Raw genomic sequence first — 72,089 nt, 5'->3', positions numbered from 1 at the left:
TTAAATCAAACACAATGTGTTCAGAACTGTTGGAACATATGAAGCAGCTGCTCCACTTTCCATATCCCTATTTTTAAAATAATATTTTCCAGGCTAAAGCAAACATGATTTAGGACTTCATCAGATACAGGTTGTATCTTTAATTATATCGAATCCTTTTAATGCATGAATTTTGTTCAGATTTTATTTGGATGTTATTTTTATTTAGATGTTCTTAGACCCTGTTGTGCAATATCCTTTGTTCAAGCATCAAAAATGATCAGACTAATGTAATATATATTATATTATTTTTAATTTTGAACACTGTTGGGAAGTTTAGAAACGTTGCTGTAACTATATGATGATAAACATTTTAGTATCTGGGAGCAATTTTACATTATCAAATTAAAAACATTTTCATATTTGAACAAATTTCAAAGTGAAAGCTTTTAAGCATTTCATGACATTTAGCTTAAATTTGCTCTTAATCTCATTTGTAGATAAACTACTTTTCCTTGTCACACAGAATCAATTTAGCAGTTTGCAAATACTGCCCAAGATAACAAAATACTGACAAGATATTCTGTTCTATTTTACTCAGCAGGAAAGCTGGTCTTCAAATTGTTTTTCCCCCCAATCTCAAATTATTTTCTGACCTCTTTGACAATCATTATGTACACTTCAGTTCAACAGGAACTTGTGAGTAAACAGATCTGAAGGTCTATGAAGGATATTTGCCTCAGTGGCGCAGTGGTTAGAGTACAGTACTTCCTGTTGACTACCAGCTGCCTGCAATTTTGCAGTTCAAATCTCACCAGGCTCAAAATTGTCTTGGCCTTCTATCCTTCCGAGATTGGTAAAATGAGGACCCAAATTGCTGGATCTGTAAACTGCTTAGAGAGGGTTGTAAAGCAGTATATAAAGTACTAATACTATTACGTTTAGTGTTGATATACACATGTGCATTAACACAAACAAAGTTGCAATTATATTTTCATCCTATCTAAAAATATGATCAAGCTTTGGCTAGTTTCTTCCATATAAATATATCTCCAATGCAGCATTTGCTTTAAATTTAATTAATTTTGCTGAATAATAAAATTCTTAAGTCTTGTCACCTTCCCCCTATAGAAAGAAAAGAGGTTCTAGTGAAGTCTGTACTTCAAATTTAAAATGAGATGTCAAGTACAGTCAGTTCTATTATATTCCAAACATTACATCAAAGGTATAATTTAAACTATAATTGCATTCAGATAAGTTTAAGAGTAACATTTATAATTTAGCGTTAGCCGAACGCAGCATGTACATAAATACTAAAACCTGTGTTAGAACACGGTAGAATTTTTGTTTTTAAACTTGTTCATGGAAGCAAGGCACATTTGAGTATTGTAAAATTATAAATCCAATTCTCAAAACAGTTGAGATAGTCCTTTTATATTGAAGCATAATTTTTCTCCTTAACTATTTTCAATTAGATTCTTCATTTTTCCTGTAGGTTTCAGCAGGTGTGGCCCAAACTGTGAAAACAAAAAGAGTGTATAAACTAACATTCTCCCCCTTGCAATGTTTGTAAACAATAAGTTGGAATTTTTATTGACCAGCCTTTAAAAACTCCTAGATCAACAGCTGGGGAATTCTATAATTTTAAGTCCATGCCTTTTAAACATGCCAAATTTGAAATACACTGCTTTAAATTCTATTAGTGGGAGCACTGAATCCACCAGAATGAAAGGAAGCAAATGTTCTCGGAAGCAAATGTTGTTCCTGTAACTCGAGGAATGGAAAACCAATCATAAATACTCGAATTGATAGTAAGCTATGTTAAAAATATGATTGGAGGTTAGTTTGCCTATTTCTTGAGATGAGGACTAGATATCTAGTCCTGAATTTATTCAGGATGTAGCTTGGCTTAGCCTAAAGTATGAACCTAGCCTTTGGTTGCTTGTAAACTCCTGACGTTACAAACATCCCACACCATAGCTCAGCACAACATACATACTTTGGACCAAGCACTTACCAGATTTGCTTCAGAAGTTGAAATCTGTTTATCACTTTCACTTGAACTGTCACTACGGTATCGATATGCAAATTTCTTTTTAAGAGCTTCTGCTATTACTGCAGCGGGATCTGTTGGATCAGCAGTTTTCTTTATTGTGCTTTTTTCTGGCCTTCAAAAGAATAAGGTAAGCTTTATGACCCACTGACTTCAAATTATGCAAATACATGCACCATTTTTACCAAGATTTTCCAATCTTTTTTTTTTTTGCTTTCACACTTCAATGTATTTCTTAACTCTACTGATTTGATTAACAACCCCAGGAAAATAAACACTGCAAAGCCATGTGATATTTCACTTGACTAGAGCCACTTAGCTATGTGGTTAGGGGTTCCAATGTACTCAAGCTACTATTTTCAGGGTGTCCATGGGAAAACATTTTGAATTCCCTGATATTTTCCTGCAACTTGTGGTCTAGTTAAGGCGCTATCGTAGATGACATCATACCAAACGGTTAAGCCGTGGATAAATATCAGTAGCTGAGGAAGCAAGTTGTTGCCACAGTTATGATAATTTTTGCTTGACTCTGCCAAGGCAGTGTTATCCGTTTTTCTTTAACATGATTTTCCCGACTGTTAAATATTTTAATAGTTTGGTCCCCCCCCCCTGATTTATTCCGGTTTTTTTAATGAATTCCCTGATAATTCCCTGAACCACCGATTTCCCTGATAATTCCCTAATTTCCCTGTTTTCCAGGCGCGCTGGACACCTTGTATTTTAAAACCAAACTGAACTTTAATAAATTATTTCTATCTGCTTAGCAATAGTCAAAATCTTGCACTTCTTTCCTGCAACCCTTTCTCTAATAAGTAAAGGGGAAAATGTACCTTTTCACCGAGCGCAGCTTCACATTGTTCATGTCTTTCAGAATATCTAACATATTTGGAATTTCAAGCTTCTTTGGACCATCCTCTATCAGAGTCGTGCCAGAATTTATTCTTTTTCCTTTGCGTTCTTTAATAAGGTCAATGGCAGAAACACTCTGCTGAAATGGTGGTGGTGGAGGTAAGGGGGGTGGGGGTGGTGGCGGCGGGGGTGGCGGTAGAACAGAAACAGATGCAGAAGAACCTGTTCCAACTGTAAGAACAATGTACATTTAAACATGCTGCAAATACCTGTACCTTTAATACATTTTTGTTTTAAAATGTATCCGTTATTGTGATTATAGAAGTACCGCTGAACTGGATTGCTATCATGTAACACTACTATATTCCCTCTCTGTTCTCTGACAAGTTTCCATTTTTTAAACACAAAATATACTGCTCAAAAAAATAAAGGGAACACTTAAACAACACAATATAACTCCATGTAAATCAAACCTGTGAAATCAAACTGTCCACTTAGGAAGCAGCACTGATTGACAATCAATTTCACATGTTGTCAGTACATTCAACTTTGTACAGAACAAAGTATTCAATGAGAATATTTCATTCATTCAGATCTAGGATGTGTTCTTTGAGTGTTCCCTTTATTTTTTGGCCTGTAAGTGGTTATACTAACCCCAGCAACTTTCTAGTGTATGGAATTTGTTTATGTTCAATAGTGCCCCCCCCCAAAAGACCTGTTTATTGATAAACATATTTTATTGTGTTTTCTATTTCCATTTCCTGCCTAGAGACATAAGGGTTAAGATTATTGATAGCTGTATGGATTTGTTAACTAAATACAAAAACAACATTAAAACACAGAAATATCATTAGGCAATGTAGAAAATGATAACTATTTAGGAACAGTTCTATTTTTAAGTGTTTTGAAAGGCCAGCCTAATCACAAAAGGGAAACTATTCCAAATTATGAGGTCTGTAAAATTGAAAACTAAGGCCTGTAAGTCCTGGTTCCATTTACTTTCTACGCATGATAGACAATTAAAAGATACTGGGAGAATTTTACCATGAACAGGTTGATCAAATTCACTTCTACAGGGAAAAGGAGATTTTAAAAAATATCTTGTTGCCAAATCATATTCGGATTTATAGGCTAACACTACCACTCCAGCACTTTGAACTTAATGCTATTCAGTCGGCAATTAGGGAGCTGGGCGGCATACAAATTTAAACAAACAAACAAACAAACAAACAAACAAAAGAATGAAACTGTGTGTACTATTCCCCAGGAGAACAACATGAAGTTGAGTAAAACGAAAATTGGAAACAGGCAAAAAATTAATCATCACTTGTTTAACTGAAGCTTTCATAAAGTTGTTTTTAGAACATTCACATGATAACTCTCATTTTAAGAACTTCTAATAAAAATCTTTACAATTAGCAAAAGTTTGTAATACAAATCGCAAGATCACTTTGATTCAGATTTCTACAAGTTTCTAATGTAATTTTGCCCAACCTATTTTTAGCATTACAGTGATCCCTCGATTTTCGCGATCTCGAGCTTCGCGAAACGCTATATCGCGATTTTCCCACCCGATGACGTCACTCTCTTCCTTCCTTTCTCATCTTTCTCTCTCTCTTTCTCTCTCTTGCTTCTTACTCTCTCACACTCTCTTCCTCCCTCTCTCATCTCTTTCCTTCTCTCTCTTTCTCTATCTCTCCCCCTCTTGCTGGCGGGCGGCGGGCGGGCGAGCGGGGGCATCAGCGAGGAGCCGGGGTTTCCCCTTCGCGTGGGCGGCTGGGAAACCCCGATCTTCGTCTGCTCGCTGCTGCTGGGAAGGTTCCTTTGGCCGCCCAGCAGCTGATCTGCTCGGTAGCGCAGCAGATTACCCTTTTCATCATACACACTCAGCAAAATATGCTGGTTTATAATCATGGGTGCCATCATCTACCACTAAAGGAAAGCAACAGACTTTGGAAGGCAGGCTCAAGATCATATGCGCAGAGGGAGGGCCAATAGAAAAGTATGCCATTCCAGATCTTTCATGTCAAGGTAGAGAAAGATAACCACAACTAATTTTCTAAATGTAATTTGTACACCAAGAATATTTGCATCTGAATCTAGTATTTTTTGACTAAAGGCACAACATTTAAAACTTATGAACATTGAGGAAAGGACAATTTAATACCTGCTGCCAAATTTTGTTCTTGTAGGCTTACAATTTTGGCTATTTGTGCTCTTAAATTAGCAAGCTCATTTTCCAATGCGTTTATTTTCTGCAGTGCTTCATCATTTTTGGCTACTGTAGTTTTGGAGTCTTCCGTTTCTTGTGATTTCTTGGGCAACAATTCTTCAGTACTTGAATCTCTTCCTGTGGAGCCTTCACTTTTAAGGAATGGTTGGGGTTTTGACCAACCTTCTGATCTATAATAATAACAACAACAACAACAACAACAACAACAACAACAACAATAATAATAATAATAATAATAATAATAAAGTTTTGGTTTATTCGTAAATCTCTTGATCAAGGGGAGTCAAGTTAAAGTTCTGTCTCTTAAACCAAATAATTTATTCTCTGCAAATGTAGAATACCATCCTTGCCATGTTTGTATTTTAGCTAAAACTGTATTTAGGAAGTTCCTGTAAACATCATTAAACTATATTATGTTCTGTTAGAAAGAAGATGAAGCTAAAGGCTTTATTTTTTCCTTGGCTTTCAGCACAGATAAGTTAGAAATCTAATAATATTTATAAATATATAAATTGCATTTTAATAATAAAATGCTTTCATGAACAGGTGGTTTAAAAGTTAAATGCAACCACTGTTTGTCAATTACTATCTGCAAAAATTAATCTATACAGTTATTAATATAACAACATTTTAACAGCTTTTTAAATTGTATAATTTCTTGGGTCCTTGTGAGCTTTAAAAGATATCTTGTTCTCAGATACTTAAAATGTCATAAATCTTTTTATAATTTTGCTTTGCTGACCTCTGATTTCTTCTACCTTCATAACTGCAGCAGCTGCTAAAGCTCCTAAAGATCTTGTGGAAAGACTTTTCCTTTTGTACTAGAACTGTCGTCAAAGTCAAGTTTCCACTCCATCCCCCTTCAAGGGCTTTCACTGTACATGACCTTATATAAACCTACAGTACTTCACAGTAACTAAAAGTAGGAGAAAATTAAATAGTATTTTAGCAGTGCTTTCATTTTGATATTTCTTTTGCTTTGTTATTTTTTTAAAATTAGTCCTGAACTCTCTCTCTCTCTCTCTCTCTCTCTCGACAGATTATTGCAAATCTAGCCAATAATAAATTCACCTGTTGTCAATACTGGAGTATCACTAAAATATTCTTCCCCATCCCTTAACATGTAAAAATGCAACAAACATCGTGTCAAAACCAGTTGAAAAGAACTGGGAAGAATCTTGGTACAGGAGGTCTTCCAGTTACAACCATTCTTTAATGACCAATCAAAGTTATAATGGAAAAAAAGGACTTAGGACTAGTTCTCACACTTATGACCACTGCAACATCCCTATAAGTTAGTGATGGTGAACCTTCTTTTGCTCAGGTGCCAAAAGGATGTGAGTTATAGTGCACACGTGCATGCCCACACCCATGTCTGCGCATGCACACACGCCCCTTCACTGCCCCCTTGCGCATGTGCACGGTCCTCACTAAAGCCTCCAGACTTCTAGTAGACCTGTTGGCCCATTTTTTGCCCTCCCTAGGCTTCAGGAAAGCCTCTGGAGCCTGTGGATGGCCAAAACCAGGTTAGTTCAGAAACTAACTTCCAGTAGGCCCATTGGGCTGTTTTTCATCCTCCCTACACCCTCCGGAAGGCCGACTATCAGCCAGAGCTGACAAAGGGCAATGCCTCGCGTGCCCTCAGATATGTTTCCGGCTATAAGTCATGCTATCAGACGTTGACTGCTTGGTGGCAGCAACAGGGATTGTCATTTACAGCCTTTCTAGGGAGCTTCTGGCAAGCAAAGTTAATGGGGAAGCCACAAATTCACTTAATGACCACATGATTCATTTAAGAATTAGTCATCTGCTTAACAACCATAGCAAAAAGGATCATTAAATGGGGCACAATTGACTTAACAACTACCTTGCTTAGCAACAGAAAATCTGAGCTTAATTGTGGTTGTAAGTTGACTACCAGTAATCTGTTTTTTAAAAAATAGATTTTCCTTTCCTAGAGTTGCAAATAAGTATTCTCATTCTTTCCCATAACTCATTCTAGCTAAAATAATATTGGACATCTATTTGTTGTCTACTACCAAGATATTTTGGTCCTAAAATAGGAACATGCTATTAAAAATATACGCTTATCTAAGCATAAAGTTATTGTATGAACAGAAAGGCTAGACAATAAAACATATACAGTATTACATTTTTAAAAGAATCCCTAAAGCTTGTTAAAATGTTCTTCCTTGCTCAATAATATTGGTCAGTTTTCATGTTATCAGTAAACCTGATCGGGCAACTTTAATCTCAAAGAAGTTGGTTAGTGGCCTTGATCAACAGCTTATCTATGAAAGTTTAAAGTGCCAATAACAGAGCATAAGTAATAGAGTCCACGGAGAGGGGTGGCATACAAGTCCAATCAATCAATCAATCAATCAATCAATCAATCAATCAATCAAAAAATAAGCTTTGAGAAACATACCGGAAACGTGTAAAGATTTTGTCTTCTTCATCATCAGCAGCAACCCACCCAACATCTACAAGGGAGACCACTGCATCTTCTTTTAGTTGATTAGACTGAGTGCTTATTGCAGGCTGAGAAGTAAGCTAAATTGATTGGATAATGTTACAAATTAGACCAACTGCCTGGATCAGTATGACATCACTATAAAGGTAATATGAAGATAAAATACATAGTGCAAGCATGAATAAATGGAAAGGAAAACAAAATTATACCAGAGTTAAAAACCAGTGAGGTTTTTGCATTTTGCATTAGCATTTCCACTGTTGTTTCCTAATGCATGGCATGACACAAAAATTGGGTACATAGCAAATATCTAGCTGTAGGTTAGGGAATGTACATATACTAATAAAGTTACATAGGTGAATAATCTGATTAATTTCAAACTATTTGTCATACATATTGCATTATATTTGGATAAGAAATGAAATAGAAATTTCAAACAAAGAAACTCCAAATTTAAACTAATGTAAATATTATTTTACTGTTTTTGTTTCCAGATCTGGCAGCCTAGCTAAGGAGGCACTGAAAGTACTTAAAGCAATAGCTGAAGTTAAATTTCTCAATATTGTAAAGTTATATCTATCGAAAATCAATCCTATACTTGCTATTCTAACAGCTTTTAACAAGAGTATTGCCACTGTGACTACTCTGGCCAATATTGGATCATTGTGACAATTTCCAAAAAGGACGAAAAGCCTATTACTGTCTTTTAATAGTTTAACACTTTATTCAGAGATTATTTTCATGGTCACATGAAACTAGAACTTTTATATATGCAAGTATTACACGGTGGATTAGAACTTCTTGCTTGATTATTTCAGAGTTCACTTGTTTTTTTGGAGGCCTCTCATACAAACTCAGATTTGCCTTTTTATTATTTATTAGATTTGTATGCCGCCCCTCTCCATAGACTCAGGCTTTAAACTAGATAAGCAATTAAACTCAAGGATTGTGAAAATTTGGAGCACCAAATAAGTACCTAAATTTCCCATCCACATTTAAAATATCTGGCTAACTATACAATTAAGTCTCATATGCCCTATTAAAGTAGAAAAGTATAATTTTTCAGCAAGATTTTGGTGTTAGCCTTCCAAAAAATGACAAAACAACGGTCACTGCCATTAAAGATCTTTAGCTCATTTTCCATGTGCAAGAAAATAAGAAATACAGAAGTTAATTAAGATTCTTAACAATCAGATTTGTATGTAAGTAAATGCCAATAGTTAGTGAACTTTAGTGAAAAAAAGAAAAGACCGACTTACAGTAAGCTCAGTGCACGATCCTGTGATATAACAGCTAGAGAGCAAGAAAGGAAGAAAAAGGGAAAGAGAATGCTATAGAAAAGTTTCAAGAAAGCATGAAGACAGCCGTGATATTATTAGGTTTATTTAAAAAATAAAATAAAATACCGTATATACTCGAGTATAAGCCGAGTTTTTCAGCCCCAAAAATGGGCTGAAAAACACAGCCTCGGCTTATACTCGGGTCATTGACAAAGTCACCACACGAGGGCGCCATTGCTTGAGCCAGAGCGAGGAGGCACCAGCTTTTGTCCCCTCTGGCACGCCGTAGTTCCTCTCCCTGCCTCAAGCAAATGAGGCAGCCATTTGCTCCAACCGAGAGGGGGAAATAGCAATGGTGAGTAACTATTCCTTGCTCTATCTGCATTACCCTTAGTCGGATTAAAAAGGCCCCCTGCTGTCAGATTCTCCTCCCCCTCCTTTGAAAGGATTTAAACTGTTTAAAAAATGGTATTTTGTGGTAGTTGCTGTCCTTGCTTGGATAGGATCTAATAATGTGTTATGAGGCAGAGCTAGACAGGAATTCTTTTTCTATCTGTCTATCTTTCTATCTATCTATTTTTCTATCTATCTATTTTTCTATCTATCTATCTATCTATCTATCTATCTATCTATCTATCTATCTATCTATCTATCTATCTATCTATCTATCTGTATCTATTTCTATCTATCTATCTATTTTTCTATCTGTCTGTCTGTCTGTCTATCTATCTTTCTATTTATATCTATCTATCTATCTATCTATCTATCTATCTATCTGTATCTATTTCTATCTATCTATTTTTCTATCTATCTATTTTTCTATCTATCTATTTTTCTATCTATCTATCTATCTATCTATCTGTATCTATTTCTATCTATCTATCTATCTGTATCTATTTCTATCTATCTATTTTTCTATCTTTCTATCTATCTATTTTTCTATCTATTTTTCTATCTATCTATTTTTCTATCTATCTATTTTTCTATCTATCTATCTATCTATCTATCTATCTATCTATCTATCTATCTATCTATCTATCTATCTGTATCTATTTCTATCTATCTATCTATCTATTTTTCTATCTGTCTGTCTGTCTGTCTATCTATATCTATCTGTATCTATCTATCTATCTATCTATCATCTATCTATCTATCTGTATCTATTTCTATCTATCTATTTTTCTATCTTTCTATCTATCTATTTTTCTATCTATCTATTTTTCTTTCTATCTATCTATCTATCTATCTATCTATCTATCTATCTATCTATCTATCTGTATCTATTTCTATCTATCTATCTATCTATCTATTTTTCTATCTGTCTGTCTGTCTGTCTATCTATCTTTCTATCTATATCTATCTATCTATCTATCTATCTATCTATCTATCTATCTATCTGTATCTATTTCTATCTATCTATCTATCTATCTATCTATCTATCTATCTATCTATCTATCTATTTTTCTGTCTGTCTGTCTGTCTGTCTATCTATCTTTCTATCTATCTCTATCTATCTATCTATCTATCTATCTATCTATCTATCTATCTATCTATCTATCTATCTATCTATCTATCTATCTATCTATCTATCTATTTGGTTTTCTATGCTGATAACCTCACAGCAGCTAATGCTGAAGCTCTTCTTTGGATACACTTATTTATTTGTTTGTTTGTTTATTTATTTAATTGGATTTGTATGCAATCCCTCTCCAAGGACTCAGGGTGGCTCACAGCATATATAAAAACAGAACAATAATGTAAATCCAATTAATGATGAGAAGGAATCCAGTTTTGAAGGATTTTAACTCTTAGGTTTTAGCTTTGTTCCTGATCGAGCTACTTTTTTTACTTTTTAATTTATTGTTAATATTGTTAATTTGTTTACCCTCTTTTAAATTTACAGAGCTAGTTTACTGGTTTTCTTTAAAATAAATATTCTAAAACATGTCTCAATTAATGTAATTTTATTGTTTTCCATTTTTATAAGTTACCAGTAGCCACTGCATTTTCTAACCTCGGCTTATACTCGGGTCAATACGTTTTCCCAGTTTTTGTGGCAAAAATTGGTGCCTCGGCTTATACTCGGGTCGGCTTATACTCGAGTATATACGGTAAACAGCAGAGTTCATTCAGAAAACTATAGCACTTTTCAGCAAAGAACAGGGACCGAAATTTTTTGGTCTAACAGCTATTTTAAATATCAAGCATGTAACAGCTCAAGAACACACTGATATCTTTCTATTCTCTTGGGCTTGGTTTTAAACTGAATTTGTGCCCACCATTAAACTTGGCATTTCTCTTTTGTGAATGAATTGGTGGAGGCTTTCCAGAGAAAAGTGTTGATTAAGATAGAAGATATTATTTCTTATTCTTTTATTCCAGAAGCAATGTTTTGAATACATTTCTACCCAGGTTTTATCCAAAATATTCAGAGGTCACTGACAACTTAGACTAGTAATATCATGTAATAAATATAATTACAGGTAAAATAATAAGGAAAAAATAGCCAATATTTTATTCAAGGGGAAAAAAAGACATGATGATCTTATTCACATATCTTATAAAATGTTTCCAAGCTGCTGAATTTGTTATGTGTAAATATATTTTATCCTTGAATGCCTTTTCCACTCAAAAACTATTGAAAGTCACAAGAATTCTATAAAATTCAATGTTATTGACAATTGAGTACAATAGAAATAAATAAAATGACCAATCTTTCCAAAATACGTTTTTCCTTCCAACTTTCATATATAACAGATTAGTTTTACTATAAATCAAATTACTAAGAAGTCTTTTCGGAATTCATTACTTAATACTGAAAAGGAAGTTCTGTTTAAAATATATGGTGTTGTCATCAGAAAATAAACCTAAAATTAAAAATATACTGAATTTGACCTTTGCTTGATCAGTGGTATGCATAGTTGTGCCATTTTCAACGTAATTATGTTTTGTAATTCAGGATATACAGGTTACACTTCAAAAACTAGTGAGGCCAGGATATAACATTTCAGTTCAGCTGCGCTTAAAATCAAATTTAATAAAAATAAATTATAGAAACATAATAAAGTCACATCTGTTTCTATCATATAAAGTAACTAGAATTCAGCAACAACTTTAGGAAATCTCTGGGATGTGTATTTATGTATGCATCTCTGAGGAACTTCTGTTACAGTTTCATTAGATATTTATTTTCTATTCTCATTAATTAAGACTTTGGGATTGGTACATCCAATTCATCAATCTATGTCATTTTCATTTAATTAAATGTTAACCTTTGAAATTAATATAACTATTTTTTTTCCTAAGGAAATAATTTAATTTGGGTGTGTCCCTATTTTTGGATCCAAACTGACAGAAAGTAACTTATGTCCCCAGATACTACAGACAGAGATTTTAGGTTTTTCTAATTTGTGTAAAACAAACAAACATCTTACCTGAAACTGAACCCTTGGACATTGTATCAAAGAGAGGTTGGAGCCAATTTTTCTTACAATACTTCTGTTTGGGCCATAAGTTTTATTTGACCAAAGTAACTGAAAATAAATAGTCTGTGTCAATATTACTTTACTTTGAAGTTTTACTCATAGTTAAACAAACCCAGAAAAACTATATTTTTGTATAAACATGCATCAAGTTGCATTGTAAGTCTGTATACAGTATACAGAAAATAGATTTAAAATTTAAGATTTATTTTATTGTTTATTTTACAGAGTCATACAAGTAACATGGGCAGCTATATAAATTTATAATGGCACGTTTTGTCCAACAATATTTGAATGGGCTCACAATCAATATCTCTCTTAACCAACAAAATTATTTTGATTATATTTTATAAAAGTAATGAACTATTACTCAAACACAACCCAGAGAACTTTAGACATACTTATATTCCAAAATGCATTTATATTTTAATCTTATACTCTGTGTTCATTTCCTTTTAATGTCAATGGCATATATGCATGTCATTCCCTATACAATATTCAGATTTTCAGTTTTTGCAAATACAGTGGTACCTCAAGATACGAACCTAATTGGTTCCAGGGGGAGGTTCGTAAGACGAAAGGTTCGTAAGACGAAACATTGTTTCCCATAGGAAACAATGTAAAGTCAATTAATCCGTGCAACAAGAAAAAAAAACCTGCAAAAAAACGCTGCTGCCTGGCTGTCACCTTTTAAAACAGCGGGGGGGGGGGGGGGGGGGGGGGGGGGGGCTTCCCAGCAGCCTCCGGAACCTGGAAGTTTGGCAAAATTTCGGGTTCGGGAGGCTGCTGGGAAGCCCCGCAGCCCGGCTGTCACAACAACTGGGAGGTTTCCGCCTTTGGGTTTTCGGCTCGGGGGAGCAGGAGGACCTTCCTAACTCCCTCCTCCCCAAGCCGAAAACACAAAGGCGGTCTGCTGCCGCCCGCTTGAGCCACGAGGCATTCAGGGCGTGGAGGAATGGGAAGCTCAAACACCGGTGGCTTCAGCTTCCCATTCCTCCATGCACTTTGCCCTGAATGCCTTCTGGCCGCCTGGCAGAGCGCTCGCAGCCAGCGGGTGGCGGCGGCGGGGGACAAAAGGCAGGCCAGCGCCCGGCTCCTGCCTCTCCGGAGCCGCCGACCGAGCGGAGCGATCTTCTGCCGGCCATGGGCGAAGGGCGGGGAAGCCGGCGGCTGTAGCAGCTGGTGCAAGAGGCTTCCCCGCCCTTCGTTCATGGCCAGCAGAAGATCACTCTTGCCCGGCTCCCCGCCCCCTCTTCTGCTGGCCACGTTGGCTGCAGCGACAGTGACAGCTGCGGCTTCTCCTCCTCTTCCTCCTCCACCTCCTGTGGCCACTTTCCCCAAGAAGCCTCCCGTCCACAGAGGAGGCGAGGATACCTTTGCGCTGCTTCAAAGCCCGGGCGGCTCCGAAGAAAAAGGGGGCCGCAGCGGCGGGGGCTGCTGCAGCTTATCCTCCTCCTCCTCCTCCTCCTCCTGCGGCCGCCTTCCCCAAAGATCTTCCTGTCTGCAGAGGAAACAGGGAGAGCTTTGTGCCACTTCGGAGCCCGGAGGAGGAAGAGGAGGAGAAGCCGCAGCTGTCACTGCCGCTGCAGCCAACGTTTTCTTCAAAGCCACACCAAGCTCCAAAGCGGCGCAAAGCTCTCCCTGCCTGCTATGCGGTCAGGAGGCTCCTTGGGGAAGGTGGCCGCAGAGGAGGCAGGGAGAACTTTGTGCCACTTCGGAGCCCGGAGGAGGAGAAACTACAGCCACAGCTGTGGCCACACTTTCCTTCGGAGCCCGGTACAAAGCTAACCCCGCCCCCTGGGCAGCCAGACGGCTCCTTTGGGAAGGCGGCCGCAAGGGGAGGAGGTGGAGAGGCAGGATAACTTTGCGCCGCTTCGGAGCCCGTTTCTTTCCTGCTGCCACTATCTCCTTGAAGGTTTTCCCGACGAAGCGCTGCGCTGGGCTCCGAAGTGGCGCAAAGTTCTCCCTGCCTCCTCTGCGGTTGGGAGGCTCCTTCGGCTGGCAACAGAAGTCCGGAGGTGGGGTTTCCCAGGAGGGAAGCCTCAGCAAATTCGCAGCATCGCAAACCTCTGCTGGGGCTTAAGAGCCAAAGCATGCTGCTGAGACGGCTTTAGCCCCAATCCTGCTTTAATGGGGCTAAGGCTGCTTTAACCTCAGCCCACCATCAAGCCAGAGCAGCGAAGGAAGTGAAGGAAGCTTTCCTCTTCCCCATTTGCTCTTTATATGTCCTCCAGTTTTCACAGAGGGTTTCTAAGGTGTCCTCCTGCCTATTTGCTCTCTATGTGTCATCCAACTTTCGTGGAGGGTTTCTTAGCTTTCCTCTTCCCCATTCTCCGTGAAAGCTGGAGGACAAATAGAGAAGAAACGGTGAAGAGAAGAGCCTCCTTGAAAGGTTGAGGACACATGGAGAGCAAAAGTTTATAAACCCTCCGTGAAAGGTTGGGGACACATGGAGAGCAAACTGGGAAGAGGAGAGGTGAAAAACCCTCCGTGAAAGGTTGGGGACACATGGAGAGCAAACTGGGAAGAGGAGAGGTGAAAAACCCTCCGTGAAAGGTTGGGGACACATGGAGAGCAAACTAGGAAGAGGAGAGGTGAAAAACCCTCCGTGAAAGGTTGGGGACACATGGAGAGCAAACTGGGAAGAGGAGAGGTGAAAAACCCTCCGTGAAAGGTTGGGGACACATGGAGAGCAAACTGGGAAGAGGAGAGGTGAAAAACCCTCCGTGAAAGGTTGGGGACACATGGAGAGCAAACTGGGAAGAGGAGTGGTTAAAAATCCTCCGTGAAAGGTTGAGGACACATGGAGAGCAAACCTCCGTGAAAGGTTGAGGACACATGGAGAGCAAACTGCTGGGGAGCCGCCCGGCTGTTTTAAAAGGTGACAGCCGGGCTGGGGGGCTTCCCAGCAACCTCCCGAACCCCGAACCCGGAAGTTTGGCAAAAGTTCGGGGTTCGGGAGGTTGCTGGGAAGCCCTCCAGCCCGGCTGTGACCTTTTAAAACAGCCGGGTAGCTTCCCAGCCGTCTCCCGAAGCCGAACGCCAAACCCGGAAGTTCGGGTTTGGCGTTCGTAACATGAAAAAAGTTTGTAAGAAGAGGCAAATTTTTTCTGAACCCCGGGTTCGTATCTCGAGTTGTTCGTAAGACGAGGGGTTCGTATCTTGAGGTTCCACTGTATATCACTGTAATAATAGGCATACTTACTGATTCCATAATTAACCCAATTTGCATAAATATCACTCTAAATAGTTGTTTAATCCAGCAGATCATATAAAATAAGGTAAAGCCTTCAGTAATTTGTAATTTGACAACCTCAACTTGCTATAATATAGAAACTCCATAGTCAGCCTGGAGAGAGAAAAAAATAAAGAGAATATGCAACTGTTTCAATGTGAGAATTCATCTCAAAATAAATATAACAGCTAGAGCTTTAGCACTTTTCACCAAAAAGTATGTAACCAATAGTTCTAATTATACACCATCTTTAATTAATTAAACACTGTATAGTTATATTTTAATATTCCAAACAGGAAAAAGGGTTTGAAGGAAAACAACAAGAGAAGCAAGAACCAATTGTATTAAAATGTAGTTTTAATGTTATATAGTATACAACAAGACAACAGAACCCATAGACCCATATATTTCATTATTTTTTCAGATTAAAATGTTATTGTACTTAGGAATATTCAAAGATCACTCTTCAAATGAGTACAAAAATGGTAACCAATTCAATTATTTAAAGTAGTTTATATAATAAATGTCTAAACTAGAGGAAAAATAGATTCATTTGGAAAGGCAGTTCCTAGTTTTAGCTTTATTACGTGTAGCATGTTTTAGAAACTAACATGTTGGCTGTTCACTTGTCACTTTCTCACCTGGGAATAGCAGTTCCTCATGTCATATGCTTCACAGTTGACATTTTAAAAATATTCCTATAACCTGAAATAAAAATATAGTATTTATTCTTAAAAGGGAATATTGACATTAACTAGATTTATTTTTGCTCCTGGAGCTCAAAGCACTTTACAGAGCACTTTTTCTTTCAATTTCTTTCTCATAACAGCAAACCTGTAATGGAGTGAAACTGAGTAATCCCAAATCATCATTCAATAAGCATCCATAGTTGAGGATTTCAACATGTTCACTTTAATGCCCATCTCGCCTCTCCTAAAAGCTTCTAATTGGAAGCTCCTGCCTGATTTGGATAAAAAAGAGCAGGTTACCCCATTCCCAAAATTAAATGAAGCAATTTAGTACATTTTGGGCTCAATCGTGATTGTAGGGTAAGGAATACCTGTACACAGTTGCAATTCTTCATTAATATGAGCAATTAAAACAATATTTATTTACAGCACAATTTGTCCACATCCCATCAATCTTAGAACTTTTCTTAGATTTATAAATTCTAATAATATTAAAATGAGAACTTACATTGCTAAAATGTATTATTTTGTATAATTATTTTCTAACAAATACAACTTAGCTATGTAAGAACAATAATGTATTACTCCTACATAGAGAATAAAATAAACAAATGTGACGTTTAACACCGACAAGATCAAGGGCAGTCAGCTATTTGGTTTGGCTGCTTTAATAAATTATTTTTTATTTCTAATTTTTACTTTACAAATATATGGGCTCTGAAACTCTAGTTATAAAATCAAGTTGAATCAGACAAATAGTTTTTGTACTAAGGACATAACAGTTAAAGTAGCTAAGTTATCATTTCATTTTTGATAGGAGATGCAGTTGTGTGAAAGTCTGTTTACAAGTACAGAATCAAATAAATTAGTAAATCATCAATCTGTCATCAATAATGAATTAATAATAATAATGCACCCTAAATTTTAAGACTTTTTTCCATTTAGTTCCTAAATTTAGAATCCAATATTTTGAACTTTAAGCAGCTATTAAATTGTTTCTTTTCACAGGACCTTTATGAAGCAGAAAATACTCTCTCTTAATACTATCTATTGATTTATTCTGAAGTTGTATAGACTGTTGACTATGTGTGAACAACTTGATGTTAACTGTAAGCAAACTACAATAAGATTTTCTCTATTATGGTCTTTCTCTAATCTAAGCTTTCAGATTTTCCAGTGGTGTACTCATCAACGTTAAATGCATCCATTACGAATTGTTTCTATTTACTATATTCTATTATAAAATGCTTTTATTATTTTGGTTTATATTGTGTATTATTTTTATTAACATACTAAGCTTATTTATAAACATTTAATACAACTATTACTGGAACAAGGCATTTTATAAATTGCTAACAAAATGACTAATACAGCCATTAATACCTTTTTGTCAATTTCTATATACTGAGTACATGACCATTCCTTGGTAACTTTCTATTTCCTTGAAGCAACTTAACTGTGGTAGAATCAAACAAATGATTGAGCCAGAGGTTATAATAATTAACTGCAAAATTACTGGTTTTGCACATGATTGCTACACATGTTGGGACTCTATAATTTTAATTTATGGGAAAACATTTTTGTTGCAAATACAATTATACCGGTCTCTCGAGCAAGTTTCAGTATGTAAAATAAAAAGCTATACAGTATTCTGCCAAATCAGATTATTTTCTATCTAGCTGAGTTTAGCTGTAAATTCAGTGTAAGAATAATTTTATGTGATATCAATTATTTCATATCATTCCCTACTGCATCCATTTAACTGCAGAACCAAATATTGTGATTACAGAGATTACAGACAGTACGTGTTTAGTGACTGCCTTATTTACTAACCATTCAGAGTTGCAATGGTGAAAAAAGTAACTTTGTGAGCAATCCTTATATTTATAACATTTCAGGTCTGTAAAGCAAAGGAAAGCTAAAGATCATAAGCAGAGTCATTGTTTTTAATATATATATATATATATATATATATATGACGGTCTTGGTATATTCGGGTTTCTGCCCGTGTAGGATTTAGAAATTTCTGGCGACGTTTTGACGAGGTCCCACTTGTCATCTTCTAGGGCGAACAAGGACAGAAGCACCAGCCTGAAGATGACGAGTGGGACCTCGTCGAAACGTCGCCAGAAATTTCTAAATCCTTCACGGGAAGAAACCCGAATATACCAAGACCGTCATCACTTAATGACTAAGCTAGTGGTCCCGATTGTCACTAAATGAGATCTACACGTGTATAATGACCCTATTTTCCACAGCGTTGAATGCAACAACACAATTTTCCAAACACCAAATTTTTAAATACTTTCAAAATATACTTCAATGTATTAACCACTAAGTTCTAAAGCATTTTGACTATACTGTACATGTCAGATCATGAACACATTTTTATAAAAATAAAAGTAATATAATAGACATTGTTAATGGCAGAGATAAGCAATTTTTTTTAGTTTCTTGCCAGGGAAAGACTGAAAGATGATTCAAAGTGGGTGAGTGATGTGTTAACCATGTAGGAAAGATTTTAAAATCTTTTTGAGGAAGATAATCTTTTTACGGTAAGTGTTTAGGAGTCTTACTGTAGATCACAGATGCTATGCACCCCATTTTGAATTTTCAACCAAGTATTATTAGTTAGAGGCAAATTATGGAAAGGCTTTACCGAGTTATTTATTTTGAACCAGGCAGTTCTTAAGCCTATCACTCACAAGGCAGCATTTTTGCTGCCCTGAAGCCCCTCCCTTGCATCCCATTTTTGGACAGAGGGTCTGGAAAGTCTGCAATGAGCTCCTGGGTGCTGGAGGATGGCAAAAATGGCCCTGTTTTTTAAAAAAAAACCAGGCCATTTTCCACTCATTTTTTCACAAAAGTGGGGTGGACAAAGTGTCTGGCGACCCTGCAGAGAGCTCCTGGGGGTAAAGGCAAAAATGCCTCCATTTTTATGCCTCCCCCCAAACCGGCCCATTTTTCACCAAAACAGGGCAATTTTTGCCATCCCCCAGCACCCAAGAGGTCCCTGCAGGCTTCTTAGATCCTTTGCCCATCCAATTTTTGCAACAAAAAAAGTGAAAAGAGCTATTTTTGTCTTCAAATTACCCCATCTAGCATGACGGGAGGAAGACGGGAGGTTTTAAAGCTGTCAAGTCTGAAGACCCCTGGGTTAGGGGCAGTGATGGGCTACCAAAATTTTTACTACCACACTGTGGGCGTGGCTTATGCATTTTGTTTCATCATCTTTCAGTGCAAATTGGGTGCCCTGGGGTGGAGCTCCAAATTTTGCTACCGGAACTGCGTTACTGACTGTTCCTGTAGGAGCCCATCACTGGTTAGGAGTGCAAGGGTCTTCAAACTTGGCAAGTTTAAGACTCGTGGACTTCAACTCCCATTCCTGAGCTAGCATGACTGGAGGAGGAATTCTGGTACTTGAAGTCCACTAGTCTTAAAGCTGTCAAGTTTGAATTTTGTAAAAAGTGTACACAATTGTAAAAAGTATACAGGTAGTCCCTGACTTACGACATTGATCCGTTCCTATGGGGCGTCATAAGCTGAATTTCTGTGTAAGTCAGAATACTGTACAGTATTCTGATTTATACGAACGGAGATGGCGTCGTCGTCAGCGGCGTCTTCAAGGGACCAACAGCCGGTCCTTCTCAGCGCTGCATTGCTGCAGCCTCCGAGGCTGCCCACCGCGGAGATCCCCTTGCCTGAATGGAGGCGGCGGCGGCAGCCTTGGAGGCTGCAGCAACGCAGCACCGAGAAGGACTGGTTGTTGGCCATTGAAGCCGTCGCTGCCTCTGTTCGGGCGAGGGGGTCTCCGCGGGGTCTCTGAAGCGACCGCCCACCGCGGAGATCCCTTTGCCTGAATGGAGGCGGCAGCAGTGGCTTCGAAGCTGTCCCTGGGTCGTCGTAACAATGAAACGTCATAAGTCAGGGACAACGTAACCCAGGGACTACCTGTACATGTTTGCAAAAAGTATTCTGCTGTACTGATATTTTATTAAATACATTACTACACCATTTGGTTCAGAATACTTTTTTCCTTGTTTCCCACCTCTAGGTGTGTCTTATACTCTGAAAAATATGGTATTTTGCTTATGTTTATACCTATACCTGCTATCTTATACACGTTTGGCAAATAAACAAATAACATACAAAGTTTCTCATATCAGCCACCAGGGCCTCTAAGGGGAAAAGAACCACCCAAAACACTAGGCCCCGAGGAGCTTAGAAAGGGCTCAGCAGCCGTCATTTGAGAACCACCCAGGAATCTGGGCTAGGCAAAGCTGGGTCTTTTATGACATGTGGACTTCATCTCCCAGAATTCCTGAGCTAGCATGATTGAGTCAGGAATTCTGGGAGTTGAAGTCCGCAAGTTATAGAAGAGCTAACTTTGCCTACCGCTGACCCAGGTGAAGGCCGATCTCAAAAAATCAGATTTTCCTGGAGAAAGAACAACATAAAAGGGGCCTCCTGCGCTCAATCTTCGGCTCCACCGATGAATACGCTGCCCCTTGACGGGCGGGGAAGCGCGGCGGGAGCAGGATGAGGGGGCTCAGGACAAAGAACCGGGGGCCGCCGACTAACACGGCGGAAGAGCCAAACAGGTTCTGTCTCCGGGAAGGCACGGCTCTCCGTCTTCCGCTCCGCCATGGGGCGGGGGGAAGCGCCGCCCGGCAACGTCGGACGAGACCTTCGCCGGCAACGGCTGGTGTCCTTGACTTCCCACGGGCGCCTTCTCTCTCGGCCCCGACCTGACAAGGACGCCCGTTTATCCCACACCCGAAACTTCGCCACAGGGTTGAAACTGTGGCAAACAAACGGGAGGCCCTGAAGCAGATGGAAGAAACTTACCCCGCTCGTCTGACCGCTATAATTATTCCTTGATCGGACTCGCTGAGTCTCCGCCGGCCAGCAATCCCCTTGGACACTCTTCGTCCCGTCTCCCGCGGCAACCAATCCTGCGGAGCGCCGGCAAGTCGGCCTGGCCAATCGCTGAGGTCCATTTAAGGAGGCGAGGCTTAGTTTTTGCAGTCCGGTTTAGATGACGAGATATATAATCGTCGATAAACATCATCGAGACAAGGCTAGAAGCCCCGCGGGACTCTATGATCTCCGGAGCGACATCCGCTCCGGAGGTCTCGCTTTTCATCTCGATGGTTTCAGAAAGTTCAAACCCCGCCTAATGTTTCGGATAATAAGCTATTTGTTACAAAGGCTGGGGAAGTCCTGCTGTTTACCGGTAGTAGCAAAGGATCGCGTAGGAGCGCCATCTAGTGCTATTTTACTGTAAGAAAATATCTAAGTTTGCTTTAAATGCGGTAGTTTGATTTCTCCTGTACTGCGGTGAATTTTATTTATTTATTTGTCAAACATGTATAGGATAATAGTAGTTTGTATAAACATAAGTGAACAGTAACGATAAATATGTATACTGCACGAGTCAAAAAGAGGGCTGTGAAAATATTTGCTGACCCCCCTCGCATCCTGGACATAAACTGTTTCAACTCTTAACCTCAAAACTTCGCTACAGAGCACTGTACACCAAGACTAGACACAAGAACATTTTCCCCCAAATGCCATCACTCTGCTTAACAAATAATTCCCTCCACACTGTCAAACTATTTACTAAGTCTGCACTATTACTAGTTTTTTCCCCTCATCATTCCTATCACCCATTTCCTCCCACTTATGACTGTATAACTGTAACTTGTTGCTTATATCCCTAAGATTTAAATTTATTTATTTTTTCCTCATTGATTATTTGACCCATATGACAATCGTTAAGTGTACCTCATGAACGTATCTTTCCTTTGATGTACACCGAGAGCATATGCAGCAAGACAAATTCCTTGTGTGTCCAATCACACTTGGCCAAGAAATTAATTCTAAAAGATGACAATAAGACAGTAGGACAGGGACGGTATGGCACTATTAATTGACTGGCATGCCATTACATAATTATCTACTTAACAGCCACAAGTTTTCTCCATGATGATCTGTTCCCAAGTTGGTCCTTCAGCTCTTTCAACAGTACCTCATGGCCACTCAGTGTCCATCTATGGCAGTGTTTCCCAACCGTGGCAACTTGAAGATATTTGGACTTCAACTCCCAGAATTCCTCATCCAGCGAATGCTGGCTGGGGAATTCTGGGAGTTGAAGCCCAGATATCTTCAAGGTTGGGAAACACTGATCTATGGAATCTTACTGCTGGTTGTCCTTTGCTTATTAACAGAGAAGCCTTAAAAAAAGAGCACACATTTAAAATGTTTTCAGATCCCTTTATTTTGCAATTCTAATTGTTTGTTGTACTACACAAAATGCTTTATATAGAGTAAAACCAACTTATTGAAAGTTAAAAGTCTTATTCAAGGTTGCCAAAACTGTAGCTCTCCAAATTCATTACTGTAATCCTTGACCATTACAGCAGGTGCATTAGTTGTGTCTGATGGGAACTGTAGTTCAATCTGTAGCAAACCAAAGGTTAACTATGAGACTACTGAACCACAGATGTGATAACTACCCTCAACCCCAAACAGCATTCCAATAGGTTAAGGATGTTGGAAAGTTTAATATTTGATCCTTTGCTTTTGGAATCCTCAAATTTTGGGTCATGGTGGGTGCAATGCTATATCTATGGAGCTCCCGATTAGCAAAGACTAGCATCTTGAAAGCATGTCACAGAATTGTGAGAGGATAGCTTTCTCTAATTTTGATGCACAAATAAAACAGGTCATTACTACTATTGCAAACAATATTGTAGAAGTTTATGTACATCTTAATTACTGATTTTTAAAACGTTCACTCCCAATTAAATGTGTACAGGATTGTGTTCTTAACTACCACCATACCTTTCCTAAAGACCAAATGGATTTGTCTACTTTAAAGATGTAGTTACACCTATACACTTATATATTTTTACTGTAGCAAATCTTTACAGATGCAGCCATGTCTTCAGAGATGCTAATTATGCACAGTGGCATATTTAGAAGCATCATGTATGTGGATGTAGAGTAGAAAATTAAAGAATTGGAATTATTTTATGGTAGTGATTACACATCAACAAAGTTGTTTTCTGGGTATAAACCTTTTTGTTTCTTGCATAAGCCTATGCAAGAAACCCATTGACGGGTTTAATAATCACACAAACCTATGGTTTTTTAATAAGTAATTAATTGAGGTTTGCTGGTACATTAAGCAAACTGTGGTTTATAATAAAACGATGGTTTAGTTATGTATAAATCAGGCCATAATGTAATCTTTTAAAAAAATTACATAGTTTAAAAAAAACCAAATATAGTACAACATATAGTAATCCTGTTGTAACCGCTTATCTATTTATTATAAAATTACTCACAATGAGTCATTTTCAATTTTATAGCAACCTTGAGAAAAGGAAATTTAAACTGCAATTTAAATACAATTGTTCATCCAACTCTATGCAATTTATTTCCAGGGAAACTAACTCTGGGTTAATACTTAGATTTTTTAAAAAATTAGGAATGCCCAGGGCTGTTGTTTAGGTTGGAGGAAAAAAGCCAGAAGGCAAAGGATTTCCGTAGAGTTGCCAACAAAACTGCACAAATGTTTGTCTGAAATCAGGTATGAAGCTGCTTTTGATTCAAAGGAAATTAAAAAAAAATAATAAAATCTTGGACAAGTATAATTACACTATAAAATCTGTCTTAAAGCTCTTAGGGGCTTGCTTCCAGGACTCATATAGAAAGAATTACTACACGTTGTATTTTATCCTAAAATCGCAATCCTATACGATATTTAATCATTTATCTAAAAGTTAGCGTCCACTAAACGGGAGGGGGGGGAACACCCTTGCCTTCGAATAAGCCCCACTACGGGAGTCCAAAGGCAAGCAAATATGCGAGCAATACGTCCCCAGGCACATGGTTTACTCATTCCGCCTACCAAGTGCAAACGTAAGTTGCAACCGTCAAAAACTGAAAGCGAACTGAACTTGGGAACTTGCAATGGTCGACATGCCTATTAACATTGATTTCATGCTAACCCACAATGCCTCGGAACCCTTGACCCGGAATAAGCCAATCGGAGGGCGGGCTCATAACAAGGCGAGCCACGAATGGAGAGGAGACGCCTTCGGTCGCAGCCAATCGCGTCTCGGGGATTGCAGCGGTGCCGGAGAGCGGCGACCGCCCGCCTGCCTTGCTGGGTGAATGCTGCCTTGGCGGGTCGGGCGACTCCAGTTCGGCTGCTGACCTTCGCCCGCCGCCCGGAAGTTCCAAGCGGGTTCTTTTGCCGGAGGTCTCCGGGTATGCGAAGGCGGCGGCAGCGGCATTAAGCCGAGACGTGATTTGGAGCGGTCCTTCCTCCGTGGGGCGGGAGGACCAAAGCGCCTCCCCTTCTGCGTCCAATGAAAGTGAGGGCGGTAATGGGGATCCTTGGACCTGGGAATGGGGCTGTGGGGAGGGTGGGGGGAAGGAAAGGGATGGGGAACTGAGGTGGGGGTGGATGGAAGGCGGACGGGAAAGAAGACAGGACAAAGATCATGAACGCTGCTACTTTTTCGATGCCTGGAGCTCTTTTTAGAGATCCATATTCTCCTCCTAGGTTAGAGGCAGATGTAGGCTCTCCTGCTTGGGCAGGAAAGTTGGACTAGATCAGGGGTAGGCAAAGTTGGCTCTTCTATGACTTATGGACTTCAACTCCCAGAATTCCTGAACCAATCATGGTAGCTCAGGAATTCTGGGAGTTGAAGTCCACATGTCATAGAAGAGCCAACTTTGCCTACCCCTGGACTAGATGACCTGTACTGCAAGGTCCCTTCCAACTATTTTATTTTATTTATTTATCAATCATGTATAGGATAGTAGTTTATATAAATATAACATAAAAAGTAATGATAAAAGAAGACAGTAGGACAGGGACGGTAGGCACAATGGTGCGCTTCTGCACCGCCCCCCCCCCCCCCCTACAGACCTTAGAAAAGAGGAGTGGTCAACTGTAGACAGTCTAAGGTTGAAGATTTGGGGGCTTGGGGAAGAAACTACAGAGTCAGGTAGTGAATTCCAGGCGTTCATCACTCTATTGTTGAAGTCGTATTTTCAGCAGTCTAGTTTGGAGCAGTTTAATTTTAGTTTGAATCTATTATGTGCTTGTGTGTTGTGGTTGAAGGTGAAGTAGTCATTAACAGGAAGGACATTTTGATATATGATTTTGTGAACTATGGTTAGATCAGTTCGGAGGCGACATAGTTGTAAATTGTCCAGCGCAATTATGCTACTGCACCTGGGCAGGTAGTGAAATCGTGCATGGATATGCAGGTGTGCCCATGCAGTAGCATAATTGCGCTGGACTCCGCTAACACTCAGAGCCATGAGGGCGAGCACACATCACTGTTCCACCTTAGCAACCCACCTCTGTGTATACTGCAAAGTAAAATTTATAGTGTTGGTCTTTCTGGGAATGTTGATCGCCATTGCATACGGAATTAACTGTGAAACTTATAAGAATCCTCTAAGAATTCCAATACACTGTATTTGTGCGAATGTAATATACATATCGTGTTTCTAGCTTTGTTATTTATTTAAAAAATGCTCCAAGCTGTGATTAAATTACGAAGCCTACTTTATTATGTATTACAAATAATATACTAAATACATAATAGGTAATTGAAGCCAGATTTAGTCTTTGAGAAAAAAAAATCAGTCCACAAATGGTTAGCATATTCAAAATTTACTTTCTGTGTTTATATATTAACAAATAAATGATATTAACAAATAAAAAACTAAAGTATTTATTTTCTACATATATTAATCTTGCTATGGTGCTTATGTAGCCCTATGGATTCCGATGCAGGTCTTCATAATTTTAAAATCTCAAAGCTTGTTTTTTCATTACTATCTAAACAGTACAGTCTTCATTGGTAAAAAAAAAATTATATCAAATTATTTTAAATCATAGCATGCATTTTTCTTCTAGCAGTTATAAAATTACTTCATATCAGTTATTGATAACAACTTCCTTTGTAGTAGAATCATATGTATGACAAGGAAAAATGAATACCTCAATGAATGTGGAGCCTGATGCACTCACCGTAGTAAACCAGCTGAGAGATCTGGCAGCTGATCCTTTGAATAGAAGAGCAATTGTCCAGGACCAGGGATGTCTACCAGGCCTTATATTATTTTTGGATCATCCCAACCCACCAGTTGTCCATTCAGCATTACTTGTAAGTATTATCGGATAGCATTAAGAGGTTTGGGTAGCTATGGAATCGAAAATGGAAGAACATAATTGCATATTTGCTATCATGCATTTTCATGATTACACTCAAATATTGTAAACTATACATGTGAAAAATTGTTTGAATTTGAGTTCTCTGGATGTGTTGAAACATGCATAGAGCAAGTTAAACCCTTTATGCCATTGAAACATAGAAAGATTGCTGAAATGAAAATGATGGGAAAAATTATACCACACTTAATATAGATTAGAGCTCATCTTCCTATATCAGTGGTTCTCAACCTGGGGGTCGGGATCCCCCTTTGGGGGTCGAATGACCGTTTCACAGGGGTCACCTAAGACCATGGGAAAAGACAAATTTCCCATGGTGTTAAGAATTAAATCTTCTATTCTGGTGCCTTGGAACATATTTTTACAATCCGACCAATCAGCTGTTTACAGTGGGGGTATCCCTCTGACCTTCCTGCCAATCAACTTCAAGCTCTGTTGGGAGAATTGGCACTAGACTTATGGTTGCGGGTCACCACAACATGAACTGTATTAAGGGGTCGCGGCATTAGAAAGGTTGAGAATCACTGACCTATAAGGTCATATCTGCTTAGAGTTAAGGAGTTATAGCAAGGAAGTTTTTTTTACAAGGCAATGTAACCAAGGCAATGTAACATTTGGAAAACTGTGTTTACTCAGCATTTTGCAACTAATGTTATTTAATTCATTATCCCGTGAACTTTAGTTGTTCTGTCTTGGCTTGGAAGTTTGTAGGACATCCATTTTATTCAAGGAAGTTTTGTGATATTTTTAGACTTGCGTGATGGATAGCTTTCACATTTTGCCAGAATAGAGGTACATTGCGGATTGTGGTAGATGTATATTGTGGATTGTGGTAGATATATATTGTGGATTGTGGTAGATGTATATTGTGGATTATGGTAGATGTATATTGTGGATTGTAGGATATTCCCTACAATCTCTTCATTTTATTATATGTTTCTAAGCTCAGAAATTCCGACCAGGTGCTGTCTACTACTATGTGCAGGGGTCTAGAAGTAGGTTTCATGTGCCTTAGGAAAATAAGAGACTTTGGCCCTTGAAAAATACAGATGAATGCTATAATAAAGCTTTCAAGCATAAAATCCAATGTGCTAAGGCCCATATTAGAAATTTAATTTCTGTATTACATATGGGCTATTTATTATTCACATCAGTGTGCATCTAGATTTTTTATTATATTTTAGTATTTATTTTTACTCTATAGCACCACTTTTTCTGCACTTTGTGTAATGTTGTTAATTCCAGAAAGAAACAGTATGCTGAATGTATATCTGAGGTGGGTTGCTCCTAGTTCAGCAAAATGGTAGGTGCAGCGACAGGAGGCCCCTCCCATCCACCCATACGTGGAAGCGTTTCAAGCATGTGCGCAAACCGGTAGTGATCGGATTTAGAACCTACTACTGATGTATATGTGTGTAAATTATTTTCACAAGAATTATAATATAATCCCTGAACAAGATGAGGGACCATATACTATTTTAAATACATAGATTTGTATTTAAAATATAACATACTTAATTCATGGCAAATGCAGCTACCAAATGGTGTGTGTTGGTACAGTTTGATCTCTTTGTTAGAAAGAGCTTGCTCCTGACAGCTCCAGCTTGTATATATATATTAGGTATTTCTTTGAACACAAATTTAAGTCCTGATTATCCTTGAAGGCAGAAGCAAATCAATGCAGTTTAATCGTGTTTTTTTGGATATACTGTTCCTAAAGGATTGAAGCCAACATAAAACTAGTTACAACAAATTAAACTGGCATTTTCAGAAGTTTCAATAACTTGTTCAAGCTTACTCCCTTTCTTGGGATATTGTTTCTAAATGTTTTATTGAGGTTTATTGTAAAATGTAATGAAAATAAAGCTTAAGCAAAAAGAGTTGGGGGGGAGAGGATTTTTTTGAAAAAAAAGAGAAGGAGTAAGGTATTGACCTCCAATCCCTATTAAACACAATAAAATATATAGTTGCGACTTTAACTTTTTACATTATAATTGCATATGATTCAATCTTTAAATTAAATTCTAAATTTCATTTTTCTATTTCAAGCATAAACAACCAGAAGCAGTATTCCAATAGAAACAAACCAAATAAAATCTCTTCATTTAAAACAGTTTAAATTGCCATCTTAACCAAATTCATTTCCCCCCCTCTGTTGTGGGATGTAATATATAGTTCTAGTTACACTTATTAATTTTTAGGAATAATCATTCTTTATATTAAGAAAAAATCACTATCCTCTTTCAAATTCTTTGCTTTCTTGGTATTTTCAAATTACAGTGATTGCTTTAAGAATCTAGGGAAAAACTTATAATTAGCATTGAGAAAAGAAGAGGCCTAAATCTATTCAGTGAACTAATCTTTTTTGTGTGCCTTCAAGTCATTGTTGATTCTTGGTGACTGCCTGGAGAAATCCCTGCAGTTTTCTTGGCAACATTTTGGAAATGGTTTGCCACTTTTTCTTTCTTAGGATTGGCCCAAAATCATTCAATTAACTTCATGCTTAAGGCAACACTAGAATTCATGATTTCCCAATTTCTAGCCCTATGCTTTTAAATTTGTATGCCGCCCCGAGTCTACGGAGAGGGGCGGCATACAAATTTAATAAATAAATAAATAAATTTAATAAATAAACTCCAAAGTGACCCTTAATAAGCTAATTACTTGTAGGTAAAATAAGTATAGTATTTACTATAGGTCCTCCTCTTTTGATTTGAGGCATATTTTTTTCCAGTTGTTATATGCACATTCATAACAACTGAAAATACTACTCCAGTAGCAAAAAAATTACAGATTTGCATTTATTGAAAGCAGGTTTCAAGGCTGGCTGGGGTATTGAGAATCTTGAAATGTATATGAATGTATGTGGTAATCCATGAATTATGACCAGAATTGGGACTGGGATCTCAGTGGTTGAGTGAAATGGTTGTTAAGTAAGACATCATATAATGACCATAAACCAGGCACTCAGCTGTAGTTGCTAAGTGATATCAAGGGTTGCTAAGCAGACAATGGTCTCAAATGAGGAGCACTCCTCCTTTTGTTGGAGGAGACCTTGGGAGGCCCAGTGCAGTTGTGTGTGAGTTTTCTGGGGTATTGTGGACAAGTTTCTCTGTTCCGGGGGTTGAAAATCCTCCCTGATGAAATCTAAGCAGGATTTTTAGTGCTTGAGCTAAGAGACACTGATCCAACAAAAGGAGGAGTGTTGTGCTGGATCTCCCAAGGCCTCCTCCTCTCTGGGGGCTCCCATGCTCCTCATCTTCCTCAACTCTCTCACTGAAAATCCTTGCTGGCAAAATTGAAGCTGGATTTTTAGAGCCCTGGGCGGAAAACTAGTAGACAAAATTAAAAGTAATGTTTTTGGTTTTAATGTATTTTGCATATACGTCAGTTGGTTTTGTAAGGAAAGTGATTGTAATTTGTATATTGATATGGTTGGGGAAATCAAGGCTGAAGTTAATCAAAAGGTTGGAAGGATCCTTTCCAGACAATCTTTTTTCTAATCTTTGTTGAAAGCCCACAACTTCAGGAAGCAGGCTGTCCCACTGCTAAATGGCTTTCAGTCAACAAAGCTTCCACCCATTGGATTTGTACATTGTTATTGTTGGTATGTCTCAGTATAGCTAGGCTATGAGACCTTTGACATACACTGAGCAGAGAATATTAACCGAGTGTGGATGTGTGGTAAAGCCAAAGAAAAAGACACAGACTTAGTTATGCTTAATAAGTACTGTTTACATATATACAAAATAGAAACAATCCATAACAAGCACTAAGCCATCCAATATAATAAGCACTAAGCAAATACACTCCCCTCTCAAGGCAAAGCAAAAGCGAATGAGCGTTAAAGCACCATCAAGGGAAGGAGTACTGGCGCCCTCTTATGGCAAACCAGCCCAAAATATTTAAAGTGATAGTAAAGAGACTACAATAGGTAGTTTACAATGGCAAACCCTAACAACCATGTACTTTGTACTAACAATCTCCCCCTTTGGGGTTGACATTTAAACACAGTCCCATTTAAGGTTTCAGGTTATACCCGGTACAATTATCAATATGTGGTTTAGCCCCCTGCGCCTTGGTGAAATTGTCAGCAAGATTATCAGAACTTTCATAGTACTCCAAGTGAATTAGGCCAACCCTAACAACCGTGTACCTTGTACTAACAGTTATTATTATTGTGAGCTGCCCCGAGTTCTCGGAGAGGGGTGGCATACAAATCTAGTAAATAATAATAATAATAATAATAATAATAATAATAATAATAATAATGAAGTTTCTCAAGGTGAAGCAAACTATGGACCAGTACAGAAAAACTGTAACTCAATGCTGTATGGACAGTTGGCAGAACAAAGCATTGCATGGCCAGTTCTTGGAGAAGATTGAAGGCAAAGTGGATTAAAAAAAGACCTGGTCAGGGCTTACAAATGGAACACTCAAAAAGGAGACAGAAGGACTAATATTGGCGGCACAAGCACAGGCCATTAGAACAAATGCTGTCAAAGCCAGAATTGAAAAATCAACAGACGATCCAAAGTGCAGACTCTGTAAAGAAACAGATGAAACAATCAATCACATACTTAGCTGCTGCAAAAAGATCACACAGACTGACTACAAGCATAGACATGATGCTGTGGCACAGATGATCCACTGGAACTTGTGCCGGAACTACCATTTCCCAGTGGCAAAGAACTGGTGGGATCATAAGCTCGAAAAAGTGGTGGAAAATGAGCGAGCAAAACTACTGTGGGACTTCCGACTGACCGAATTCTGAAGCATAACACACCAGACATCCTGATTGTGGAGAAAAAGAAAGTATGGATCATCGACATCGCAATCCCAGGAGACAGCAGAATTGAGGAGAAGCAGCTAGAGAAATTAGTGAAATACGAAGATCTAAAAATCGAGCTGCAACGACTGGCATAAGTCAGTGAAAGTGGTCCCAGTGGTACTTGGCACGCTGGGTGCAGTGCCAAAGGATCTCAGCGGACATTTCAAAACCCTTGGAATTGACAAAATCTCCATCTGTCAATTTCAAAAGGCCGCTTTACTGGGATCGGCAAACATAATTCGCCGCTACATCACGCAGTCCTAGGTGCTTGGGAAGCGCCCGACTGGTGATGAAATACGAAATCCAGCATAGTGATCTTGTTTGCTATGTTGTACTGACATAATAATAATAATAATAATAATAATAATAATAATAATAATAATAATAATAATAACAACAACTCTAGACTTCTGGAGAGTAATTCACAGATTCTGTCCTGTGACATTCATTCAGATATTTGGGGACTACTATCGCATTTCCCTTAGCTTTTCCCCCCTTTAGTCTAGACTCCCAAGAGGTATGCACTTTTAACCAATTTCATAGGATTTAGTCTCCAAGTCTCTCACTATCTTTGCTCTCTTCTCTGCGCTCTTTCTAATTCCTATTCATTTCACTCCTCATTGCATTTACCTAATTTGTGCTTCCAGAATTAATATGCAAATTAGAACCCAGTTATTTTTTAATATGCAGTTTCCCAAACACATAGACTGTATACTCTAACTGCATATGTATTAGGTGGAATGTCCAGGCGTTTATTAAAATTCCAAGTGTAGAAATAGCCAAATTTGAAAAAAATCTGAAATTGAACATGTCAAAATTGTCCATTACTAATTTCTTATTTTATAGAGGGAAAAACATTGTTTTGATATTTACCCAGCACATAACACATAACAGAAATGTGATGAATAAACAAACAGTATTTTAGTTTTGTGTGGTAAGCATCAAACAATGTATTTCCCAATCTTCTGAATTACCACAATGCATTGTTGAGAGGTGTAAAAGAAATGCCGAGAATGTCTTTTGTTGTGGTTGATTCTTTGACCCATTTGTTTCTAATAGGCTCTACGTTATTTGGCGGAATGTCGGGCCAATAGAGAAAAGATGAAAAGTGAACTGGGAATGATGCTGAGTTTACAGACTGTCGTACAAAAGTAAGTCTAGCATGCTTTCTGTGGTAAATGAACCTCATTGTCGTTTCTTTTAAAATGGCTTTCCAGGTCATATTGTGGAGGCAATATGCTGGCTCTGTTAAAAAGTGCTATTGCTAACATGTTGTAAGCCGCCCTGAGTCTAAGGAGAAGGATGGTCTAAAAAGAAATAGAAATAATAATAATATTATTATTATTATTATTATTATTATTATTATTATTATTATTTATTAGATTTGTATGCCACCCCTCTCCGAAGACTCGGGGCGGCTCACAACAATAATAAAACAATGTTACAGTGGAACAAATCTAATATTAAAAGAGAAAAAGACATATAAAACCCTATCATTTAAAACCAAACAACACATACATACCAAACATAAAGTATAAAAGCCTGGGGAAGGTGTCTCAGTTCCCCCATGCCTGGCGATATAGGTGGGTCTTGAGTAGTTTGCGAAAGACAAGGAGGGTGGGGGCAGTTCTAATCTCCAGGGGGAGTTGATTCCAGAGGGCCAGGGCCGCCACAGAGAAGGCTCTTCCCCTGGGGCACGCCAAACAACATTGTTTAGTCGACGGGTCCCGGAGAAGGCCAACTCTGTGGGACCTTATCGGTTGCTGGGATTTGTGCGGTAGCAGGCGGTTCCAGAGGTACTCTGGTCCAGTGCCATGTAGGGCTGTAAAGGTCATAACCAACACTTTGAATTGTGACCGGAAAGTGATCGGCAACCAGTGCAGGCCACGGAGTGTTGTAGAAACGTGGGCGAATCTGGGAAGCCCCATGATGGCTCTCGCGGCCGCATTCTGCACGATCTGAAATAAATAAATATACACATCAATAAAAGGTAATTTGTTTTTTCTGATTCCATATAATGTGATCAATGGATCTCTGCTTTACAGGTAGCAGTGATCTTATGACTGCAGGTACAGTGCCCTGGCTGGAAGTATGAGGACCTGTCATAAGTAGCATTCATTCAATGCCACTGTAGCTTTGAATAGACAACAAATGACTGGGGATAACCTATAAACTACCTATATGAAGATTCCAAGAGACAGAAATTTAGTATCCTAAGTACAGATTTCATCAGCTAATCTCAGCACTTCCAATCTTAAGGGAGTTTTAGATTGTAGTCCAAAGCATCTGAAGGACGTTGGTGTCCTAAATGTTGCTAAAAGCTACTAAAGTGCAGATTTTCTGCAGTTGTTTTAGCTTATTTTATGTTTTATGTTAATTAGATCAGTGATCCATGAGTAGCTGAAGGTGAACAGTTATAGCTTGTTTGATAATCCTGAGAATCTTTACAATGCCCCCCCCCCCACCCTTTGTATTATAATTTAGGGGGATTTTGATAGCTGGGAACTTTGAATGCAGATTGGCAAAGAAATGAAAGCTGAACTCTAAATTATTTAGCTAGAAGCACTTTTTATTCCATGGTAGTCTACTTTTGCCAGGATATGTTGAACTAAATCCAGCACAGATTTTTCAAATTTATTAGTTGCCTAAAATAATCAGCTAAATTAATATGTATTTAATTGCACAATAATCCCTTGCAGGCATGTATCTCCCTTATCCACACTTCTGTAAATCTAACCATTTCCATCAGTTTTTAATTTAATACAGCTTTAATTGCTTGTAGTTCCCATTAGAAAAGTTTAAACTGATTATCTTAAGTTGCCGGAAGCAAGGAGAGAATGATATCTTTCAATATGGTAATACAGTGATCCCCCGATTATCGCGAGGGTTCCGTTCCAAGACCCCTCGCAATAATCGATTTTTCGGGATGTAGTGGTGCGGAAGTAAAAACACCATCTGCGCATGCGCGCCCCTTTTTCCATGGCCGCACATGCGCAGATGGTGGAGTTTGCGTGTGGGCGGCGGGGAAGACCCAGGGAAGGTTCCTTCGGCCGCCCAACAGCTGATCTGCTCCGCAGCGCAGCAGCAGCGAGGAGCCGAAGATGGGGTTTCCCCGTTCCCCAAGATCGCTTGCCGCTTGCCCGTTCACCCGCCCACCCGCCTGCTCGCTTGCCCGTTCACCCGTCTGCCCGGCCGCTTCGCTTGCCCGTTCACCCGCCCGCCCGGCCGCTTCGCTTGCCCGTTCACCCGCCCGCCCGGCCGCTTCGCTTGCCCGTTCACCCGCCCGCCCGGCCGCTTCGCTTGCCCGTTCACCCGCCCGCCCGGCCGCTTCGCTTGCCCGTTCACCCGCCCGCCCGGCCGCTTCGCTTGCCCGTTCACCCGCCCGCCCGGCTGCTCGCTTGCCGCTCGAGAGCAAGAGGGGGAGAGATAGAGAAAGAGAGAGAAGGAAAGAAAGAGATGAGAGAGGGAGGAAGAGAGTGTGAGAGAGGAAGAAGCAAGAGAGAGAAAGAGAGAGAGAAAGAAAGATGAGAAAGGAAGGGAGTGACGTCATCGGGTGGAAAAATCGCGATATAGCGTTTCGCAAAGATCGAGATCGCGAAACTCGGGGGATCACTGTACTATGAATCTAGAATTTCTTAATGATAATTGAATAAAATCCTTTACTGTGGCTATTATTCAGTACAATAGAGGATAATGCACTACTAACAGATAGCAGGAGTCTTATTTTGAATCTGTAAATTTGATTTTGTATTTTCTTCATGATGGTCATATACAAATTTCTTATATGTTGATGAGATAAATGCAAATGTGACTCAACCCAGTTCTAAGCTGGATTTTTAAAATATAGTTTGTGGAACAATCAGTATTTGGGTTTACGTACAATGAATGGTAACCAATATCAGGAGAGGTAGCATATTCTTTGATTTTGACTTTCTGGAATTCTTTGAAATTGTGAACAATTTATACATTAATCATTAAGGTAGAAAAGCAATGAATGCACATTGTATAGTGCAATATGGAGTTTAGGAATACAGTGATCCCTGGTTTTTCGCAGGGGATGTGTTCCAAGACCACCCGTGAAAAATGAATTTCCGTGAAGTAGAGGAAGAATATTTTTTTATGTATTTAACGAGTATTTGGACCTTTAAAACCCACCCTTTGCATTAAACAGTCATTCTATAATGTTTCTCAGCTGGAACTACATGTGATATCCTACCAGTTTCTTTAATAGAGTACAGTACTGTAGAAGAATTTTATGAATTTTTAATGGATTTAAATTTTTTAATGTATTTATTGGATTTAAGCCCCCTTTGAAAAATCCGTGAAGTAGTGAATCCGTGAAAGATGAACCACGAAGTAGCGAGGGATTACTGTACATCGTTAGTTTAATTTTAATGTTACTAAAGAAATGGTAACAATGCCATCTGCTGTGCCTAATTGGAACATGCCTAAATAATTTTTTGAAGATATAGTTCAAGTTTTGTTTTGCAATTAAAACTAACATTGGGGAACAAAACAAATAATGCAGCCAGTGTTTAGTTGCTTAGCAACAAAATAACTTGATTGACAAAAGGGAATAATCAAAGAAGTTATGAACAATAATAAAACTCATAAAAATACTTATACTGTCCCAACTGAAATTTTCTAGGAACTGATATTTTCATAACTGTTTCACAAAGGTGCCATTCTAGAAATATGGAGAAGAATTAAAATTGATATTGCACCAAAGGAGCACTGTTCTTATTAAACTAAAATAGCCTCTAAATATTATAATCCCATTTTCAGCAACATTGGATTGCTATTTTCCCATTTTATGGGGTGTATGTGTGTGGGGTGTATGTGTGCTGAAATGTATTCATTACGTTACCTTTGTGATTTTGTGTTTATCAGAGTATCTCTGAAACTATATAACATATATTAGATGTTGGACAAAGAGTGCGTATATACCTACAGTAAATATACAGAGATACGTATTTCAAAGCTACCACCTATATTTATGCTAATATCCCTTATTAACGTTCGTCTTTTCCTTCCAAGAGCAATTTCTCACCTATCTTTAATATAATAACTTTGAATGGAGAGTTGGATTGTTTTATTCCAAAGCTAAGCACTACTTTTTCTAATTTTGTCATATAACATTACTCTGGATAGGAGCAACGTATAACATTTCTACTCTGTTCCAAGCAACTTTCATATCTTTTCCCCTTATGTTCAGTTCCCTAGACCAGTGGTAGGCAAAGTTGGCTCTTCTATGACTTGTGGACTTCAACTCCCAGAATTCCTGCGCCAATTATGCTAGTTCAGGAATTCTGGGAACTCAAGTCCACAAATCATAGAAGAGTCAACTTTACTTACTCCTGCCCTAGACTGTTAGGTCAGTCATGCTTGTAGATTTACCGTATTTTTCGGTGTTTAAGACGCGCTGGTTTATAAGAGGCACCTAGATTTTAGAGGAAAACAAGGAAAAAAGCATTCTGAACCAAATGGTGTAGTATTATATTGTTTAATAAAATTCCAGTGTAGCAGAATACTTTTTACAACCATGTATACTTTTAAAAACCATGTACACCTTTTACAAACTTCAAACTTGACAGCTTCAAGACTTGTGGACTTCAATTCCCAGAATTCTTCCACCAGTCATGCTAGCTCAGAAATGGAAGTTGAAGCCCACAAGCCTTAAACATGCCAGGTTTGAAGACCCTTGCACTCCTAACATATAACTTGGGGTCTTCCAACTTGCAGCTTTAAGACTTGTGGACTTCAACTCCCAGAATTCCTCCATCAGTCATGCCAGACTCTGCTCTCCTCCTGGTTCTCTGCCCACCATACCCACCCACCCCACGGTTCAGATTCACCCCCCCCCTTCTGCTCTAGCTGGACTTAGAGCTGGCATCCTCTACAACTGCATGACAGCTCCAGACTCTGAAGACATAGCAGCCGCGAGTGGAAAGCCAAGCCCAGTTGAGGAAAATCTGATGAAGGCTACGCACCTGGGATTGGCTGGAGTGTGAGTTAGGCTGGGGGCAGCTAGCTTTCCACCAGGTTTTTTTCTTTGAGAGAGAGAGAGAGAGAGAGAGAGAGAGAGAAAAGGGGGCGGGAATAACCAGCTTCTCTAGGGAGAGAGATGTGTATCTCTCAACAATTGCAATGTAATGCTATCTTTCTTTCTGTCTTTATATTGCAATTGATGGGAGATACACATTTCTTTCTTTAGAGAAGCTAGAGAAGCCTGCCCCCTTTTTTCTTTCTCTCTCATTAAAAGAAAAGAACCTGGTGGAAAGCTAATCCCCCCCATCTGAACTCACACCCCAGCCGATCCCAGGTGCGTAACCTTCCTCAGATCTTCCTTACATTGCAAGTAGAGCAATGGAAAAAAACCTGCAAAGACTTAGGGCTTGGAAAACATTCTTCTTTGCAGAGAGTAACAGAGAAAGAGCTGAAAGAAACTCACCCAGAGCAAGTTAGAATAATGAAAGAAACCCTGAAAAGCCTTAGGGCTTGAAAACTTTCTTCACAGAGAGTAACAATGAAAGAGCTTGGGTACATTAACAGCACCTGGTTAGGGCTGGAAAGAAATATCTGGAGCAAGTAAAGCAATGAAAAAAAACCCTACAAAGACAGGTTTTGGAATACCTTCTTGGCAGAGATTAACAATGAAAGAGCTTGCAAGCAATAAAAGCTGGGAATATCATTAGCACCTGTTTTTAGGGCTAGAAAGAAACATTTGGAGCAAATAGAGAATGAAAAAAAAATCAAAGGCAGGGTTTGGAATACATTCTTGGCAGAGATTAACAATGAAAGAGCTTGCAAGTGGTAAGAGCTGGGAACATCGTTAGCACCTGGTTACAGCTAGAAAGAAACTTACTCAGATCAAGTTAGAGTAATGAAACAAACCCTGCAAAGACTTAGGGCTTGGAAAACATTCTTCATAGAAAGAAACAACGAAAGAGCCTGCAATGTAAGAGCTGGGAAGATTGTTAGCAGCTAGTTTGGGCTGGGAAAAAAAAATCTACATTCAGTGTATAAGACGCACCCTAATTATTACCCTATTTTTGGGAGGAAAAAGGTGCGTCTTATACACAGAAAAATACGGTAGATTTGTTCCTTTCCACGTGTATATATAAATACATTTATGATTAAACCCTGTGTTAAATATTTTTCCCTAAACAGATATTATTTAAAGAGTCATATTTCTAATTCATTGTTGGGGCTCTGAATGGCTCAATTCTCTCATCTGATTGTCACCCATTCATTCAGTGTCTTATATTTCACTTTGTACTTCATTTGTTCAGAATATTACATATTCCTCCACTCCCACTTCATCTCTGGTTTTTCTATTACTATGGTACTATTCACTGGAGAATGTCAGGTGACCTCTATGAATCTATTGGGTTTTTTTCTGTACAGACATACAATAACTAGCTCAGTGTTTCTAAACCTCATCCACTAATATGTGTAGACTTCAGTTCCCAATAAATCATTTAACCCGATCTCCATAATAAATTGGATAATGATAAAATAAGACACAAAAATCTTTCTGGAAGAACTCTGTCAAGTATTTAGGAAAGGAATCTTTTTGTAAGAGATGATTGTTTTGTAGAACCAAGGACCAAGATTAAAAACAAACTTAAGATCTGTAGTGGTGCTTACCTTGTAGAAGTTAAAAACAAACAGCTGTATTTTCTGGGATGAAAGAAATTGGGTTAAGAAAAAACTATAACACATCTAAATAAATCTGATTTTGCTTGACCTTAGGACCACAACGCCTGGGGAAACAAAACTATTAGCTTCAGAAATCTATGATATTCTTCAGTCTTCCAGTATGTCTGACATGGACAATGTGAATGAGATGAATTCTCGACGTCGAAAAGCTCAGTTTTTTCTTGGAAGTACAAATAAACGTGCTAAAACAGTAGTTTTACACATAGATGGCCTTGATGATTCGGTAAGAAATTCATATACATTTTGGAATTTATAACTCGCACTGAAATATGAAAATGAGAACAATTGTTTTTTGTCAACATATTATATGTGTGTGAATTAGATGTAATGTGTAACTAAATGTAAATGTAATTAATCTGGGTTAAAGTCTAGGAATAACTTTACATTTCCCAAAAAACTAACCACAGAAGTGATTTGGGGCCTGGAAGTAAGTAATAGACTTGGATAAGAAATTGGGCATAGCCGCCCCGAGTCTGCAGAGAGGGGCGGCATACAAATCTAATTAATAATTAATAATAATAATAATAATAATAATAATAATAATAATATACAAATATAATGGAAATCTATAGGAAAATAGTGAAGTAGGCTGATCAGCCTGGCTACATTTCTTCCACAATGTTCTTTTCAGGTCCATGTTCTGATTTCCCTTCTCTCCTATACAAATAGATTCATATAAAACATATACCATATTTTTCGGAGTATAAGACACACCTCCCCCCACCCCAAAAGAGGATGGAAATGTCGGTGCATTTTATACATGGAATACAGTTGTTTTTGGCCTCCCAAAGCCCCAGCCATGTGTCCCATTTTTGAAAACAATTGGGCCATTTTTCACAAAAAATGGGGTGGGCAGAGGGCCTGAGAAGCCTGCAAAAAGTTCCTGGGAGCTTGGGGAAGGCAAAAATGGGGGCATTTTTGCCTTCCTTCAGCCCCCAAGAGCTCTCTGCGGGCTTCCCAGAGCCTCTGCTCAACCTATTTTTGTGAAAAAGCGAGCATCAAAGGGGCCCATTTTTGCAAAATATGGGGCACACAGAGGGTTTGTGAGTTTGGGGAGGACAAAAACTTTTTCCCTTACTTATTACCTCTTTGAAGTCTTGGTGCATTTTATACACTAGTGCGTCTTATAGTCCGAAAAAATATATTAAGTGTTTATATATTGCTCCCCATAACTTGGTTTATAAAACACAATCATAGAAAATTGAACTATAAATCATACAATCTAGGATTGCCTAGGCCAGTGATTTTCAAACTTTTTTGAGCCGCGGCACATTTTTTACATTTACAAAACCATGGGGAACATGAGGGTGGGGGGGGGGGGGAGCTAAAAAAAGTTTGGATGAAAAAATTCTCTCCCTCCCTTTCGCTCTCTTTCTCTTTCTCTCTCCCTCTTTCTCTCTCTCTTTTTTTCTCTCTCCATCCCTCTTTTTTTGTCTCTTCCTTCTTTCCTCTTTTTTGCTCTCTTTCTCTCTCCCTCCCTAGTTCCCTCTATGTCTTTCTCTCCCACCTTCCCTCCCTCTGTTTCTCTCTCTCTCTCTTGCTTTCTTTCTCTCGTTCTCTCTTTCTTTCTTTCTTTCTTTCTCTCTCTCTCTTGTTTTGTTTCTCTCGTTCTCTTTCTCTCATGCTTTCTTTCTCTCTCTTGCTTTCTTTCTCCTGCTTGCTCTTGCTTTCTTTCTCTCGTTCTCTTTCTCTCTTTCTTTCTCTCTCTCTCTTGCTTTCTTTCTCTTGCTTGCTTTCTCTCTTGTTTTATTTCTCTCTCTTGCTTTTTCTTTCTCTCTCTGAGCTTCGCGGCACACCTGACCATGTCTCGCGGCACACTAGTGTGCCACGGCACACTGGTTGAAAAACACTGGCCTAGGCACACACATTTCTTGGTTATTTTAACTTTGAAGACCATTTATATCAATTTACCTGGAATAAATAAAGCTGACTAACATATTATCCTTACCCCTCCTGGTTTTTTAAAAAATTAGTGGCATATTTGATAGCTTCCAGTTTTTGGCATTGAGCCCTATTTGACAAACAGTTTACTCATTTTGGGCAGTTCAGAGGTGTCACATCTTGAGCTCTTTCAGAACTCTGCCATCCGGATGTGGCGATTGTTTTATGAAAGAATACAGTATGGGAGACAGTAATATTTCATCAATACTACAACTGCTCTATGGGTTAACTGCAACCAAATAATGGGACAGTTATTTTTCTTGCTACTTTTTTATTTAAAATTCTCCTTAATTTTTTTAAAATTAGAAATTATTTCTGGTCTACACCAAAAAATGTGTAGGTTTTTTTAAAAAAACGACTTTGCAGTCGTTTTACATTGTATATTTCTTTGACTGTTGGACAGCAGATATTAAAAGAGATCTCAGTGGGGTTGTTATAGAACGTCAAATAGGTTCTGTAAATTTATCCTCCATTCCCCTGTAGAAAACATCCAAGGGCCATGTCTGGTTTTTTATGGCTGCCCAGAAAAAATATAAAACTGTTTGAACAGGTTATCCACAGCGCCCCTTAGGTTTTAATTTCAGTCCTACACCATTGTAAATTATTGAATCTGATCTTAATTTAATTTATTCAATTTCTATGCCGCCCAATCCTGTAGGACTCGGGGTGGCTAACAACAATAAAAACAATACAATGATACAATAATAAAATAGAAGTTAAACAACAACAATAAATAAAACACCAAGACCCTAATAAACCCAATTATAACACACACACCCAACCCCCCAACCCCCAATCGAACAAACATCTATACCAACAAACATGTGTATGCTTGCTTTTAATAATAGGGTTTTTAGAGTTTTTTAAATTATTAGATTTGCTCTTACATTGTCTTTGTTATTGTTGTGAGCCGCCCCGAGTCTACGGGGAGGGGCGGCATACAAATCTAATAAATAATAATAATAATAATTCGGGCATGTCTGGTGTTAAAATTCACGGCCCCCCAGGCCTGTCGACAAAGCCAGGTTTCAAGAGCTTTTTGAAAAGCCAGTAAAGTGGGAGTAGTGAGAATATTAGGGTTGGGGGGAGCTGGTTCCATAGAGCCAAGGCGGCAACAGAAAAGGCCCTCCCCCCGCGGTCCCACCAACTTCATTGTTTAGTCAATGGGACCTGGAGGAGGCTGATTCTGTGCGATCCAATAGGTCTCCGGGAGGTATGTGGCCCGTAAATCTTTTGCTGCATTGCCTTACATCAGCGGTCCCCAAACTACGGCCCGCGGGCTGCATGCGGCCCACTGATGCCATTTATCCGGCCCACGGGTGAGTGACAGGAGCACAGGTACATACTTTTCTTTTAATTAAATTCTCTCCTTAATGTTCCTTCAAAAAGTACAACACCAATTATATTTCTAACTTATTAATCATTATGCCAAAGTGCTTCCTCCTTTCTTTATACATTTTTCTATAAACCAAGAAAACCTTGTACTGTACAGACAATCAGATGTTAACAAAATAAAATTAAAAACAAAACATAAACATATATGAATTTCAGATTTCTTCCCCCCCTCTAAATAGTATGTTCCCATTTTGTTTTTTACTTTAAAATAAGATGTGTGCAGTGTGCATAGGGATTTGTTCATAGTTTTTTTTAAATAGTCTGGCCCTACAACAGTTCGAGGGACAATGAACTGGCCCCCTGTGTAAAAAGTTTGGGGACCCCTGCCTTACATTTTGGTCAAGTTAGCCTGTAAGAGAAGCAGATTTACCAGAGATGCATCCTCACTAATAAAACCGGTAGGGTGATAATCTGAGGAATAATCAGCACGAACAATATGAGAAGCATGAATGAGATGAAATCTGATTTGAATTGATCCAAATGGATGAAAGAGGTTGATTTCAATTACAAATACTCCCCAAAAAGCTTTCTGCGGAAGCATTCAATTTGTTTTAATGGATTTAACGGCATCTCAGGTATTTAATGATTCAGCTTTCTGAGGGGATTCAGTGTTTTGACTGAATCTGCAAATCAACTATTTGTTCAGACCCGGTATGGACTCAGGTCTATAACATTTCTCTTTTGGCTTTCTTTCTCCTTCTTTCATTAAAACAGATCTAATTAGTTCCCCTAAATTTGTCCCTGTAATGGTAATTAACTTGGCTGTTTATGTGTTTGCCTATTGGTGTGTTTTAAACATTTCTAACAGCCAAGAAAATACTGTGGAGTCCTTTGTGCTCTCTGAACTTGATTATTTGCTTGCAGACATTTCATTACTCAACTAGTAAAGCCCAAACTCTCACTGATGTAGTTACTTTAGTTGGATAATGAAATATCCTTAAGTTCATCTCATTTCCAGAGATAATGTCATAGTTGTTTTAACCTTGATAAAATACATCAACTTTATAGTCCTTTTAACAAAGTTGATCTTTAATCCCTTCAAATAATGTTCTACAATTTGATTTCTTTTTATTATTTTGTTCGTCTCTTCTCACACAATTCTTGGAAGTTTTAACAAAACACTTTTACAAATCCAATGTAGGAAAATATCCAGGAACCAGATTTTTGGAGGCAATATGCTGACTTTATAAGGCTTAGAGCGGCTGTAGAGCACTATAAAGTGGTATATATATCTTAAGTGCTATTGCTATATTTACCTATTATTTTTGTAGGCTACCATTTTAAAATCTACTTTAAAATTAGTCTGAATCTTAACAGGAAAACCCTGTTTCTCTTCCATAACATTTATTGAACACATGGAGGCAGATACTTTTAAAATTAACTTCTGGGTTCATTGTTCAAAAATATCCTTCAGTATGCTCAATGTTAAAATATTTTATTTCATTCTGTATTAGTAAGTCAAATGTATACGTTACTCTTTTAAAATTATTATCTATAGTTCTTCTTGTGCCCTCTAGTGTCCAATCTTCAAAGTCTCATTCTATCTTTTTTAAAAAAAAATAAGAACAAAACAATTTTTTGGAAAGATTTTTATAATAATTGTAAAATCTTACTTCAAATTCATCTGTTCCATCAGTCTGTTTGTAACTTTCCAAAATTAAAGTTCTACTAACACTTTTGCTGTTTATTCTACACACTTGTACACATAGCCCCACTTAAATGTCTAATTAAGTATCTAATTAAAACTTTTTCCACTAAATATTGAAGAAAACTCATTCGTTGTTTTCAGCATTGTCAAGCCAAAGAGTTAACAACTTCTGAAAGTGATTAGAAAAGGAAATATGTGAAACCAGTATCCTTTTGAAGGTACCAACCGTGGTTGGAGCAACATGGCTATCTTCCATATCTGTTAAACTGCCAGAGAAGAGCAACTATCTGGACCAGGGGTCCCCAAACTTGGCAACTTTAAGACTTGTGGACTTCAACTGCCAGCTGGCTGGAGAATTCTGGGAGTGGAAGTCCACAGGTCTTAAAGTTGCCAGGTTTGAAGACCTCTGGTCTAGAGCATTTGCGGGTGATCGGAAAGAGCTGGTTTATTTGCTGGCTTTTCCTTCCACTGTAGCCATCATTTCTGCTTTTAGCAGAGCCGTCTTCAATTTGCCATTTCTTCCCCAGAAGTCCCTAAAAGCATTAAAGCATGCTGGGCAATTCAGAGTTGATGAAACTAGTGTAGGTTACTGTTGTGGTGTTACACAGAAGAAGCCCTGCCATTTGCTTAAAGCATAAGATGAGCTTGCGATTTTATAAGCAGGACATTGTCAGTTGACATCAGAAATGAGTTGTGTAGTGCAGTGATGTTCATGAGCTGCCACAGATAAGGAACCTGAAGGATGTAACAGCTGCTTTGATGCATTCAGTCAGTATGGATACAAGATGTCTGATAAATAGCAACTTACAACTAACTGCTTATCAGCGAGGATTTCAGTCAGTCAGAACTAAATTACAAGCGACTGTTTAGCTGATCATAACAAAGAAAAGCTGCTTTGCTTTTCAGCACTTTCCATCATTATTCACAGTTGATTTCTTCCTAGTTTGCCTCCAAAATGTAAGCAGAAATGTTGCCTTTTTATTTCCTTACAGCCAAATGCAAACAATCATTTCTTTTTGTTTAAAAATGTTCTATTGGTATAGCATCACATGGACCTAGGTGTTAAAGGTGAAAGTAAAGGTTCTCCTTGCACATATCTGCTAGATCTTCCCGACTCTAGGGGGTGGTGCTCCTCTCTGTTTCAAAGCCAAAGAGCCAGAGCTGTCCGAAAACGTCTCCATGGCCATGTGGCCAGCATGACTAAATGCCAAAGGCACACAGAACGCTGTTACCTTCCTACCAAAGGTGGTTCCTATTATTCTGTTTGCATTTTTACATGCTTTCGAACTGCTAGGTTAGCAGAAGCTGGGACAAGTAACGGGAGCTCACTCCATTACACGGTGCTAGGGATTCAAACCGCAGAACTGACGACCTTTCTGATTGACAAGCTCACGTCTTAGCCACTGAGCCACCGCGTCTCTACTGCATCTCTATCTATTTATTTATTTATTTATTTATTTATTTATTTATTTATTTATTTATTTATTTATTTATTTATTTATTTATTTATTTAGATTTGTATGCCGCCCCTCTCCGCAGACTCGGGGCGGCTCACAACAAAGTGAAAAACAATTTATAACAAATCTAAATTTCTACTAAAAACATTTTAAAAACCCCATATTTCTAAACACACATACATACACACATACCATTCATAAATTGTATATGCCCGGGGGAGATGTCTCAGTTCCCCCATGCCTGACGACACAGGTGGGTCTTAAGGAGCTTACGAAAGGCAAGGAGAGTAGGGGCAGTTCTAATCTCCGGGGGGAGTTGGTTCCAGAGGGTCGGGGCCGCCACAGAGAAGGCTCTTCCCCCGGGGCCCGCCAACCGACATTGTTTAGTTGACGGGACCCGGAGAAGGCCCACTCTGTGGGACCTAATCGGTCGCTGGGATTCGTGCGGCAGCAGGCGGTCTCGGATATATTTTGGTCCAGTGCCATGAAGGGCTTTAAAGGTCATAATCTCTATGTGTTAACATCATGCTGGTTTGCTTAGCATTAACTCGTTAACTGCATCTCTTTAATTTCCAGTCACGGAGAAACCTGTGCGAAGAAGCCTTACTTAAAATTAAAGGGGTCATCAGCTTTACGTTTCAAATGGCAATTCAAAGATGTGTTGTCAGAATCAGATCAGATTTAAAAGCAGAGGTAAGCATTCCCAATGGTTTGCTCTCTTTATTTTCAGTTTCAAGTAGAATGGGTTTTTTTTAGAAAAATATTGCTCTTCTTATTGTTTCTTTTTCCATTTTTGTTCAGGCATTGGGCACAGCAATAGCATCAACCAAAGTTATGACAGCCCAGCAAGTTGTAAAAAGTGAAAGTGGAGAAGAGGTGAGAGAACTGGCCACCCAATAAAAGTATATTGTTAAAAGTGTTGGCGCTAAGACACAGGTGTCAACAGAGGTAGGCTGCTAAGATGGATCGGTGACGTGTGCTCGGCCAGGTGCAGTAGCAGAATTGCGCTGGACTCTGCTAGCACTCAGAGCCATGGGGGCGAGTACACCTCACCGTTCCATCTTAGCAGCCCACCTCTGGGTGTCAAACTTGGGACCCATGGACAGGATGCGTCAGGGGTCCACCCATGTTTTAGCAAAGGGGGGAAAAGTTGCGATATGTTGCATGACGACAAAGTGACGGTGCCGATTTGGCCTCCCTGCACTAAGATAGCAGCAGCAACAATAATTGTAATCTTTTCATCTAATATAATAATATCCATCACATATACTGTACATGAAATTCTAGGCAGATATATTTTCCAATCTGCTTTGAGCACCAATATCTGCATAATAGTGCAACAGTCTGTGTGGATAAGAAAAGCCATCTATATTTGGATAGCCTTGTAGAACCCATGAGCAGGAAGAAAAATATACAGTATATGCATGTTTTAGCTTTTTTTAAAAAAAATACATTTTTATCCTTTCTGCTAATAAATGTTTATTTATTTATTAATTGGACTTATATGCCGCCCCTCTCCATGGACTCGGGGCGGCTTACAATATTTTAATAGAAAATACAATAGATAAAACATTCTAGGCCAATTAATAGGGTAATAACTTTAAAAATTTTCTTAAAACTAAACATTTTAAATCAAAAAGTCACACACCTACTCTCAGTTAAATTATCTCAAAGCGATTGCAGAAATAAATGCAGCGTACCCTGCTTCCCCCAAAATAAGACGTACCCCGAAAGTAAGGCATGTCAGAGGTTTTGCAGAATTTGCTAATATAAGGCACCCCCCGAAAATAAGGCGTAGACAAGTTTACATACGGTACGGTGGAAAAACATACGGTACCATTCAAAGCTGTTCATAGCAGTACCGTAATAATGTGGCGTCCCCTGCTGGCCCCTTCCATTGCTTTGTACCGTCCAGTCTGCTGCTGTCTCACCGCCATTACAGTCTCCAGTACAGTGGGTAGACTGTAGTGCCTCTGGTGGCCAGAAGCTGCAATAGCGGGAGTATACTGTTGTACCATATAAGTGCCGTCATTTGTGTTTGTGGGTGCCATACTGACAAGTACCGTACCGTAATCAGTGTACTGTACGGTACACTTTCTTTGGGGTGTCAGCTTTTCGGCCTGTGAATTTGTCTTATTTGAGAAATATAAGACACCCTCCGAAAATAAGACGTAGCACAACTTTTGGAGCAAAAATTAATATAAGACAATGTCTTATTTTCGGGAAAACACGGTAGACGAAAAGCAAAAGCAAATGTTGTAAAATAACGTGTGATGTTCCATGGTGCATGTTAACACTGTGCTTCATTTTTTTTTTTTTTGGCAGATGTTGGTTCCTTTCCAAGATGCTCCAGTAGAAGTGGAACAAAATACTGACCTCCCTGAATACTTGCCAGAAGATGAAAGTCCTTCAAAGGAGCAAGACAAAGCCGTGTCCCGTGTTGGGTCACACCCAGAAGGGGCAGCCAGTTGGCTGAGCACAGCTGCAAATTTTCTTTCCAGATCCTTCTATTGGTGACTTTGATTCAAGGCTAACGGACTGTGCCAACCAACAGGGGGTAGTTTTTCCATTATTTTGGCGAACTGCCGAGTGCAATTTGCAATAAGTTATCGTAACAGATTTTTTAGACTACACGAAATATATACAATGTTTTACATTTTATTGGACATTTGGCCTTTTTTGAGCAGTCAGAAGATGGAAGCCTCAAATCAACATTTGTTCATTCCCTCCCATTCCCCCCTTTTATGTTTTATCGCCTCACTTTTTAATGTGCGTCCATGATAAACCAAACATTTCTGAATTTATGAAGCTTTAAGTTAACATTCATAATAAATACATGCAGAGCCCACTTAACAAATGTCAGGACATAATGTGCAAAGAAATAGTTAGCTCTGATTTTACAAAATGAAATGCCTTCTTTTCTTTTTAGCCTTATTTCAGATTATATATTTCAATTAGATGGCTCTAGAACAGTGTTTCCCAACCTTGGCAATTTGAAGATATTTGGACTTCAACTCCCAGAATTCCCCAGCCAGCATTCGAAATATCTTCAAGTTGCCAAGGTTGGGAAACTGCTCTGGAAGGAAAAAAGACATTTGTTCACCTTTTTTCCCCAGAGCCAGAGTATCATGTTTTATTTGTAGGAATGTAAGAAGAAAACTTGAACTTTAAACTTGGGGATTTTTTTTTAAAAAAATTGTCAGCCCATAACCACTTTCAATAAGAACGTTTAAGAAGTTAAGACAGAAATGCATGTGTATTTATACACATTATAAATAATCCGCTGTAAAAATGCTTCTGATGAAGGCTGTGACTTTATGACAAGAAACTATTGATTGGAATGTAGGTTATTGCTTTTCACAGACTTCAATTTGTTCCATGTTTACTTTGTAGTAAGAAGTGTGGTGATTGAATTGAAAACAAACTTTGAGGGAGAGCTAAAAGTATAAGATTATGGAGCAGGAATAAGAAAAGGATGCTGAATGTGCCATTGTGCCCCTACATTTTAAATATTTTGGCTTGATGGAAACCATATATTATTCCTATTGCCTTTTAAAGAAAATTTGTCCTGTGTCAATAGGGCTGATATTTGGCACTGTATGACAGTTTATGTCATGTGAGAGCCAGGAGCAGGGCAAACCTAGTGCCTGATAGCCATGGTTGAGGGGCATCTTTGAAAATATGAAGAGTCCCTAAAAGTGCATTGTAGCTAGTCTGTTAAAACCCCATATTCTGAGAGCATCAACTTGTATCATAGCTCATTAAAGAAGTTCTAAAGTGCTTGGATCTTGTCTTTTAGTTCCCAATAATGATAAAACAGGTGTTGTTTCGGTAGGCAAGATGTTGAGAATAGCAATTAGATTATTGAAATTTTGGCTGAGATTTTTCTCAGTTTGTTTAGAACAACTGCTACTTTGCACCACAGGAACATAGCTGAGAAATTGCAGTGCTGTTCAAAATTAAGTCCCTTGCAAGTCATTTTGCGCTACAGTTGTTAAAGATACTTTACTTTTTGAGGCAAAGCTTTATTCTTTGGAAGACTGTATGTTTGTCTTGCACAATCGCAGCAATTAAGTAGCATCATGAAATTTTCATATAAATGAAAATAATGTGCAAGAGAGGAGGAATATTCCAAAAATAATTTAAAACTCACCTGAGTGCAGTGTCCTTTTAAGACAAAGAACTTACTTTCAGATTAGATTATTTTCTGTTTTGTCATATCTTTATTTGGTTAAAGTTTACACACACAGAATACAAGCTTTCTAAGGCGTGTATTATAATCAATATGTATTACAAAGCATATTGCTGTCTAGAATGTTACAATACCAAATGTGTTTGCAAAGATCTCTGCTGTGTAACCATGGATGCAATGTTTACTTTTTATTTTAACATCTTTTCTCTACATTTTGCATTGCCGCACACCTTCTTTATTACATGACACATCTCTTTGGATATTAGTGATTCTATACTAGTAAATATTAAAATGTGTATTTGGTTTGTAGGTATGCTTTTTTTTGGTCAGTATTGCAGCTGTCCCAGTTAATGTATCTGTAAAACAGATTTTGAAAAACTGTAAAATAAAAATGTAATATAATGAACTAGCATCCTTCTACTTTTATAAGTATTTTTCTAGCATTTTTGGAACACGAAGTTCAGAATTCATAAGATGATGGTTTGTTTGCATCGGCAGAAAAGCATTTTTTGTAAGTACAGTTGCATTGTGAATGTACACTGGATGCTCACAAAAATAAAAAGAGATTTTTTTTCCAGGGAATTTTCAGCACAAATAAAACTTATGCTGTTTGTTAGCAGAAACTTAGAAATGGATTGCTTCAACCTCAAAGTGGTTGAATTCTGTCCTTGCTATAAGTACCTTGATGTAAGAATAGCTGTTCTGATTTAATGGCAAAAAAATATGACATTGAAACTGACTATTCCAAATATTGTACCAAGATTGATTTATTTTATTATTTCAAAGCTGGGAGAGCGGAACAAGGCATTTTGGTGAGACAATATTGTAATCTTGAAATGTTTTGGACTTATCTATTAAATCTTACACAACAATGGGATGTTTCATATGCTGTCCAGCAGCAGAAGAAGAAAGAACTGCTTCACACTTATCTAATTATCTAATAATTTACAAGGTAAGAATATAGGAAAATAGCCCATAAAATGCAAAGATTAATTTAACTTCTAGATATAGATATGATCGCAGTGTCCTTCAAACAGTGCATGTTAAATGAAACGTTATGTAAAAAATATCACTAAAACCTGATATTGGCAGAGAGTTGTATATTTTATATATTGCTGAGCCAACTGAAACATGTTGCTGCCTATATTATGGAGCCATTATATTAATTTCCCAGGTGAACTGAACTGCTAAAGCAAAATATGGTTCTTTGTAAGAAATATTTTCTCATCAGGTCAACACAGGCCAAATAGTCATGCAAACAATACAATTCTATGAATTTTTGTTCAAATGAAAATGCTACCAAACTTATAGTAAAATATTGTAATGGTGAAATGTGTTAAGAAAATTCTGGAACTTACATTAATTTTTCTTTCCTTTTGGTTTCTATTTTTAGTAAATAGAACATTTAATTTTTGTGACCCTTCATTGTTCTGTAGAAATAATGTCTCCTGGATATTTAAGAATGAAAATTACTGAGCATGTATAGAAGTTCTCCAAAATGTGTTATAAATTGCTCTCAAATGCCTGTTTCTGCTCTCAGATTGGCCATATCTTCATATCTTGCCAGAAGATCTTTAGATTGTGTAAGAACACATTATGATTGATTAGTAGAGAGTGTTCCCACTGCTGTTGTGCAAAGAGATTCATTTTTCAGGTTGTTTATTTTCATTTTTTAGTGTCCTCTTTCCAATGCACATGAGAATGAGTTCTCTTGTTCAATTCATGGTCTTAACTGAATATCTATTTTCCCTTTCTTGAAGTTTATGGGAAACAAATAACCTTATGGGAGTTCTCCCACATTTTGGTCTACGGAATAGTTGAAAAGATAGATATGGGTTGCTATTTATCACATGAACAGCAATAAAATCCAACTGTTTTAGTCCAACAAACCCAAATGTATAGCAAAATACATAAAGTAATATAAAATGGCTATGTTTGGTTTCATTTCATTACTAGGATGACTTAATGAATGGATGTATTTTTACTTTACTTACATTGGATATTTTTCCTTCAGTAGTATTTGAAGCCAAAACTGCAATTAATCATTAGTTAGTAGCAGTTAGCAATTGGTGTGTGAAATCATGTTGACATGACTTGTATGCCGCCCCGAGTCTTCGGAGAGGGGCGGCATACAAGTCCAACTAATAAATAAATAAATAAATGTAAATTTTGCCCTAGTGTTAATTTTAAATCTACAACTTCATTTGCAAATTAAAATTTATGTGTACAGTATATGTGGGCTAAAACAATTGATACTTGTACAACCTATTATAGCTCGGGTAGTCTTCATATTTATTTTATTATATACAAAGTGGATGGATTCGAAAACTTTTAAAAAAACATGTGAAGTACGATATTTGCTTTCTGTTTAAACATGTATTTTAAATTGTGAAGAGGTTCTCTTAAATCAACACCAGGTGGCAGAACAGAGATAGTATTGTGGAGATTGAATATTAAAGATGTTGATTGCAAATGTTGGCCTCCTAGGTAAGAATTGTTCATTTACCTTGGTTTTTTTGCAATATGTAGATTACCTTGATTCATGTCGCTAACTAGACTATTTATATTGTAATGTAAAATAGTAGATTGTTATTTTAACAACTTTTTAGTGTGTAAGAGTAACTGAATTAGTTGCAGCAGAAACAACCGAATCTTGTGAGATCTTAAACACCTTTATATAATTCATTTTAAAATTTAATACATCTAGATCCACATAGTTGACACATTTTTGAGGAGAATAAAATATCAGAATATCCTTTATATATATTTCGTAGTTGCCACAAGCAGTAGCTGGTTAGATGTGAATATAATTGTATGTAATTCAATTTGGTCAGTGAGGGACCCAGTATATGATAAGTTAACCATGTTTTTGGTCTTGTAAAAGATTGAGTGTTGCTATTGCTCTATTAAGAGGTAGACAAAAGCAAGTTGACATTCCAGTATTCTAACTTGATTTACATTGCTTCAAACCCATTCCTGTAGGCTTTTTGTGATGGACATTCAGGACAGGACCTTTCCAATTAAAGCAGTTCAAATTTTTACCTAGAGAAGTCAAATGGATTTCTTTATTGAACCTGACATAATACTGAATAATATTTTCCATCAAACTTTTAAATTCTTTCAATATTGACTAATTTTATTTTGATAAATTGACAACAGTTTCGCTTCAAGTTAATTTCTAAGTCACTTGGTTCAAGTATTAGTGATCTAGACCAGGGGTGGGCAAAGTTGGCTCTTCTATGACATGTGGACGTCAACTCCCAGAATTCCTGAGTTAGCATGATTGGCTCAGGAATTCTGGGAGTTAAGTCCACAAGTCATAGAAGAGCCAACTTTTCCTAACCCTGACCCAGACTATCAGCTATTGTCCCAGAAGAAGTTTGAACTCAATTTCTTCAGTGAAAGCCAAGGTACTCTTTGTAGATGCTGATTTGACTATCTTTATGCTGTTCTTTTTAAATTGCAAGTTTTACCAAGATTCCAAAAAATATGAAATAATAAATTAGAAAACAGAGAAACTTGATAGGAACCATAATTCAGTTGCCTTCAATAGTCTTTGAGTATAAATCAGCAAAACAGTAAAATGAGTGAAATCCAGTTTCATCTGCCTTATTTTTTTAAAATAGCTTTCTTTCCATCTCACTTCAAAATACTTTTTGAAACTGATTCATCCTGAAGAGGTAATAAGACCAGATTTTGTTATGTTTTATTTTTATGCATCATTGTTCTTAATTTTATGATTTGTGAAACTTGAGACCTACCAGCATAATGCTTTATTTCCATAAATAGTTACTTTTGGCCAAATGTCTTGCATCAAATGTTGTGAGACCATTTTTATGACTTTTGAAAATGTTTTGGCTTTCCTTCTGGCTATGAAATACTGGATCAGAATAAAAGCTTTTCAGCAGGGCTTGATAGTGATAAACTAACTCAGAATGTAAGCAGCTACCATGCTGAACTTGCCTAACTAACTGCTTCTTGTCTCTCCTTGTTAGACAGATCAGGACCTATCAAAAACCTGTTACATCTAAAGATGAAGGTTGCATGTTTAAGATTTCATAAATACTAGCCATTCTACATTCTTTAAGACTTGGTTAGGCAGGTTTGGTTTATATGGTATATGCATTGCCACTGTTTATATTGGTGTGTATTGGCTATCCATTTTGGAGGATGCCACAGGAGATTCTTACATGGATACTTTTCCTATACAGTGCCTTTGTTTTCATTGATACAGTGAATAATGGTTCCCTTGTTTTCAAAATCCAAATTCTATTTCATATGGAACAATGTTCCATCTCAGACAGAATCTCTAATGTTTTCAGATAGGATGACCAGAGTAGGAAATTATGGGGCTTGTAGCATAACACATCTGGAAAGCACAAATTTGGGGGAAGTCAATGTATCCCTCGGTAATTCCCATCCCTTATAACTTTTCTGGTTTTTTTACTCATTTACCAGTATTAAAATCACATCCAGTTTCTGGAGTGCCAGAAGTTCCTTGACTGACAGCAAGAGTCACATCAAGGAGCTGTTGAGAACTTCATAAAGCACACAAAAAAAATTGATCCTGCTTGCTTCCAACATTTATCTCAAAGTTATATCCTGATATAAAGGGATTCGTTCATGTTTATCAATGAAGAAGGGTTTTTATAATAATTGAGCAAGTGACTTCAAACATCAAAGCTGAAGCATAAAATGCTTCTGTGTGTGTGTGTGTGTGTGTGTGTGTGTGTGTGTGTGGCACATATAAGCAATTGTCAATGCACTGAAAATGCATGAACACAGAGCTCCAATAATCATGCTTACAAAGGCTTTTAAGAATTAAGTGGCTATTTGCTAATAAGATTGATCTTTGTGTAAGAGATTAGGAACATCACATAGTGTAGAGACCTGGTTCAACAACATTAACACTGCATCTGTTATCCCTCTGTTGCAACAACAGATTTGTTGCAAGTAGGGAGAACTAGGTAAGATTTTAATTTTCAAAAAATAATCCTTTCGTCAATGAAAGTGCAAAAAGAGATCCACAGGAGAACTCTTTTAAAACTGAGAGTGTATATACTCTTAGACTAATGTTGAAAGGGTTATGTAATATGCTAAGATTAGATTGACTGTGAACTTGTTTCTCTCTAAAGTTTCATCTTTGTTGCAATATGTGTTTACTCTTTCAATTTGGAGATACAGTAGAGGGAATCATTTGCAATAGGTAATGTTTCCATTTTCAAAGTAGCTGTCCAGTTTTTTCAGCAACAGAAAAAAACATGGGAATAACATAAGGACTCACCCATGGGGAAAAAATACTCATGCATTTATTTCTTCTTTTTTTTAAGGATGCCAGTACTACCCACTGCTATGGAGACAGTAAAGTTCCGTATTGCCAGAAGGCAACAGAGGAAAGTGGTGGGCGTTGCTGATTTTGCTATCAAATATTTTGCTACCATTTTACGGAGTGGTAGAGCTAGGGATGTTTTCAGTGCAATTATGAGGCAGCAGTACAAATACTGAGTCAACTCATAAAAGTGCAGAAATGTGCACCACGACAGCAGATGTATAACAGAAGACTCTTATGTATAGCTGACTGTGAATCAGAGAGGCTAGGCACAACACTGCATTTTATATGATGGTGATGACTTGATGTCTTGCATGTGGGGGATAGAGAAAGGGAACTAGACAAAGAGATGCAGTCTTGCCTTTATTTTCAAGGGCAAATTTTTTTTTTAAGGACAGCCTTCTATATTATTAGGGGATATATCTTTATGTGCTGTATCTTTATGTGTTGCTTTGTGTGGATTTTTGCTTAGCAGAGGATTGGAATTGATGGCCTAAATCCGAGGTCCATAATTCCAGGGCCATTTATTATTTATTATTTATTACTGCGACTTGCATGATGCCCAATTCCTCATGGACTCTGGGTGGCTAGCAGCAACATAAAACACTAGAAATAGCAATATAAAACAGTAAAAAACAATTTATAAAATCCTTAGTTTAAGATACTTTTGATCTAGTTGGGGGAAAGATACTTTTGATCTAGTTGGGGGAAAGATCAAAAGCAACGTGAGAAAATATTATTTCACTGAAAGAGTAGTAGATCCTTGGAACAAACTTCCAGCAGACGTGGTTGGTAAATCCACAGTAACTGAATTTAAACATGCCTGGGATAAACATATATCCATTGTAAGATAAAATACAGGAAATAGTATAAGGGCAGGCTAGATGGACCATGAGGTCTTTTTCTGATGTCAGTCTTCTATGTTTCTATGTTTCTATACACATTCAGCAATATAAAAAACCAGTCAAACAATACAACAATTATAAACCACTCATTCATACAAGTGTGATAAGATGGAGCCATTCAGTGGCTCCAGGCCTGCTGGAAAAGCCATGTTTTTACAGCCTTCCGGAAAGCCAGGAGGATGAGGATCATGCAGATCTCAGAGGGAGGTTGTATCCACAGAGCTGGAGCCGCCACCAAGAAGGCTCTCCCACGTGGTCCCACCAGCCGACACTGGCCAAAGGAACCCTGCCAAGGCCAACTCTGGATTCTACCGGCCGCTGGGAGGTATGTGGCAGGATACAATGGCCTACTACCAGGCCTTGTGTAAGCATGTGAATGTGTGTGTGTGTGTGTGTGTGTGTGTGTGTGTGTGAGCTCCATTTATTCAAACAGCATGCCTGCCTGCCACTCATATGAAGTCATTTCCTTCCCCTGCAATAAAGCTAGAAAGGTTGGAGAACTCTGGCCTAAATAACTCTACCCAATTACAAATTACAGAGCTGGGGTGGCGCAGCAGGTAGAGTGCTGTACTGCAGGCTACTGAAGCTGACTAGGTCTGTAGGTCAGCGGTTCAAATCTCATCACCGGCTCAAGATTGACTCAGCCTTCCATCCTTCTGAGGTGGGTAAAATGAGGACCTGGATTGTGGGGGCAATATGCTGGCTCTATTAAAAAGTGCTATTGCTAACATGTTGTAAGCTGCCCTGAGTCTAAGGAGAAGGGCGGCATAAAAAATAAATAAAATTAAATTAAACAAAATAATAAAATAAAATAAAATAAAAATAATAAAAATAAAATAAAATTAAAATAAATGCTTCCAAAAGTCTCAAAAATGATGGCATTAAATGAGCACCCCCAGTTTTGCCCTGGCTCATTGGTTACCTGGATCAGGACTGCAATTCTTCTGAAACGTGGTATCCTGTGTTTATATTATCTTCTTCTTGATCCCTTTCCTGGGATTTGTTTCCCTTTTTTGGGGTGTGTGCGTGTGAGTCTCCTCATCGATGTTTGGGACAACAGAGCAGATTCTTGTGGCACTTCTTATCAAATGGCTACTATGCTTTCCATCAGATGAGATATAATTTGTAATTTCATCTTGGTTAACACTCTTGTTTGAGTGACTACCCTCTTCTATGCTTTAAAGCAGAGACCTTCAAACTTGGCAACTTTAAGACTTGTGGACTTCAACTCCCAGAATTCTCCAGCCAGTTGGCATAGCTGTCTGGAGAATTCTGGGAGTTGAAGTTCATAAGCCTTAAGGTTGCCAAATTTGAAGGCCTCTGCTTTAAAGCTTCTCTTGCAGTTTGTAAGAGACAACGACACTCTGCCCTGTCCCTTGTTAAATAGCTGTCATGTTCTTTATTTTTAGAGCTTGAAACAGATCTCCAGGATGGATTAAAGTAGTTTGGGATTCTTAATAGAGACCTCTGTACAAATATGAGCTTCAAACAAGTTGGATGAAGCCTCCTGCTTGAGAAGCTGTCAGCCTCGGTGCCCTCAAAATCTAGCTTTCACAGTTTTCCATCTGGGTCTTGGATGAAGCCTGCAAAAATGTTTAAAATTGCCTGTTTCATTTACTTAGGAAAAAAAATAAAAATAAAATTATCTACACACTAGCCAAACTAAGATACTAGGTTGTTTTTGAAAAGATAAAGAAGTCAACCCCTCTCAATGGAACTAGGATGTTGAAGTTATACTAGTGCAAGAGAGATAGAGAGGGAGAGAGAATGGTTCTTGACCCAGAGCTCCGAAACAAGTTATTTAAAAAAAGGAGAGGTCTGGCACAAAACTGGGTATAAAAGGGAGACAGAAAAAGACATAAAAATGATTTATTAAATTTTTTTATTTCATTTTGGAGTTTATGAAATTTTTGCTTCTTTTTAAAATGAGTTGTTATTTATAGCACTTCAGTTTCTAATTGAAGTCTGTTCTCAGAACAACTTCCATAATAAAAGATAAATGGTTCTCACCAACAGCCTCATGATATTCAAAGATACCTCATTATTCTTGACAAATGTATATTCTGTTATGTACACTGAGAGCATCTGCACCAAAGACAAATTCCTTGTGTGTCCAATCACACTTGGCCAATAAAGAATTCTATTCTGTTCTATTCTGTTCTATTCTATTCTATTCTATTTGATACAGAAAGAATAGGGGATGCAGAAGGAGATTAAAAACCAGACAATTCTTAATGCTTCATATACTGGCCTGCTGGATGGAAGTGGACTGCTCACTGAGATTGAGAGGGCATTATTTTTCAGTTAAGTCCCTTTGTTCCTTTTCCATCAGGATAACATTTCTGTGAGGAGGGAGATACAGTTTTAGCCAATTGGTAACAGTTGATCTGAAGCAGTTGCGTAGGAGAGATAAGGAGGAATGGAAGTGCAATTTTGTAAACACTAGGTCATCTCTGAGAAAGAAAAGAGAGGTGAGAAAGAAACTCAAGATTATCCCAACATGATTCTCTTTTGTATAAGAGGCCTTGTGTGTTAATATGATTTATTGGGTGAGTGGTTCTCAACCTGGGGGTCAGGACCCCTTTGAAGGGTCAAATGACCATTTCACAGGGATCGCTTAAAACCACGGGAAAAAATAAATTTCCCATGGTGTTAGGAACTAAAGTGTCTATTCTGGCGCCTTGGAACATATTTTCACAATATGACCAATCAGGCATTTACAGTGGGGGTGTCCCTCTGACCTTCCTGCTAATCAGGTTAAAGATCTTTTGGGAGAATTGGCACTAGACTTATGGTTGGAGGTCACCACAACATGAAGAGCTGTATTAAGGTGTTGCGGCATTACAAAGGTTGAGAACCACTAGGTTAGGGATTTTCTTTCTTTCACTGTGAGTTATGCACAGTGCACGAATGCTCGAAGCTTGAGCAACAAGCTCTGTGAGTTAATGGCCATAATATCTAGAGATAATTTGGATCTGGTTGCCATAACTGAGACATGGTTTAAGGATTCCAATGAATGGGAAATATCCATACCAGGATATACACTGTATAGGAAGGATAGAATAGAGAGAAGGGGAGGTGGAGTAGCCATTTATGTTAAAGAAAGTCTAAAAACAATACTAATTCAAAATACATGTAAAGATCTGGAGACCCTCTGGATTTGCATGCAAAATAAAGACGGTTCTGTCATTAGAATTGGGGTGATCTATAGGCCTCCAGGGCAATCTGAGGAACATGACAACAAGATGGTGGATGAGATTACCCTAATGGCAGTAAAGGGAGATATTGTGGTTATGGGTGATTTCAACATGCCTGATGTTGACTGGAATATCCCCAGTGCCCTTACATGCAAAAGTAAGAATATAGTAGAGGCCTTTACAGGAGCAGCTATGGCACAGCTAGTTAAGACACCAACTAGAGGGGAGAATATTCTAGATTTAGTTTTTACAAATGGGAATCGGGTTTCAGAGGTCAAGGTGGGAGAAAATTTAGGTTGCAGCGACCATCTATGTTTGTGGTTTGAGGTAAAAACTGATTGTGAGCAATCCTATACTGCAACCAAAGTATTGGATTTCAGAAAAACAAATTTTAATGCAATGGGGGAATATTTAAATAATGAATTAAAGGGGAGGGATAAAATGGCAGGAGCGAGCACCCAGTGGACTGTATTAAAAAAGGCCATCTTAAAAGCCACAAGACTTTATGTAAAGCAAGTAACTAAAGGTAAAAGGAAGAAGAAACCGCTATGGTTTAGCAATGATGTAAGGGCTATAGTCAATGAAAAAAAGGCTGCCTATAGGAGGTATAAAGAGTCTGGAAGTATAGCTGATAGAGAGGTGTATAAAATGAGACAGAAGGAGGCGAAACAGATAATATATGCTGCTAAAGCCTCAAAAGAGGAAGAAATAGCAAAATCTGTAAAGAAGGGGGATAAAACCTTCTTCAGATATATTAGTGATAGGAAGAAGAAAAACTGCAGCATCACAAAGCTTAGTACCGGGAATAATACATGCATTAATGGGAATAAGGAGATCGCTGACCATTTCAATAGCTACTTCTGTTCAGTTTTCTCAAAGGACACCTTACAAAATAATACTATAGAGGGATATAGCATTGCTTCCAGCTGTACGGATTCAGCTCCAGTGATCTTAGAAGCCGATGTCTTAGAAGAACTTGAAAGATTAAAGATAAATAAGGCAATGGGTCCAGATGGCATCCATCCCAGAGTTCTTAAAGAACTCAGATCTGTCATTGCTACCCCCCTGACTGATTTGTTTAACCAATCCCTGTTAACAGGAGATGTTCCTGAGGATTGGAGAATGGCCAGTGTTGTGCCTATCCACAAGAAGGGCAGTAGAGAAGAAGCTGGAAACTACAGGCCAGTTAGCTTGACATCAATTGTAGTTAAAATGATGGAGACTCTACTCAAAAAGAGGATAAATCAGCATCTAAAAAACAATAACTTATTGGACCCAAATCAGCATGGCTTTACTGAAGGCAAATCGTGTCAGACTAATCTCATTGAGTTCTTTGACTATGTCACAAAAGTGTTGGATCAAGGTGGTGCCGTGGATATTGCCTATCTGGACTTCAGCAAAGCCTTTGATACGGTTCCACATAAAGAGCTGATAGATAAATTAGTGAAGATTGGACTTAATCCCTGGATAGTTCAGTGGATTTCAAGCTGGCTGAAGCATTGACATCAGAGAGTTATTGTTAATGGCGAGTATTCTGACCAGAGACACGTTACAAGCGGTGTGCCACAAGGGTCTGTTCTGGGTCCTATTCTTTTTAATATGTTTGTGAGTGACATAGGGGAAGGTTTGGTAGGGAAGGTTTGCCTATTTGCCGATGACTCTAAAGTGTGCAATAGGGTTGATATTCCTGGAGGGGTCTGTAATATGGTAAATGATTTAGCGTTACTAGATAAATGGTCAAAGCAATGGAAACTGCAGTTTAATGTTTCCAAATGTAAAATAATGCACTTGGGGAAAAGGAATCCTAAATCTGAGTATTGCATTGGCAGTTCTGTGTTAGCAAAAACTTCAGAAGAGAAGGATTTAGGGGTAGTGATTTCTGACAGTCTCAAAATGGGTGAGCAGTGTGGTCGGGCAGTAGGAAAGGCAAGTAGGATGCTTGGCTGCATAGCTAGAGGTATAACAAGCAGGAAGAGGGAGATTGTGATCCCCTTATATAGAGCGCTGGTGAGACCACATTTGGAGTACTGTGTTCAGTTCTGGAGACCTCACCTACAAAAAGATATTGACAAAATTGAACGGGTCCAAAGACGGGCTACAAGAATGGTGGAAGGTCTGAAGTATAAAACGTATCAGGAAAGACTTAATGAACTCAATCTGTATAGTCTGGAAGACAGAAGGAAAAGGGGGGACATGATCGAAACATTTAAATATGTTAAAGGGTTAAATAGGGTTCAGGAGGGAAGTGTTTTTAACAGGAAAGTGAACACAAGAACAAGGGGACACAATCTGAAGTTAGTTGGGGGAAAGATCAAAGGCAACATGAGAAAGTATTATTTTACTGAAAGAGTAGTAGATCCTTGGAACAAACTTCCAGCAGACGTGGTTGGTAAATCCACAGTAACCGAATTTAAACATGCCTGGGATAAACATATATCCATTGTAAGATAAAATACAGGAAATAGTAAAAGGGCAGACTAGATGGACCATGGGGTCTTTTTCTGCCGTCAGTCTTCTATGTTTCTATGTTTCTATGTTTCTATGTTATTGATACGTGTCTATCTTGAGGGGTGAGTCCATGAAGGGAGGCTCAGCCAATCTCATTGTACACGTTGTACATTGACAATAAAGGTTGAATTGAATTGAATTGGTACTCCAGAACAATATAGCAGAGCTTCAGAATTTCCTATGGTTTCTTTTTCTTGTTAGGTATATCTTAATAGCTGGCAACAATGAATAAGAATGGGATTGTGTCTTACCACAAGGACTAAAACAAGAACTAGGATTTTTTCAAGAAGTGTTACAATTTGTAAAATGAATAATATCTCAATGAAATCTATATTCTTCTTAGTAACCTTCCTTAAATAAACTTTAAGAAATTGATATCATCCCTAATGCATTTAGCATTCAATAGAGCTTAATCTTAAAGTAGAAATACTACACTGCTCAAAAAAACAATAAAGGGAACACTTAAACAACAGAATATAACTCCAAGTAAATCAAAATTCTGCGGAATCAAACTCCACTTAGGAAGCAATACTGACAATCAATTTCACATAGAAACACAGAAGATTTATAGCAGAAAAAGACCTCATGGTCCATCTAGTCTGCCCTTATAATATTTTCTGTATTTTATCTTAGGATGGATATATGTTTATCCCAGGCATGTTTAAATTCAGTTACTGTGGATTTACCAACCACGTCTGCTGAAAGTTTGTTCCAAGCATCTACTACTCTTTCAGTAAAATGCTGTTGTGCACATTCAACTTTGTACAGCGCAAAGTATTCAATGAGAATATTTCATTCATTCAGGTCTAGGATGTATTATTTGAGTGTTCCCTTTATATATTTATTTTGAGCAGCATATTTGACCTCCAGACAGAACATACTGTATGTATTCATAGCCTTTCTATGTATACCTGTTATTGTGGGTTTTTTTAAATAAACAAAATAGGTAAGTTAGCTTTATTAGTAAAAAAAAACATTTTGCCTTGGTTATGGCAAAATTAGTTAATGTTACATTAGATAATTTGTGGCATATTCATATATTTTTGTAACAAAAAAGGCAATTCATGAATGTTAAAAGTAATAAAAAGTTGCATCTGGAGATTAATTGTTTTAATTAAGGATCTGGAGTGCCATCAGGGCAAATAATGTTTGAATTTTTCAAACTGTCAGAAAGCTTTCTTTTTCCCCAGGAGTGAGCTGAAACATTTCTGGCATCAAAGAAAGATTTTTGAAACACAGAAGTGCATCTGCTGTTGTTATTAGTTCTGTATTGGCTGAAATACTGATTTGATTCTGACTGCATTTACTGTAGAACTGGATCATCAAAAGACTTTGCTAGAAATTAAAATGGAAACGAGGGATGAAGAAGATGATCCTGGCCGGGTAAATGTCCTCTCCTGCTTCCCTACGTGAAAGATTGACTGCTCTAATTTTACTGCAGGGCCCTTGTCAGTGGCCACACAGCAATTCAGTTTGAAGGAGAGATTTGATGAATATCTACAAGTAAAAAGGCAAAAGCTCAAGGGCTAATATATTCTGCATAGTATATTCTATGTTTCATTAGCTTAGCTTAAGGCCTTCATTGACATTAATAAGCAAGAGGGACAGAAGGACAAAGGTAAAATGCAAGTAGATTAAGAATTATAGTTGGCTCAAGAATTTTATAAGTACCTGCCATATTTTGATAATAGGTTGGCACAGAGGGAATTTATCCTGTCCTCTGAGACAAGGAAGGGTATGGTATTTCCTCCCTTCCACTATCACATCTGTATAGTTCCTACCTATAATGTATAGATAGGATAACAAAAACTCAAGATAGCAGAGAATGTTGAGTGTGCGTATGTATGTGTACGTGCGTGTGTGCGCACACTTATATAACAAATACTTCCCATATACTAAATATGTCATAGAAACATAGAAACATAGAAGACTGACGGCAAAAAAAGACCTCATGATCCATCTAGTCTGCCCTTATACTATTTTCTGTATTTTATATTAGGATGGATATATGTTTATCCCAGGCATGTTTAAATTCAGTTACTGTGGATTTATCAACCATGTCTGCTGGAAGTTTGTTCCAAGGATCTACTACTTTTTCAGTAAAATAATATTTTCTCATGTTGCTTTTGATCTTTCCCCCAACTAACTTAAGATTGTATCCCCTTGTTCTTGTGTTCACTTTCCTATTAAAAACACTCCCCTCCTGGACCTTATTTAACCCTTTAACATATTTAAATGTTTCGACCATGTCCCCCCTTTTCCTTCTGTCCTCCAGACTATACAGATTGAGTTCATGTCTTTTAAAAATAACTTTGCCTGCCTTTTGATTTGGGCAAAGGAAGTGAATATCTAAATGCAAGATTTTTTAAATTCTGAATGTTGAAGTTGGACTGGCTATAGCAGTGATGGCGAACCTATGGCATGGGTGCCACAGGTGGCACACGGAGCCATATATATTTATTATTTATTTGTTAATTGGATTTGACTATATCTGCTGGCTTGCGAGCCATTGCCCTAGCTCAGCTCCAATGTGCATGTGGGTGCCGGCCAGCTGATTTTTAACTTGCATAAAGGCTCTGGGAAGGCTTTTTTGGCTTCCAGAGAGCCTCTGGGGATGGGGAGGTATTTTTACCTACCCCGGCTCCAGGGAAGCCGTTAGAGCAGCATTGCTGGCTGGGGAATTCTGGGAATTGAATCTTCAAACGGCGAAGGTTGAGAAACACTGCTTTAGAGCCTGGGGAGGGTGAAACTTGGGCCTACTGGGCCCACCAGAAATTGGGAAACAGGCCATTTCCGGCCTCCAGAGGACCCCTGGGGAATGGGGGAAGCTGTTTTCGTCCTCCCCAGGCATTGAATTATGGGTGTGGGCACTTGCACATGCGTGATAGCATGCGCACATTTTCTTTTGGCACCTGAGGAAAAAAAGGTTCGCCATCACTGGGCTATAGACTCTAGGCACAACTCTTCAAAGCTAAGAAAGCTGCCTAAAAATTATCTTGTAGCTTGTGTGCATTTTATCAAGGGTGAGGGAACTTTTGATTTTCTAGATATTGTTGAAATACAGCTGCTGGCATTCCCCATCAGGACCTATGATGGTTGGAGTGACTGGGAAGTATAAATCAACATGTGTAGGTCTGCAGTTTTTCCGCAGATGTGTTGTATCCCACAGAGTTGGCCTTCTCCGGGTCCCATCGACTAAGCAATGTCGTTTGGTGGGACCCAGGAGAAGAGCCTTCTCTGTGGCGGCCCCGACCCTCTGGAACCAGCTCCCCCCAGATATCAGAGTTGCCCCCACCCTCCTTGCCTTTCACAAGCTCCTTAAAACCCACCTCTGTCGTCAGGCATGGGGGAATTGAAATTTCACTTCCCCCTAGATTTATAGAATTTATTCATGGTATGCTTGTATGTATGAGTGGTTCTTTAAATTGGGGTTTTTAAGATTATTTTTAATATTAGATTTGTTTTCATTGTCTTTTCATTGTTGTTAGCCGCCCCTTGTCTTCAGAGAGGGGCGGCATACAAATCTAATAAGTAAGTAAGTAAGTAAGTAAGTAAGTAAGTAAGTAAGTAAGTAAGTAAGTAAGTAAATAAATAAATAAATAAATAAATAAATAAATATTCTGTCTCAGATGCACTGATGGGTTCTGAGTCCAGTTTCTTCTGCCAGATAAAAAAGCATCATTCAATACACTGTAAAGGAGATTTTGTTTCTCATAGATCTATTTGGAGTTAACTTTGACTATGGGAGGTCTCTAAACCTTTGATTTTGAGAGATTCTATTTCTGATACCTCTGTGGCTCCCTTCTTTTTTTAAAAAAGTTGGGTTTATATCACTTGGATAATTATCATAGACATTCTCTACACACAACAAAATAAACAGCGATTCTATGTGTTGGAATTGTATGGAGACTATGACTGTACTCTGCTTTATTACCAAATGAGTACAGCATGCCCTTCAATAATTCTCTAAACTCTCAAATGCCTTGGAAATAATATGCTGGAATATTACTGAACTGTGACTGAAGCACCATTTGTGCTAAATGTGACAGTGCACAAATGATATTCCTCTATAAAAGTTCAAACTACATTAATCTTTCAAAGAGGTTCATTGGCTAGGAAGATGCCTTAGTTACAAAATAAACTATAGCAGCCCAAGGCATTGAATTCTGCACTATTTAATTTTTTTTGCCATGCATATATTATCTTCTCTTTCATATTATGTATGTGTGTGTGTACTGTATGTATATGTACATTTGTACAAACATTGGTGAAAACCTCAGGTCTGTACTTGCAGACTTTTAGATCTTTGTATCTTCAAATACAATATACAATTGTTGGTAATGGTAATACAGTGGTACCTCTACTTAAGCACTTAATTTGTTCTATGACCAGGTTGTTAAGTAGAAACATTCTTTAGTAGAAGCAATTTTTCCCATAGGAATCAATGTAAAAGCAAATAATGCATGCAAAACCATGTTGAAAGAAATAAAAGCTCTGAATTTGGGTGGTAGGAGGGGGAGGAAGAAGAGGAGGAGGAGGACAGTCGCTGCTGAAGGAAGAAGATGAATAGAATAGAACAGAATAGAATAGAATTTTTATTGGCCAAGTGTGATTGGACACACAAGGAATTTGTCTTGGTGCATATGCTCTCAGCGTACATAAAATAAAATATACATTTGTCAAGAATCATGTGGTACAACACTTAATGATTGTCATAGGGGCCAAATAAGCAATGAAGAAGCAATATTAATAAACATCTTAGGATATAAGCAACAAGTTACAGTCATACAGTCAACATGGGAGGAAATGGGTGATAGGAATGATGAGAAAAACTAGTAGAATAGAAGTGCAGATTTAGTAGAAAGTCTGACAGTGTTGAGGGAATTATTTGTTTAGTAGAGTGATGGCGTTCAGAAAAAAACTGTTCTTGTGTCTAGTTGTCTTGGTGTGCAGTGCTCTGTAGCGATGTTTTGAGGGTAGGAGTTGAAACAATTTGTGTCCAGGATATGAAGGGTCAGCAAATATTTTCCTGAAGTGAGGGGAATCAAAAAAATCCAAAATTTTAAGGCTTAAAAAAAAAGGGGGGGGGGACTCTGAGACGGTGAGGAGGAGCACGTGCCTCCAATACATCCTGCACGAGGCTGACTCCCATACACTGCCTCCCATACACCTGCTGCTGCTGCTACCTACTGCCTCTTCATTCCCAGGCTGAAGGGCTCCCCTCTCCTCTTGCTCGCTCGCTTTGTAGCCTTTCCTTTGCTGTGGTGACTCTTTGGCTGCCCAGAGCGAAGGGAGAGTTTCTTTTCTCTGGGCACTGGCAGAGTTTATTCCCTGTCCAAGTGCCCAGAGAAAGGAAAATGCTTCATTTGCTCTGGACTGCCAAAGCCTCCTTAAGTGCCACCAAAAGGCTCCTCTGGCAGCCCAGAAATAACACTATAACGTTCAGAGCATGCTTATTTAAATAGTATACCAGGAACCTAAAATGGGAAAAGAGGAAGCCCACTAGGAAGATAGTAAATAGTGATCATGTGACTTTGGAATATTGCAACCATTGTAAATACACGCCTGATACCAATTTTGATCACATGACCATAGGAATGCTATATTAGTTGTAAGTGCAGGGATAATCACATTTCCAGTGCCATTGTTGTATTTTTAGTCATTAAATGAATGGTTGTACGTTGAGCACTACCTGTACTTATAGTTTTATTTTATGAGAGCTTAACAAGTAAAAAAAAGCAAGTAAAAATAGTTTGACAGTTGATTTTACACTCTTGCACCAACATTTTTGCATTGTTAAAAAATGCATTGAGTAACTTATTTTGGTACTCCTAAAGTTGCAAAATTTTGGATCAATAAGCAGAGTGTGAATGGCATTGTCACTTACAACCAAGAAATAATATGTGAAACTTTAATTATATTTTCCAGAAGCACCTTCTATTATTTATTTGTGCCTCCCTTATTGTTTTGTTAGTTCCCTCTAATTGGATGGCCCATAAACCCATAAAGCCCTAAAATACTGCTTGATGAATTTGTTTCTATCAGTAAAATTACCATGAACTCAGTTTGTCATCAGCTAAGTATCTGAGAACCCAAACATATTCAGGAACCAGAACTTTGTGGTAATTCTCTGTCTTGACCGAAAATTAGTGTCCCTCAGAAATGAATAGAAACAAGTCATATAAACAGAGTCTTCGTGTTAAAGGGATAAATTTTACCTGTCATTCTGCTCATTAAGAAAAAAAAAAGAATTCTCCTTCTGAACTTAAATCTCTGATCTCTTACTTAGTGGCTTAACTGATTAAGATGTGGCCAGGTTGTTGGAGATTTTTGGGTGGTTTTTTTTTTGCTTTTAGAAACAGTTATCATAGATTTAAGTGCGGTATGAGAGGCATAAAACCATGAATGATTTATTGGGTTGCTCTAGTTCATCTCTCAGAAGGGGAGTTCAGTGCCGTCACTTAAAAGATTAACCACCTAATCCTAGAACAGCAATTATAGCCAGGAGCAACCTTATTAGGCAAACCACATTACATAATTTAAGCTGCTAACTTGGTTGATGAATCTATTCAGAAAAGCTGAACTTAAGGCACACAATTTACCTGGCCAAATGGGTTAATCCTTTTTGTTTGGGGATTACTATGATCAATGGCCAGTGTGTTAGCATTTTAAAAATTCCCTCCTTCTCCCTCTCTTTCTCTCTCTCCCTCTCTCCTTCATACTCATTTCTTTATGGGAAGAATAATTATGCATAAGTGCCAAAGGTGGAGTTAAACATTCAACCAATGCTTGTTCAGAAGGGAATTTTTGTCTCATCGCTACTTTCAATCTTCCTTACATTTATTTATTTATCTATTTATTTATCTATTTATTTATCTATTTATTTATCTATTTATTTATCTATCTATATCTATCTATCTATCTATCTATCTATCTATCTATCTATCTATCTATCTATCTATCTATCTATCTATCTATCTATCTATCTATCTATTTGTATGCAGCCCCTCTCTGGAGACTCAGGGCGGCTAATGCAATAATAAAACAGCATATAATAATAATAATCCAATACTAAAAACGATTAAAAACCCATTATTATAAAAACCAAACATACATACAGACATACCATGCATAAAATTGTAAAGGCCTAGGGGAAAGAGTATCTTAATTCCCCCATGCCTGACGGCAGAGGTGGGTTTTAAGTAGATTACGAAAGGCAAGGAGGTTGGGGGCAATTCTAATCTCTGGGGGGTGTTTGTTCCAGAGGGCCGGGGCCGCCACAAAGGCTCTTCCCCTGGGTCCCGCCAAGCGGCATTGTTTAGTTGACGGGACCCGGAGAAGACCCACTCTGTGGGACCTAACTGGTCGCTGGGATTCGTGCAGCAGAATCTTCCTTACATGGCAAATGATACTAGTTAGAGAGAAATTCCCTGAGGATGGGCTCAGCAGGATCCCAAAAGCTCGGAAGACTAAACCTCTGATCCCACATTGGATCATGCAATGTTATCCTGGGACCCCCATATTGCCTTTATTCATAGCAAAGCAGTCCCTTTGTGGCATCTACTCACAGGCATGGTTGGTCTCTGATTCTTGAGGGGCCAAAAAAAATCAGATACAATTTTGGTATGACATAACGACACAAAGGGAGGTAATTTGTGTTATTTAAATTGAAGAGTAAATATCTGAAAAATCTACCAACAATACACCTACCTTATCTGACCTGGTGGAATGATCAGATAACCACAAGAAGAGGAAGTCCTAAAAATAGCCCAGCCCTATTTCATTTAGGACTTTAAAAATGATAACAAGCACTTTGAATTCCATCTGGAAATAAACTGGAAGCTAATGAATCTTGGAATTTATAACACCAGATTAAAAACAAACAAACGTGTAGCCCTATATCATCCACTAATCTTCACATTATCATCTTGATGTTTGGCATCCACCATTTATTTTGATGATAATTATAGATGGAGTGTTTGGAATCCTTGTATCTCTTTACAAAAATCCTGGTGCAAATGCTGTTCTAAAACCAGATTATTTTTAAAAAAAAAACAACACAATTTTTTCTGTTATTTTTTCTGAGAAACATCTTTGAATTTTTTTCCATTTATATTTTTAAATAAGCTTCTGCCACATTTATTTTGCAGAAATACCATTCCCAGATGAAGTTGGCAAAATGTTCTTAATTCTAGGTAAGGATTGTTGCTTAGTGTGTAATTTTAGCAAGCCATTTGAAATTACTATTAAAATTTAAAATAACTATCACATATGCTGATGATTGTATTATTTTTGGTATCTGGAACCATAAATGTAGCTCATGAAAGAACTCTGTAAGGTCTGGTTCAGTTTCTACATTTGATGAATAGTATATGGCAGTGATTCTCAACCTGTAGTCTGTGGACACTTGGGAGGGGACTAATGTGGTGGTGGTGGTCCAAAAAGACTTGAAGAAATGTTATGATTCAAATCTTCTGTAAGTCTTGGTGGTCTGTGGTCACAAAAGTTATTTAAAGGGGCTCCATGGTAAAGAAAAGTTTGAGAATCGCTGGTACGTTGTACTGAACGTACTTTGTGAAATTTAGATGTGGCGTTTTCTTACACCCCTTTGATGTGCTTGAGAATAGATGACATCTTTGAACAAAGGTACATTATCATCTAATAGTTTACTACTCTCTGTGTTCTATGACAGGAATTGTGTTGTTGGACCTTTCACTCAACAGCAGCAGCTTCCTCAGCCAGTCACAACTGCAGTGTTTCTTTTCACAGTGTCTAAATCTAAAACATCATATCAATTATTTTTTTTGACAGGTACAGATACCATTCTATTAGGTATGGTCTTTTTTCTGCATCTGTGTTTAATTATATTTCTGATACCATCTCTGAAACACGACTTAAATTTATATTGTCATACTGCATAATTGATAAAACAAATCCAGTGTCCATGTGCATTGATATAGTTTCATTGATTTTATTGTGAATGATCATTTGGATATGACTGGGCTATATTCCTGGCCATATTTATATTTTATGCTGCAGGCTTTCAGTTTAGTTAACCACGTTTCACTTTTTAAAAAATCAACTTTATCATCTACAAAATGTACTCTTATGCTTCTTTCAAAATTATGGCTTTGGGTTTTTTAATCTTTAGCAAATTGTTTATTTTTTCTTGACAGAAAGTCTCTTTGTCTCTCTTTATTACATTTTTATAGGTTTCACTTAAAGCTTCATTGGCACATATCAGCTTCTGCTTTTAGTCTTGACTGCAATCTATAGTATCTCCAGCCACAGTTTTAAGGAGACAACAATTTGAGACACCTTTCCCCCAGGCTTATTATAATTTATGTTTGGTATGCATGTGCTGTTTGGTTTTTAATTATGATAGGGTTTTTAGGTTTTTGTTTTTTTTAAAAAAATATTAGATTTGTGCCAGTATAATATTGTTTTTATCGTTGTTGTGAGCCGCCCCGAGTCTTCGGAGAGGGGCGGCATACAAATCTAATAAATTATTATTATTATTAATTGCAAAATATTTCTTAAATATAAATCTTTCCTTGTTAAGTTTTTTTAAATTTTGTTTTTAGAATTCCACAAATTAGACAATCTCTTCAGGTATAATCTATCTGTTTACAAAATTTGCATAGATCAGATAGTTTAAATTGTACTCATAGGTTGCAATTGATTTCCACTTATTTATTTATTTATTTTATTTATTAATTAGATTATGCCGCCCCTCTCCGTAGACTCTCCGTAGACTTATTCTGTTCATGCTTCTAAAACCTGAAACAATATTTTGAAATAATTATTTTTTTCAGGAATAATGTTCCTGCATTATTTGTATTAGTTCTTTAAAACTACATTTTAGGGACTTTTGTTGAGTAGATACGCTGCTTGACTTCCTGTCCTTGAATTTATTCAGTCTCCATTTTAAGCCACTACAGTTGATTCATTTGCTAGATTACTAATCCACATTTCAGTCAGGAGCTCATAATAACATGTACAGTAGTCTTTCCTCCAGATTTTTCTGACAACAGCTTTAGAAGTAGGCTGGACTAAGAGCAAGCGACTGGCCCCAAATCACCCTGTGAATTTCTATGGCTATCCCAATAAATAATTTCTTTTCTCTGTGGACAGAAATTAGTACAGATCAGGTCTAATAAAACAATTCTTTACACAGCGGTGGAAATTCACTGTGTACCTCTGTGCCACACTTCCTCACTGGATACTCACTAACAACCTTGAAGGATGGGGAAAAAATAATAAAGGGGTAGCCACAAATGAAGCTGAAAGTAGGCAATTCTCCTCAATGTCCTTTCTGTGTAAAACAAATCTCTACTATGTTAAATAATTCCCTAGTGGCTTGTTTCTCCTCCTGCATAGCTTCAGTTCAGTAGCCTCAAATTATGACATGTGTCCCTACATACCAG

The 72,089-nt window shown here is 38.0% G+C and overlaps 2 protein-coding genes across 6 annotated transcripts; one reads left to right on the top strand and one right to left on the bottom strand.

The window, feature by feature from the left end:
• Nucleotides 1-275: 275 nt before the first annotated feature.
• MTFR1 (mitochondrial fission regulator 1) lies at nt 276-21,299 on the bottom strand. Of its 3 annotated transcripts, none has more exons than XM_070747890.1 (9): nt 21,122-21,299; nt 16,226-16,282; nt 15,555-15,698; nt 12,302-12,400; nt 7,543-7,667; nt 5,049-5,284; nt 2,863-3,112; nt 1,997-2,147; nt 276-1,496 (listed from the first exon to the last, which is right to left on the bottom strand). In XM_070747890.1, exons 3-9 carry the CDS (start codon nt 15,618-15,620, stop codon nt 1,437-1,439), a joined length of 987 nt encoding a protein of 328 aa, XP_070603991.1. In that variant the 5' UTR covers nt 15,621-15,698; nt 16,226-16,282; nt 21,122-21,299; the 3' UTR covers nt 276-1,436. The 3 variants fall into 3 exon arrangements, with proteins under 3 accessions (XP_070603991.1, XP_070603990.1, XP_070603992.1); XM_070747889.1 differs by having other exon boundaries at nt 16,226-16,289; nt 21,122-21,224; XM_070747891.1 differs by lacking the exon at nt 21,122-21,299 and adding an exon at nt 17,657-17,704.
• Nucleotides 21,300-24,368: 3,069 nt separating this feature from the next.
• ARMC1 (armadillo repeat containing 1) lies at nt 24,369-50,129 on the top strand. 3 transcript variants are annotated; one of them, XM_070747856.1, is made up of 7 exons: nt 24,369-24,660; nt 26,273-26,472; nt 32,428-32,519; nt 39,124-39,313; nt 46,108-46,224; nt 46,333-46,407; nt 47,857-50,129. In XM_070747856.1, the coding sequence occupies exons 2-7, from the start codon at nt 26,299-26,301 to the stop codon at nt 48,046-48,048; spliced, it is 840 nt and encodes a 279-aa protein (XP_070603957.1). In that variant the 5' UTR covers nt 24,369-24,660; nt 26,273-26,298; the 3' UTR covers nt 48,049-50,129. The 3 variants fall into 3 exon arrangements, with proteins under 3 accessions (XP_070603957.1, XP_070603959.1, XP_070603958.1); XM_070747858.1 differs by having other exon boundaries at nt 24,419-24,553; XM_070747857.1 differs by having other exon boundaries at nt 24,419-24,660; nt 26,276-26,472.
• The last annotated feature ends 21,960 nt before the right edge of the window (nt 50,130-72,089 follow it).

The sequence above is a fragment of the Erythrolamprus reginae genome, chromosome 3, assembly GCF_031021105.1.
Source record: "Erythrolamprus reginae isolate rEryReg1 chromosome 3, rEryReg1.hap1, whole genome shotgun sequence".
Classification (NCBI taxonomy): Eukaryota; Metazoa; Chordata; class Lepidosauria; order Squamata; family Dipsadidae; genus Erythrolamprus; species Erythrolamprus reginae.
This window is presented reverse-complemented; position numbering and strand designations above follow the sequence as displayed.

Bases quoted from the DNA above. Each gene is read 5' to 3' on its own strand.
- ARMC1 (XM_070747856.1), top strand. From the start codon at position 26,299: ATGAATACCTCAATGAATGTGGAGCCTGATGCACTCACCGTAGTAAAC. The intron at 39,314-46,107 runs GTAAGAAATTCA...TTTAATTTCCAG, and splicing joins TAGATGGCCTTGATGATTCG to TCACGGAGAAACCTGTGCGA. The intron at 46,225-46,332 runs GTAAGCATTCCC...ATTTTTGTTCAG, and splicing joins GATCAGATTTAAAAGCAGAG to GCATTGGGCACAGCAATAGC.
- MTFR1 (XM_070747890.1), bottom strand. From the start codon at position 15,620: ATGATCTGCTGGATTAAACAACTATTTAGAGTGATATTTATGCAAATT. The intron at 5,285-7,542 runs GTATGTTTCTCA...TTATTATTATAG, and splicing joins AAAATCTTTACACGTTTCCG to ATCAGAAGGTTGGTCAAAAC. The intron at 2,148-2,862 runs GTACATTTTCCC...ATTCTTTTGAAG, and splicing joins AAGCTGCGCTCGGTGAAAAG to GCCAGAAAAAAGCACAATAA.